A 72089-nucleotide genomic window follows, 5' to 3' on the forward strand; every position below is an offset into this window, starting at 1 on the left:
CCACATGTGCAATATGTCTCATGTAAGAATGTCTGAAAAAAGAACATCCTTCAAGTACAAGATGTACTTGTCCGTGGAGGTAGTTGCAAACACTCTACGACGGGAGTGAGAGGGACCCTCATTAGCTTTGCTCCACACTGGCTAAACTAAGCTCCTTGATTCCCTATACCATGTTGTATCCCATGTGACAACATGTGCCAAATAAACCCTACAAATGGGTCTATAGCCGCATAATACAAAAACTTATGTTGGACACTATGGCCCCAAAGGCTTGGCTCTTACATGACCTTGTCATCTCTCTGAAGAGCAAAAATGGATGACAACATAGTTTATGCATCCTACATAGAAAAAGAAAACCAAAAAACATAAAACCAAATCAGATGCGTACCTGGAGGGTGAACATAGTGTTCACTTATTTGTACGCATCTGTCCAAATTTCCTGCCTGCAAAGGCCTAGGAACATTAATTGAAAATTAGTAATATGCAAGTAGTATTGCACATGATTGCACATGTAACCTTGGGTGTTGCCTTTGCAATCTTGACCCCTTGGTTAAACGTTGCATGAAAACTGCTCAACGAGCAGCTGGCCCTCGACCCTTGTCCGTGACCCCTGTTGGGTTGTTGCCCTTAGCATGTTATTACTTTTGACGTTGAAATATTTCCACTACCCCTTGGCAGTTTGTGGACTTCGTTCCTTGAAACTACAAATGTGAAGGTTCCAAGAATGGACCATCAACCCTTACTAAGTGATTTAGTAATCAGATGCTGGGTCTTACCCCAAATTGTACTCATATAAGCACTCTTAGTGCTAATAGGAGCTCCACTAAAATTGGAGTCATGTGTACAACGAGATCGTTGTCACACCCAAAAATCCATAATGTGGGGTTTTTGTGAGCAGTTGTACGGTCTAAAATGTTGGCTTCATCCTTACACCTTGGTAGAGATAAGCCCAGATGAGTTTAAGACGTTCAAAAGCACTAATGCCAAGACTCTTGCTTGTCCATTTACAAACAGATGGCTCTTAGCCCTTCTTGGTAGCTCGTAGCCCTTCCTGTTACCGTATTAGCATAGAAAGATTGCCAAAAAATCATGTCTAGTTTCACCTTTCCCACATAGAAGTTGGAGGCAGAGAGAGAGAGAGAGAATGCTGGGCCGAGGAATCCTCTTATTCTAATGTTTTGTATGTCCCTTGCATATGATACCGTGCAGACTATGTTTGTGTCATAGCTTATCCTAGAAGCATACAACAGTGTAATTATAACATGCCCTCGTAGAGAGAGGTACCAAAAGTCACATCGTAACCCACTTATCGTGTAGGTGAGCGTGACTGTATCAGGGTGCAGATGTATGTCATGTTGCCTGTGAAGAAACATAAAAATAAAATATCTAAAAACAACAAAAATTGAGCTCGTCCTTGACAGAGTAGCTAGTGCTATAGCAGAAGCATATACAATGATGGGTGGTGTATGTCCATCATACTAGTATGTCATGCATACAGATTAAAAAATGGAATGATAAGCCCTTGGCTTCAATGACAGTCTCAACCATGTGAGCCGCTGGTATACATGCCTTGCACAATTACACTGGCATGGTGAGCTTATATCCACATAGTGCTAAAGATGTGTGCCATTATCGTTGATCTAAAATCAATTGATAAGACTTGTGCACATAAGAGAATCAATATGTCACATGAAATCGAGCAAAGCACGTTGCTTTGTACAGCGGTCTCTGATGGAGTCTATCCAAGCACTTTCCATGGCATAGCAGAGAAATATTGTCCGAAAGGAAAAGTAAAACATATACAAAACCAACATAACTTGAAATGGACTAACCTTGTCACCACGTCTGGCAAGGTTTTTGGTAGTTCGCTTGAATTCGGCTCATAGCCATATGTACTCCGGGAGTGAGTGAGCGTATGTACCATATACACCTGTACGGGATGTAAAAACCTGCAACTTTGTGACAAGTTCTCTCCAGTTCGTATGCTAAGAGCATATTCCAAACTGTGGAAAGCGCGATGCCAAATACCAAAAGGGAAGCCTTGTTTCACATAAGTACTCATGTAGTACTAGTGCGCATAGCAAACAGATACTCTTGCCAGTTGGCAAGGACATTGCAAAAGAAAGTCGACCTTGTCGAACATTCACAAATAATTGACCATGTTGAATTGTAGTTTGTATTGCAAAACAAAAAGAGAAAAAGTCGTGCAAAATATGTACCTTGTACTTGATTGGTTGCACGCTTGCCGACAATGGATGGGTCCCGTCGTTGCCTGATTTCGACAACCTGCCTAAGAGCCATGTCCTAGCAAACTACGGTATATCAACATTCGTTGCCATCGCTGCTTGTTGATCAGCAGTCTCGGTCCTGGTGCTCCATCGGAACCTTGTTCAAGTCAATGCATGAGCACATCCCTTGGATTAAAGATCCCTTGGAGCATCTTGAGAACAAGCTACTTGTCGATTTAGTCCTTGATTTGCAGTGCACTATGGCATTCAGATATTGTTGAAGGTTTGTATCCATAGTTCTTCACAGGCTATAAATCGGATGCTTTCCATTGTCATTCTTGTACTTTCCATGCCCTGCATGTCTCAGCCCTTGTTGGTGGTGCTAAGGACTTTCCTCCCTCTGTCGAACGTGGGCTCGATGGGAGTGGCATGCTTGTGTTGCTAACATGTTTGCCAGCTTCTGGAAGGAGTGGCAAGAAGGCGGCCATGCCGAGATAGGCCTTGCATGGAATTTCTGAAAATACTCTTCATGGCCATACTCATGGTTAGCTTCACAAGACAAGAGCTGCTCATTGAGACTCCTCTAGAAACCATTGTTCAACTTGTAATTTGTTACCCATGTAAACTGTAGAATTTCCACCTAACCGGCCTTGTTGAGGGTAGTCGCGAGAACATTACATAGCTGATAGATCTCTTGCATATCGTCATGTACCGCAAAACCTTCACAATGCTGCACTCGCGATCGTTGCTCAAGTCAACAAGGCCGAGGTGGACACAAGCTCTTGGTTTTAGGAAATTGGGGATGTCCAACTTTTGGGTATTTTAATGTGAAAGAAAAGAAAGAAGCTATGGCGGTTTGCTGCAGACAGCACAGATGGAGAAGAAGTGCTCGCATCACTCCATGCAGAGCTTTTCGGCCCTCCTCGCAGAAACGAAATGTGATGTACATGCTGGGGCGATCCCATTTGGAGTCAGTCCCGCTGCAAAACATGCAGGCCACGCTCCTCACTTCTGCAGACAAGGGTCGCTGCCCATGGAAATTTCCGTTGTCCTCTCCCTGGCTTGTGCAGGCCGCCACTTCCACGGCCCTCCTCTTGCATGCTTCATGCAATCACCGCTTGCATGCTTCATGCATGGCGCCCATCTCCTTCCTCCAGGCAAGAGCCATGCTCAGCCATGGGAATATACACGAGAGAGAGAGAGAGAGAGAGAGAGAGAGAGAGAGAGCATGCACTCCTTGAGACTCCACGCCCCTTCTCCTTCCTCTCAACCTTGCTCTGATACCAATGTAAAACCCAGCGGATACTGAATATTGGATCCTCTTGCCAGCCAACCTATTATAGGAGAGCCCATGGACCTTTGCCCTAAACGGATCCCCTGTCCACGCCTTCAATCCGGCCCTTGGCCTAAGTCCTTGACTCCCCTAGGTCGGGCCCTACACTCTAGCCCTTGGCCTGACAGACTCAATGTTGATTTCTTGATTTCTATACTAGAGGATGTTGTGGTGAAGATAAGGGTTGAAGACGTCTCCTGCCTCTTTTCTTGCCACCTTTCAAAGAGTCTATTATCACATTCTATGGCTTGAAACATTAAGCTTTGGCATAGTGAGCGGGAAATCTTTTACATCATCCCTTAGGTCCCATCAAAATTGACTGATGAAATACTCCTCGTGCCATGTTTTCTTGCCACCTTTCAAAGAGTCTATTATCACATTCTATGGCTTGAAACATTAATCTTTGGCATAGTGAGCGGAAAATCTTTTACATCATCCCTTAAGCCCCATCAAAATTGACTGATGAAATACTCCTCTTGCCATGTTAGATCACAAGTGAGTTGCCTAAATTCAAACTGATGTAGAGCAACTGCCCTTACGTAATCTGTGAAGCTTGGTTTCGATAACTCTTGCCCTATCTACTCCAAAGGTTGCTAAGAACTCTTTAACAAAAGCCTCAAAGTCATAGAGTAGAGGAGAGCCCTTTTCAAGCAAGGGTGCAAACCAAGAGACGGTAGCACCAGTATATTAGCGAGACCAACTTATGAAGAACCATCAGTGTAGCGCTCTGGTTGCATACGTATGAACAACCTCTCTTGTTGGAGAAAGCCTCCAAACTTTAATCTCGTCCCATCAAATTTTTGAGGTAAGCTAACCTTGGACTCGTTGTAGCGGTCTAGTTGAAGGGACGGCTAGGTTATGGTGAGCATTTGCTCCACAGCTTCACAATTAGTATTGGCATAACTAAGGGTCTTTGTAGCTCAAGACTTCTATTCATACTTAATCCTAAGGAGGTTAGGAACCTTCTAGATTCTTCCTTCTAGAACCTTCTAATTCTTATAGAACCCTCTAGGTTCTTCCTAGTTCTTTCTCAAGCGTTTAGGCGTTTTTAGATTCTTCGGGCTACTTTTAGAACCTTCTAACTACTTCTAGGACCTATAGAACCTTTTAGAATCTTCTAGATTCTTTTAGACCCTTCTATAGTCTTCTATTAAAAGCTTCTAGCATGAATCAACTGTTCTCATCCATGACATACAAAAGGGTATATTATATGTTAGCAGTTCTAGGTTCACTTAGTGAAGGCTTTTTTATAGAATTTTTCAAAAAAGTATTAAATTTTTGAAGAAAGAGGGTTAATTTTATTTAAGTTTGAAAAATGTGTGGAGGTGATTTTCCATTAGCCTTTGATCGTACAGCCTGCATCCCTCAAGCTTGCATACCACTACATGACTATCTTCCATCCTTTAAATAGGGATGTTAGTGAGAATGTGTTTTGGAAATATCAACATTCACAAAAGGTTGGTCACTTGGACATATGGTGTTTTAACAACTACAAAAATGAAATCACAATCAAACATCGCATGGATACAGTTCTTTACTACCACAACAGGAACCAAACGATGCACCACCATCTTTCCCATATCAACATCAATGTAAATTGGACACCATTGTTTGAAAGAATAAAAGAATTCCAAGTATCGAGAAATTAACTAGCAATCCCAACAACCAACGCACCCATAGATCACAAGGCTTGTGAATGGTAACAATAGCTTTTGATCTCATTGGTAATTCAAAACCATGGATTGGTCTATACAAATCTATCATGCAGTACAGAGCTCCTACTTGGTTGCGTGAAATTATATTCACATATTACTCAGATTGCCCCCATCTCAACCCACCTTTGAAACTCCCCGACGTCAGCATTGTCTCACGACGACTCCTCTCTCGTCCTCACCTCGTGATCCAACACCTGCTCCCTGCCTCAATCGCTTTCTCACAACACGTGCTCCTTGCCTCCATCGCCCATCGTCTACTACATGGTAGTTGCTCGCATAGGAGAGATAGACAGCAGCCCCAAAATCTGACATGTGTGCCTCACTCTGTGTGTGTGTGTGTGTGTGTGTGTGTGTGTGTGTGTGTGTGTGTGTGTGTGTGTGTGTGTGTGTGTGTGTGTGTGTGTGTGTGTGTGTGTGTGTGTGTGTGAGAGAGAGAGAGAGAGAGAGAGAGAGAGAGACGGCATGCCATGGCCTCCCCTGTCTTCTTTACCTCACCGCGGGAGAGAGAGAGAGAGAGAGAGAGAGAGAGAGAGAGAGAGAGAGAGAGAGAGAGAGAGAGAGAAAAGCAGTCGTCGCCGCCCCAGAGTCAGAGAGAGAGAGAGAGAGAGAGAGAGAGAGAGAGAGAGAAGCAATCACCGCCACGCCAACTTCTTCCAGAAGCCCCAGATGATGCGTTGCAGATTAATTTCTAAAACTAACTCTACTTAGCACCCTTCCACTAATATTTTATTTTTCCCACCTTCCACTAATGATCGATTTCTTGATTTTCTAGGATTGGGTACCCCATACTTGCAGGGTTAACTTTTATTAGCCAAAATCGTCGTCAGCGTTAGGATTGGACATGCACCCCAGAATTTCAAGTGACATGTAATTCTGGAGCTTGCCAATCGCGTTGGAATGGCATTTTTTACCTTGATTATGTAATAACAATTTGAAGAATGCAGCAAAGCTAGCTATGCCATGTGGCGAGAATTAAGTGGATCTTAAAATAGGAGAGTTTGTAAAATAAAAAACGCATGGTAAAACGCAGACAGAAATAACGAAAAACGCAATGGCGCAAGAAGATCAAAGCACTGGGCCGCAGCACATCATGAAAAGGAGATGGAAGCGCAAAGAGAGAGAGAGAGAGAGAGAGAGAGAGAGAGAGAGAGAGAGAGAGAGAGAGAGAGAGAGAGAGAGAGCTGCGTTGTGCACTAAAACGCAGAATAAAGAGAGAGAGGTTATTGGCACTGCCTTGGCTAACATGCTTTGATTGCGGCAGGAAGCTCTGGACTGTTTTCACAAAAAGTGCTTGGCACTGCCTTGGCTAACATGTATGACAAATGTGGTGTACTTCATGAAGCACAAAAAGTGCTAGACGAGCTTCCTCTCCAGAATGTCATCTCTTGGATTGCTTTGATTGCGGGATATGCTCTGGACTGTTTTCACAAAAGAGAGAGAGGATGCTTTGATCGCGGCAGGAAGCTCTGGACTGTTTTCACAAAAAGTGCTTGGCACTACCTTGGCTAACATGTATGACAAATGTGGTGTACTTCATGAAGCACAAAAAGTGCTAGACGAGCTTCCTCTCCAGAATGTCATCTCTTGGATTGCTTTGATTGCAGGATATTCTCTGGACTGTTTTCACAAAAGAGAGAGAGGTTATTGGCACTACCTTGGCTAACATGCTTTGATCGCGGCAGGAGGCTCTGGACGTGCTTGGCACTGCCTTGGCTAACATGTATGACAAATGTGGTGTACTTCATGAAGCACAAAAAGTGCTAGACGAGCTTCCTCTCCAGAATGTCATCTCTTGGATTGCTTTGATTGCGGGATATGCTCTGGACTGTTTTCACAAAAGAGAGAGAGGTTATTGGCACTACCTTGGCTAACATGCTTTGATCGCGGCAGGAGGCTCTGGACGTGCTTGGCACTGCCTTGGCTAACATGTATGAAATGTGGTGTACTTCATGAAGCACAAAAAGTGCTAGACGAGCTTCCTCTCCAGAATGTCATCTCTTGGATTGCTTTGATTGTTGGATATGCTCTGGACTGTTTTCACAAAAGAGAGAGAGGTTATTGGCACTGCCTTGGCTAACATGCTTTGATCTCGGCAGGAAGCTCTAGACTGTTTTCACAAAAAGTGCTTGGCACTGCCTTGGCTAACATGTATGACAAATGTGGTGTACTTCATGAAGCACAAAAAGTGCTAGACGAGCTTCCTCTCCAGAATGTCATCTCTTGGATTGCTTTGATTGCGGGATATGCTTTGGACTGTTTTCACAAAAGAGAGAGAGGTTATTGGCACTACCTTGGCTAACATGCTTTGATCGCGGCAAGAGGCTCTGGACGTGCTTGGCACTACCTTGGCTAACATGTATGACAAATGTGGTGTTACTTCATGAAGCAACAAAAAGTGCTAGACGAGCTTCCTCTCCAGAATGTCATCTCTTGGATTGCTTTGATTGCGGGATATCCTCTGGACTGTTTTCACAAAAGAGAGAGAGGTTATTGGCCCTGCCTTGGCTAACATGCTTTGATCGTGGCAGGAAGCTCCGAACTGTTTTCACAAAAAGTGCTTGGCACTGCCTTGGCTAACATGTATGACAAATGTGGTGTACTTCATGAAGCACGAAAAGTGCTAGACGAGCTTCCTCTCCAAAATGTCATCTCTTGGAATGCTTTGATTGCGGGATATGCTCAATAGTGGCAAGGCCAGGAAGCTCTGGACTGTTTTCACAAAAAGTGCTTGACGAGCTTCCTCTTCGGAATGTCGTCTCTTGGAATGCTTTGATCACGGGATATTGCCCAATAGCGGCAGGGCCAGGAACCTTTGGGATTTTCAGCACATGCAAAGAGAGAAGGAAGGTCTCCAAATGCATTCAACTATGCTTATATCTTGAAGGCATGTGGCGTTATGCAAATGCTGATATGGGCTTCCTGTCCAGAATTTCATCTCTTGGAATGCTTTGATCGCGGGATATGCTCAATAGTGGCAGGGCAAGAAGCTCTAGACTGTTTTTACAAAAAGTGCTTGACGAGCTTCCTCTCTGGAATGTCGTCTCTTGGAATGCTTTGATCGCGGGATATTGCCCAATAGCGGTAGGGCCATGAAACTTTGGGCTATTTTCAGCACATGCAAAGAGAAGGAAGCTCTCCAAATGCATTCATCTACACTTGTAGCTTGAAGGCATGTGGCGTTATGCAAGATGCTGATATGGGCAAAAGAATTGACATTGTTGGAAAAAACAGTGTACTTGGCACTGCCTTGGCATGTATGCAGAAAGCACAAAAAGTGCTTGAGGAGCTTATTGTTCGGAGTGGCATCTCTTGGAATGCAGTGATTGCAGGATACGCACAATAGCAGCGCCACAGCTACAAAGCTTTAGGCAGTTTTTAGCGGTTGCAAAGTGAGGGCTTCTGTCCATATGCAATCACCTATGCATGCATCTTAAAGGCATGTGGCTCTACCCAAGATGCTGATATGGGCTTAAATATTTTCTATGATATTGTTAACCAAGGGTTGTTGCAAAAATTGTTGTGCTTGGTAATTCCTTGCTCCACACACATCCGTTTTCTCTTGAAACATCGCCAAGCAAGCAACAATAAAGGCTACACAAGCAAAAATAAAGAGTAACAAGATGAATCTTCCTTTTGTGAGCTCACTTAAAGATTGTGCTAAGGAGAAGGTTTTGTACCAAGGCAGTAACAGTTATGCTAATATTTGCGATAGTGGGTTGGTTACTTGAAAAGAATGCATACTTGGGAAAATTATTGGTCAATATGTATGTCAAGTGCGGTGCACCGCACAAAAAATATTTGACGAGGTTACTATGCGAGATGTCATCTAGTGGAATGCACTGATTGCAGGATATGCCCAACCGAGACAAGGCTAGGAAGTTGTGGGCTGTTTTCACCTGATGCATAGTGAGGGCCTGCTGTTTCCAGATGCAATCACCTACACGTGCATTTGAAAGGCAGGCGCATTGTGCCTCTACGCAAGATGCTGATATGCACACAAATATTCACTATGATATTGTTAGTCAGAGGCTACTGAAAACCGATGTGCTCAGCATTCCTTGGTCAATGTGGTGGACTTGAGAAAGCATAAATAGTGCTTGAGGAGCTTTTTGTTTGAAACGGCGTCTCTTGGAATGCACTGCTATTTCAAAAAACTTTCGTGATTTGCTATGCCTTGCTTGATATGTATGCTGAATGTGGGACACTTCAAAAAGCACAAAAAGTGCTTGAGGAGCTTTTTATCTGGATTGTTCTCTCTTGGAGTGCATTGATTAAGGGATGCGTGTAACAAGAGTAGGCCAAAAAGCTCAAGGCTATTTTCAATGGATGCAAAGCAAGAGCTTCTCTCTAGATGTAATCACATACGCATGCATCTTGACCTTCTGTATCAAGGCACTAGGATTCATGCTGATATTCACGATAGTGGGTAACTTGAAAAGAATGCATACTTGGAAAAATGTTGGTCAGTATGTATGTCAAGTGTTGTTAGTGCGCAACAAGTCTTTGATGCGCTTACTGTATGGGACGTAGTCTTGTGGAACGCACTGATTGCAGGATATGCTCAGCAAAGATGCAATCACCTATGCATGGAGGCATGTCGCTCTACCCAAGATGTTGATATGGGCTTAAATATTTGCTTTGATATTGTTAGCAAAGGGTTCTTGCAAAATTTGTTGTGCTTGGAAATGCCTTGCTCCACACACATCCATTTTCTCTCGCAACACCCCCAAGCAAGCAGCAATTAAGGCTAGACAAGCAAAATTCAAGAGCAAGAGAACGAGTCTTTATTTTGTTAGCTCACTTAAAGACTGTGCTAAGGAGAAGGTTTTGTACCAAGGCAATAGCATTCATGTTGATATTTGAGATAGTGAGTTACTTGAAAAAAATGCATACTTGGGGAAAATGTTGGTCAGTAAGTATGTCAAGTGCGGTGCACCTATCAAGTCTTTGACAAGGTTACCGTGCAAGATTTCATCTTGTAGAATGCACTGATTTTGCAAGATAATCCTAGACAGGGCTAGGAAGCTGTGGGTTGTTTTCAGCTGGTGGGTAGCAAGGGCCTATCCCCAGACGCAATCACCTACGCGTGCATCTTAAAGGCATGCACATTGTGGCTCTACGCAAGATGCTGATATAGACACAAAAATTCACAATGATGTTGTTGGTCTAAGGCTGCTGAAAAGAGATGTACTAATCTGTTTTCAGCAGATGCGAAGTGAGGGCCTCTCTCCAGATGCAATCACCTACGTATGAATTAATGTGGCTCTACACCAGATGCTAATGCAAGGCAAGGGCCTCTGTTTATATGCAATCACCTACGCATGCATATTGAAGGCATGCGACTCTACGCAAGATGTTGATATGGGCTTAAAAATATACTCTGATATTATTACTGAGGGGTTGTTGCAAAAGATTGTTGTGCTTGGCAACGCCTTGGTCGATATGTATGCCAAATGTGGTGCATTTTGTAAAGTACACAAAGCTCTTGAGGACCTTCTCTCCAGAATGTTGTGCATTGATTGCTGGATATGCACAACAGAAGCAGGGCCAGAGAGCTCCAGGCTGATTCCAGCGACCAATGCAAAGCAAGGACTTCTCTCCAGGTGCAATCATATATGCGTGCATCTAGAAGGCACGTGGCTCTATGCAAGATACTGATATGGGCATGAAAATTCTTGCTCATATTGTTAGTCAAGGGTTGTTGAAAAAGGGTATCGTGCACAATGCCTTGGTTGACGTGTTTGCTAAATGTGGTGCCCTTAAGAGAGCACAAAAAGTGCTCAAGGAGCTTTTTGTCTAGAGTTTGGACAATGCACTGATTGAAGGATTCGCCACACAGGGTAGGGCCAAAAAACTCCAGTCTGTTTTCAGCATATGCGAAGCGAGGGCCTCTCTCCGGATGCAATCAGGTACGTATGCATCTTGAAAGCATGTGGCTCTACGCAAGATGCTGATGTGGGCACAAAAAATCACAATTGTATTGTTAGTTAAAGGCTATTGAAAAATGATGTCATACTTTGCACTGCCTTGGTCGATATGTATGCCAATCACTGATTGCAAGATATGCACCACAAGAGCAGGGCCAAAAAGCTCTAGGCTATGTTCAGTGGATGCAAAGTGAGTGCCTTTGTCCAGATGAAATCACCTACGCGTGCATCTTGAAGGCATGTGGCTCTATGCACGATGCTGATATGGACTTCAAAATTCACTCTGATATGGTTAGTCTCGGGTTGTTGCAAAAAACTATTGTGCTTCGCGATGCCTTTGTCGATATGTAGGCCAAATCTGTTGTACTTTAGGGAGCACAGAAAGTACTTGAGGACATTTATGTCTGGAATGTCGTCTCTTGGAGTGCATTGATTACGGGATATGTGCAACATGAGCAGGACCAAAAATCTCTAGGTTGTTTTTAGCGGATGCAAAGTGATGGCCTCTCTCCTGATGCACTCACATACGCGTGCATCTTGAAGGCATGTGGCTCTACACAAGTTGCTGATATGTGCATAAAAATTCACACTGATATTGTTATTCGGGAAATGTCGAAAAAGATGTCATTCTTGGGAATGCCTAGGTTGACATGTTTGCTAAATGTGGTGCACTTTAGAAATTCACTTCTGATATTGTTAGTCCGAGGGTTGTTGCAAAAAATGTCATGCTTGGCATGCCTTGCTCGATATGTATGCCAAATGTGGTGCACTTCAGAAAGCACAAAAAGTGCTTGAGGAGCTTCCTGTCCGGAACATCATCTCTTGGAGTGTATCAATTGTGGGATATGCACAAGAGGAGTAGGGCATAAATCTTTAGGTTGTGTTTAGTCGATGCAAATCGAGGGCCTCTCTCCTAATGCAATCACGTACGCGTGCATCTTGAAAGCATGTGGTGCAATTTAGAGAGCACCAAAACTTCTCGAAAAGCTTCCCATCAGGAGCTAGAATGCACCGATTGCAAGATTTGGCCCAAAGGGGTAGTTTTCGGTGGACACGAAACGATGGCCTCTCTCCTCATTGCAGGATTTTCTCCACAAGGGCAACCAGGGACCATCCGGAAGATTCAACCTACTGTAAGACCACGGACATCAAAAGTAATGTAGGTTTTGGTATTCATGATAGAAAAAGTGAATGTGAGAGTCAACATGTTGGCAAAAGTCGAGCAACACATAATGGTGGGAAGGTGATGCAACTACGCAAGAGAGGTCTGGCAGCCGATCCATCCAGCATTGTGCTTCATGCAGACGACGAATAGCAAAGGTACACTCATATTTTGTGTTTTGATTTCCTCTATGTGATGTCAAAGTTCTTAGATTACATCATGTATACAATAAAGCAATGAATTTATATCATTTTTGTTGAAAAGATTTCAGATGAAGGTGACAACAACTTGTTATGCCCAACAAAGGGACACACGGACAATAGAACAAGACATGGCAATGTGGAATGATACATGTCTTTATTAAACATCGGTAATGAGTTCTTCCTTGTACAATTATGATATTCTACAATAAAAAGTCCCTCCAACACCGAAGGAGAAGCATAAGTCCCCCTTCAACACTGGAGGGGATACAAGTGGCAGGGGAAGGGCACATTCCTTACGGTATCTTTATAAATGTGGAGAACTGTGCCAGCTCCACACCATACATATGTGTGGGTTTTTTTTTTTGGCACAAGCATTGCAAATGCACAAAATGCATCTTGCTCTGTTTTTATTATAATGTGGAAATTTTTACATCCATACTTTTTTAATGCAAAATCTCATTTGTGATGCGAGGTTGTAGAGCTTATGGCGAAATCTTTGAGGAAAGATCTTGTGGAGCCTTCATCAAAAGCTATGCCATGCGGTAAAATCCACACTACTATCAATTTTTTACTTCTCACCATATACATAGTGAAGCAATCAAGGCAAACTAGTTTTTGTTGCGAGTCCATATAAACTTTCACTTTTTTGCTGCTAGTTTAAACTTGTTTATTCTACACAAATGAATTTTTTTTTAAAGAACACTAACAACAATTGATTTAAATTCAATAGAAACACAACACGTTCAAGACTCGCGCTCTAATAAAATCATCGCAAGATGAGTCAAATATCCAATGAGGACCAGTTAAATCACAGCCTCTTGCATTACAGCACTACTTCAAAGACACAACCAAGAGATTTACCGGCAACCAGGATTTAAGAACAAAAATTATCAAAGCAAGAAACCAATCTATGTCGTCGTCACTGATCGAGCTCTCCTATCCTTCATACCCTTCCAAGCCTCTTTACAGTCACCCCAAAGCACTTCTTCAGGCTTCTCCACCTTTGGGTTATTTAAGCCCACAAACATCAACAAACTCAAGCTATCCAAAGAACGCTTATTTCGAAACTTATCCTTTATCTTGTTCATCTTGGAAAAACCTCTCGCGCAAGCAACCGATGATATAGGCAAAACCAATAAAGCACGCCACATTTTCATAGTCTGCGGAAAAGACTGCTCATAAAAATCATGATTGTTACATTCTTGCCAAGCACTATGCATACTTTTTCCCTTGAAACAATTCCTCATCCTTGTAACAAAGGATCTACGTTCTCCGATGCATTCTTTCTCACAAATGAGTGGCTTTGATCCTTTTCCAAAGTGGCTACACAAAACTTGCAACCATTCTTTAGAAATTGTGAATGAATACTCTTCTTATGTAAGCAAGGATGCTGCAAAACCACATAAACTTCTGAAAACCACATTGCTTTGCATCCTCTTCTATGGGCATAAATCTTCTCAATACATACCAACCGATTTGCATGCATGTCACAATCCTTTCCATCTCGGCATCATGCATTTCTGCTATGTGTTTAGAAAGTGGAACCATGCTTCTCTTTTCCTGTTCTTTCCACATAGCCTTTGCCTCGCGATGCTCATCGGAGTTCTCATGAACCCGCAAGGCAGCCTTCTGCAAAGATTTTGATCCTTCTGCATACGCAAAAGGTGTCTTTTTGTTTGCAGAAGTGCACCACTTACATTTGGACCTCTCTTTCCCCTTGCTATTGATTATGCAATAGGCCCATGGATGATCAATTTTCCATGATTCAAGAAACACTCTTTGATGTCTCTTTTTCTCGGACACCTCTCCTTGGCCAATTGCCGGGTCAGATGATTCCAGTGTGTCACCTTGCCTCTCTTTAGGCAATGCATGCAACCCCATGGACTCTTCAAGTGTCTTTTGCTTCTTTGTCTTCTTCAAAGGGCGAGAAGAAGCCATGACGAAAGCTACACCACTAGTTGTATAAAGAGAATGTCAATGAAAACATCTTACAAACTTTACAAAGCAAAAACTAAAACCCAGCCAAGCGGTTTAAATTAGCAACGAATGGGTGCAAAGTTGAATAACAAACACAAAGTAAGAGCAAATAAATACTTGGAATGCATAGCGTAGATATTGTGTATCGATATCAAGAAAGACCAGGTCTAGTATTGCTTTGAATCACGTTTTTGAAGGAGTGTTGTTCATTAAGCCTAAACCATACAATTTCATGTCAAGGTTGAGAGCCAAGACCCATTGAAAACATGCCAGTCACTACAACAGCTTGATAATAAACATTGAAGCTTCAACTCGAAACAGAGGCTTAAGAACCTTACCTTACTATCTCCCAGGTCGCGACTCGCAGGTGTGCAAAAACGCAAGTATATACTTTGTAGACAGCAGCTCGCAAGTGTGGAGAGCCTATACAGTAGGTCACTTTCCTGCAGGTGTGCAAAACAAAGGTCACGAGTGACAACTCACTTCGAGTCTCCGAGGACCGAGACTCCGGCTCATAACTTACAAATGCAGGCAGCAGGAGGCCGTAGGTTGACTCGTAGCCTGTACAGTGTAGGCACACTGACTCCTGAGCACTGAGCGGCGAGGACTCACCAGGTTGAGATTCACGGATTCCCAACTCTGATTCTCGACTCCCAAGGGCCAAGGACCAGGGTTCACTCAGTCAACGAGTCAGTAGGCTGCATAGTGCAACGCCCTGAAACTTTGGAAGGTTGGAGGCTGGTTCCCAATTCAAAGTTAGCGCGCTGCCTCTGCAGAAGTTCGCATGCGCTCGCTGATAACGACTCGTTATCCTGTTTCTGTGAGCCTATAAGTTATAACCAGAGAGCAAAAACTTAGAAAGCGACTTTCTGAAAACGTAAATCTGCTCACTGCTCAGTGCTATTTCGAAAGTTGTAACTTGTAACCACTCATACTAGGTTTTACATTGTCCAGCCGGGCAAATCTCTAGGCTTGAAGTCTTGGACGCTTGGAGCTTATTGGAAGTTGGCCGCTTCAGTGTTCACACTTGTAAAATTGGTAATAGGCATGAACAGCGATGAATCATCTATGTCAAATCTACCTAATTTCAAAATTTTGTTTTGGATGGGCAAATCGAGTGCCAGTCCATAGACAATTTTCCAAATTGCTCACATGTCGTGATGGGCATGCGCTTTTTAGCTTTATCGTGCCATTGACATCTTCCCCGTTCGCATGCCAGTCGTGTGACACTTTCAAAGGTAGTGTGACACTTTCAAAGCCTCTGGAATGGTGGATGGCCATCAAATCCTATCCTTGATTCGTCGTAGATTATATTTAGCCAATGACTTGCCTTGCAATTCAAAACTCGAAATTGAAGGGTGTGGCTTCTTTCGAACTAAGATCGTGTTAAGCTCTGCCATGCCCCATGCTAAGCTAGACCAATTAGGCAAGCGCGTGCTCTGCGTCAACCGAGTGCATCTTTCCTGTTATTAAAATAAATGCACAATTATGCCCTGCCATGCCCCATCGACATGGCTGCTGTCGTCCAGCTGCTCTTCGTTGACTATGCGAGCCCCTGCCCCGTCCTCCCTCGTTCACTCTGCACTAGTACCTAGCCCTGGCTACCTGTACCTTTGTCCCCTTTTCGCCTCGGCACCCTTCCCTTTTTTTTCACGTGAAAGGGGACATCTACTAAAGATTCTCACCCAGAGAGATTTTCCAAAATCGACACCACATACCTCAAACCCAAACAAAACAATCAAAACAAAACCAATAGCGTTGTCAATGAACTAAAGAAGCTCCAAAACGAACGAATATGGAAACACTTATTTGCACCCCTAAAACCTTTTGCAAAAAGACACTTAAATTATCAATTTACTGAAATCATATTTCCCACCTCAATCATTTTGGAGATTACAAGCCCCACCTTGGCTTGCACTACAAGAATACATGGATGGCTCCAGCAATCAAGCTAATTGAGGGCTAATTTTGTACCCAAAGACAAGCAAGCATACACATAATCGTTGTCTAAAAATCGCCGCATGCTAAGCCATTTTCTTGATTTCCCTTTCGACAACTGGACAACCAAAAAGGTGCCACTACAATCAGCACTATCACTATGTCTTCAACAAAGACATAATTCAAAAAATAACTACAGAGCCTTGGAAGATATGCTCAAAGAAACTATACATTCAAAAAACTCAAACATCAATCACTACATACAACAGACCACATTCGGATGCAGAACTCTCTACTACACTCTGTCACCCGGAAAAGGTTTTGCACTTCATCTAGCCATTCTTCACCACCAACAGAAACCTCCACCATGACTCCTATCAAGCCATTTTGCAATCACAAGCTTCATAAGCATTAGCTTCAACCTTTAACAAACCCACCCACCTACCCAACACTTTTTTTTTTTTTGTCAATCTGATTTGATTTATTTACAAATGGGAAACCTCAAGTGAGGAAAACCCATCATAAAGATAGATACAAAAGGAAATAACACAGAAGTGTTTCAACGGCTAGAAGCAAACATAGGATAGTTGGGGGATATGTCCCCAACATCAAATGCAAAATGTAAGGATTGCCTAAGTGATATCTTCAAAAAAGGAAAGAGATCCGCCTCTTGCTGATGGAACATGCGAAGATTGCGTTGGCGCCACAAAGACCACAAGGACCAGAATCTGACCTAAGTGAAGTAGGCTGCAAATTGTTGAAGGGAAGTTGAGAGGACGCCAAAAGCCCAAAACCGTTTGTGGAAAGTCGCTGAGGGAAATCGAAGGCGCATACATGATGGTATGCAGGCAAGGAAGGCCCTGGTGACGCGACAATCCCAAACGAGGTGCATAACAGTCTCTTCACAAGCTGAAGATCTGATACAACAAGAAGAGCTGATGTGATGCGCAGCAAGGAAAGTTCCAACTAAGAGAACTCCCAACAAGCAACGCCAAAGAAACAAACGTTCTTTCAGAGGCAAATGGCTCTTCCAAATCGCAGTAAGAGCCTTTCTCCACCATGAATCAGATTTATGAAACGACCATAGCGCATTACAATGATCAGCCAACCAAGAATCACATGGAAGAGAGGCATAAATGTTGTTGGCAGAACTAGCATCAAAAGATGTTTCCCATAAATTCCAATCCGTCATACGGTTTCCATCACCAATGGCGGAACGGACAGGAAAGCAACCAGCATTTGGTGAATTTTTTTCCAAATCTAGCGAGAATGCACACCCAAACAAAAGCATTCAGCAGCTCGAGAAAAGGAAGCATATTCCCACAAGTGTCAACCACATCATCCACCGTATATATTCCTCGACAAGAGAGAAAGTATGCTTGACGTGACGAACGGTCAACAAAGAGAAAATGAGAATACCCGCCTCTAGTGAATGCTCTCCAAGCATGTAGAATCCAAGCGTAAAGAATTCCCAATTGGTTGTTGTCTGACATGCCATGAAAGGTGAGTTGTCGCCGCTTTCCAAGCAATGAGTAAAGCAGAAGTAACCGAGCAACTAGGAATACGACCATCCATCTTGCCAAATACAATTTCCCATAGGCAGGTCTACCAATAACTGAAGGTGGATGTGATAACATGCTGACACACTGAGGCAATCATGATTGTCCATGGCTTGAAACTGTTAAGCAAGAGTAGGTAAAGACATGACCTTCCTCGCTATAGCATGGCGACGAAAATCCAAAATATTAAGCCCCCCAAAGCGCTTCAGAGTGCAAAGTTTCTCCATAGGTAACAAATGAAGGCCTTTCTTTCAAGAATCAGTGCACCAAAAATGGGACAATCTCAAACATAAGCGATGCAAGGCGAAGAGGAGGCCAATGTAACAATGGCATATAGAACTGAACATATGCCATCAGTATGCTCTGGACAATACGAAGCCGAACGACCAAGTGGACAGTTTCCAATAGTCCAATTTTAACTGTAGACGTTGCATAACCCAATCCACTTGCTAGGTATCGGTTACATTCCACCCAATAGGATACCTCAGGTGTCTGACAATCACATGTGAATCAATAATCTCTCGAGGCCACAAAAGATGATGACAGTCGCATGCGTGAAGAGGCAGTAATTTGGGTTTTCTAAAGTTGACCTTAAGGCCAGCCGCAAGCCCAAATGTATCCAAAGCCTGCATAATCTAAAGCATATCATCCTGGTTATTACCAAGCATGAATAATGAGTCATCAACCTAAACTTGGCCAATAAAGTCATTCCCAGAGGGTAATTGCAATCCGTGAAGACGGCCAACGGAAGTCAAGTGATCCAAATGCAACAACAAGGGGTGCCAAACCACCACCACCCCCCCCCCCCCCCCCCCCCACGCGCACCCACATTAAAAAAAAAAAAGGAGCCTCACAGCTTCTTACTTTTTTTTCACCTCAAGCTCTACAACACAAACACTGTGAGAAAAAACTTTTCCTATTACATGAGGCCATGGCTTTCAAAAATATATTCCTCCTTTGGGCAAGCTTCTTCATTTTATCATTTCTTCAGTATACTATTTACAAAGAAAAAGAAAGAGAGAGCATGTAACTCCTGTGCTATTAGAAAGGGCATGTACACACTTGTATTATTCAAAAACCAAGCTCTTACATACAGAACTATCCTCTGATTCCACGTTTGTGCTCCACAAAGCCATAAATGGTGGTCAGTAGAAAATGTCGATTCTAAGAAGGGCAAGAAGAATGGAGATGATATCATTGAAACAGGTTGGGTTATGAAGTTAGATTCTGCAATGTTTCTTGCCAGAAGACCTTGATGGCAGGACTGCAGGATGAATACTCTCTTCTGAACTTCTGTAGTATGTACACATTGTTTTGACCTCACTAGTAACAGAGTGTTTCGCCTTCATGAATCCAATCAACAAAACTTTGAGAAAAGACACCACGAGATGCAGCGCCAGTACGAATGCGAATGATCCCGCTCCCGACATCTATCTCCTGCAGTGTATGGCATGCCTCTACCTCCTCAAAACTTTGCTGCCATGCTTCCCTTTCATGCCTCCACACATTTCCATTGGCTAATAGTGTATTGGTCAAGTCCTTAGCATGGCAAGGTAAAACTTGTAAGTTCCAAGCTCAGAAGATGTATGTCTGCACTGATGTGTGTCTTGCTTGAATATGTGTGTGTGTGTGTGTGTGTGTGTGTGTGTGTGTGTTTGGGGGGAAGGGGCCGGAAAGGGGGGGCAGGGGGGGGGAGGGGGGGATTTTGTTTCGTGTTTGCAAGGGACTGAATGTACCTGAAAGTATTCACTGTCCTCATAGGTTTCAGCCTCTTCGTGAGTACTGGGTAAAAACCCACTGCTTTGCCAACTATCACCATCAGTGACACTCACCGAATGCCTATCAAAATTGCAACATGAAGCATAAGTCGTCAACCTTCAAACACAACCACCTCTTTAAGCTCTCACCTTTCCTGTGCATCCTCTTCGCACGAGTTACCAGACGAAGATAGCCAATCAATGTCAGCACAATCACCAAGACCTCGGGAATCTACAGCTTTGCTAAGGGAAACACAAACACCGTGCATACTGCATGAACTGCCCCCTTCTTGCCTGCACAACAGCCAATTGGATCAACAAACCCCTAATTGAACATCTTCATCAATGAGCAGACAAGAAAGAATCTTCCAAACATGAACTTAACCCCAGGCCAGCACAAAAAGTATCACCCTGAGTCATTTACTGCACCATATTCCCCCTCTTCGAAGCCTTTCCTCATTTCTGCCTCGCTTACAGTAATGCCTCGCCTTCCCAAAGCAATCAATAGAGGTGTTGGCTTACATAAAACTGATGGTTTCATGGAGAAGGAGTCCCGCAAAATACCAGAATTGCCATTTTGTTCAAACATGTCCCCTGCAGATATGGATCGCTTGACCATCCTGTAGCCAGACAAGAATTAGATTTTAAGAGTTTGAATGCGCCATGGATCAAACATGACGAAGGCTTCTGTTTAAATCAAGTGTGATTCTTCTTCAGACCTCCCTCCACAGCCTTACAAACAAAACAATAAGAATGTGCCAAAGACCACACATCAAGAAGGCTTTGTTGAAACCAGATCAGGGGCATTAAGATCATGTGATTCTTGTTCAGACCACCTTGAACAGCCTTACAGACCGAACTGTGAAACATTCATTGCAAAATGTAAGCTCCTTACCTACAATCACTCAAGGTGTCATCTCCAGCTCGTCTTACTTGCAAATGAATATCAGAGTCAAGCTGCCAGAGCTCAAGTTTCCCAACTTCTGGGCGGAAATGCCCTAAAAATCTGTGACAAATTGTTCTCAGCAAAGTTAGCATCACATCTGTAACAGCTTTAAGTACTGAGCAGCATCAGGCTGCTATTGAAAGCAGCTCTGCTATTGAATGCATGCTGCATTTAATGACCATGAAGGCTGAAGAGAGGGCTACAATTAGAAAACTGTTTCGTGTTACCAAGTGCATAAATGCCAGGTAAAACCAAGACACATATCAAGTTTGGTGAGTTACATGTTTATAGCGTCTTGCTTCTCCCCATCCAAGTAGGCGTTATTATAATGACGACGAATGGATCTGAAAAATTCTAAAGATTGAATGGTTGCATTCCATTTTCCCTGCCTCTGTGAGAAAACCTGCAATCAACACCATGGCCTTGGTCACATCAGATAGCAGTAAGGTGAATGTCAAATTTCAGTATAAAAACAGTAAGAAACAAACCCATCACAGCAACCACTACTTAAATGAACATCGTATACACCTTTAAAAGGTCAGACAGAGCTTAACTCACAAGGACACCGGGAGACTAATAATTTAATAACATTTGTGCAAAGCTGTGTTGCAGGGAAATGTGAGAAGAGTAAGAGGAAACGCCGTTTCCACATTTCCCTGCAATTCGAACGTTTCCCACCTCAAGAAATGCTCAGGAAACGGCCTCCAGTTTTAAGGCAAATTTTTTAAGCCATGTGGCTTTAATTTGGGTCAAATTAAGCAGCGAGCTGCTGGCGTGGCCTGGACGCCTTCGTGGCTGGACGACCTCTCAGTCTAAAGGATACATCATTTATCTTTTCTTGAATCTGGAAAGGGCCATAATACCTCATGCTAAGCTTTGGAAAAAGCCACTCCTTTCCCTTTCCTTTCCTTAGGCGTGCCTTCTCAAACCGTAAGAGCACCCAATCATCTTCCTTCAACTTCAAGTTGCATCTATGTCTATCTACTGCTTTCTTGTGCCGTGCTTGAGACTTCTCTAGAGCCTCGGGAACCTTGGCAAAAGCACTATCCCTCGTGTACTGATCTTCTTCAAAAGTCTTGTCCTTGGTGCTTAGAAATGGAGGGACCCTCTTAGCACCTTCAGTTACCTAAAATGGCGCCTTCCCCGTGTAACAGACTTGGACACTACAAGTCGAGAATCTACCACGACAGCACAAATAACCACTTCAAAACAGCTCACAGTTCACAATTGATTCGACACTGGCCCGGCGGAGTTCCGTGCCTAGAGATATTGGCCCCAAAGACTGGCGCCCCTTTCGGTATTTCTTTTTATATTCATCTGTGTTCAAAGTAAAAGAGTGCCGGCAAGCGCTCACACTCAGACTTCGCGTCCAGATCCTCTGAGTTATGAGGCCTTGCCTGCGCCTTGGTGGTTTCCCTCCAAGCAAAGATCCCCATCTCTGGCGTTTTCCAACAAGCACCATTGCCTAGCGTTTTCAGCATCTGCACCATCGCCAACAATCCTCAGCATTGGCGTTTTTGCATCAGATCCTCTCGCAGTATCCCACAGGAGCTAGCGTTTTTGGTTACCATCAGCCTAGCAATTTTGACAGAAGCTTTCCCTAGCGTTTTTGGATCCCAGCATATGCAGCAATGCAGCGATTTTCAGCATCAGAAGACCATCAAGATCAGCCATAAGAAGTAGCAGATTCGGCCCGGAAAAACCAACAGTTTTCAGCCTTTAGGAACCTCAATTTTCAGCCCTAAACCTGTAGATTTTCAACGACAAAGACCCACAGAAACAGCCCCCCAAATCAGCGTTTTTGGATTGTAGCAGATTTCAGCCCATAGCGTTTTTGGACAACAGATACAAGATTGCAGATTTCAACCCTTGGTCGGTGTCGTCATCGTCGACATAGCCTAGACTTGCATCAGTCTCATGCATACCATTTGTACCAGATTGTGCAATCATAAGTAGACCACTCTCGCCGACAAGAGTGGGGCCTTCGGAGGAGGGTTTTACAACGTCTCTGGTGTCGTATCTCTCTTCTCTCTCGATCTCTCAGTCTCATACACTTGCACGCAGTGTCCATTCACTTTGTTTGTGATCATAGCATTCTCTCATTAAGAATGGCAGGCTCTACCTTCCATAAGAACAAAAGGAACCTTGAGCACAATTCGGAGCACTCATCTTGAGCAAAGCGCAAACATTCATTCCGCTGCACCTTACATTGGTATCAGAGCTTTGGCAGTGTTCTATATCACTCAAGGAAAGAACCACAAGAACCACAAGAAATTTTTTTTGCTTGTTGAGGTCGCACAAACCCAAGTTCGTTTGGGCGTGTCGATTCCTAATCGTGTTTTTTGAAGAGTGACAGGAATCCCAAGAAAGAAGGGCTTGTCCAGCCTCCCCTTGTGTCTCTTTTCACTCATTGAGAGCGGACCGTGCACTTAGCGGCAAGCCAATCGACCTGAGGTGGGAAAAAGCAACCTTGGTGTGAGCGCAAGGCCGCCAAGGGGTGCGCCCGCAGAAAAAGGAGTAGAACTCGGGTGAAGAGAAGATCCTTCTCAAACACGGTTTGCAAGCGAAAGAAAACCTCAAGACACCCAAGAACCCAAGTTCCTCGTGAACTTAAGAACCCAAGACCACAAGAATCCCCAAGAACCCACAAGAACCCACGACTTCAGAATGGTCATCACTCGAAACGGAATGGATACTTCGCATACAGGTGATGAGCATGAGAGAGGCGAAGAAGAATTTCCCCACCAAGAGGTTTTTCCAACCCTCACCCTTCCCCATCTACGTCAAGGATTGCACTAACTCCTATGAAGGAGTTGCCGCAGTTGTTTATGGACAAGAAGCTAGACCGAAAAGCAGAAAAAGAGCGTGAACACGAAGAAAAGATGGCAGCCATAGAGCGTCAATACACAGAAAGAGTGGCAGCCATACTTCGCGAGAGCAAAGCAAGACAAGAACAGAGCGACCAACGCATGAAAGAGTTCTTGCGACTCTTTTCGATTGTGCAGGCACAGTTTGCACAGAATCAGGAAAAGGAGACTCTCTCAGTCTCTTCTTCTCCTAAGCAAGACACACATGATTTGCATGATGATTTGAATGATGATGATAAGCATGATAATTTGATTGATATTGATAAGCATAATGATTTGGATGACAATGACAGGCATGATGATTTGCATGATCAAGATGTGATTTCTCACAAGCATGATGATTTGCATGATCAAGATGTGATTTCTCACAAGCATGATGATTTGCATGAAGATGACGTGATTGTTCACAAGGATGATGAGTTAGTTGAGGCTTTTTCTAGCGAAGCTAACCTCGTTGCAGATTCGATCAATCATGAAGGATCGATCTTGGCTCTCGAGCCTAGGTCCAAAGAACCCCCTCAGGAAGGATCGATCTTGGCTCTCGAGCCTAAGTCCAAAGAACCCTCACAAGAAGTATTATGTGTTCGCATGATTGATACGCACACATTGTTCAAGTGTTCGTGATCGTTTCCTGTATTTCCGTCAGCATCTTTATGTGATCCCTTTTCGTAAGCATGACATATTGTGCGTTGAGCACGTTTCACTTGTGAATGAGCAGGAATGTATGCGAATTGTTCATGAAAAGCTGAAAAGTATGCATTCAATGAAGTCACGTTCCCTGTCTCTTCCTTGGCATGACACATTTGTAGAAAGAGCACATGAAAGTATGAGCATCAAGCGTAGGCATTCCCATTGTGAATTGCCACAGTTGATTGATTTAGATCATAAGAGAAAGATTCGATCTCATTGTTTGCGTGTGTGTGGTGAACCGATTGTCACTCCGTCTCTATGTTCATCTACATTGCATACACAGTCTTTAGAGAGAACAAGATTTTTTCCCTTCACTTTACATGGAATGGGTATGTTCATGGTTTTGTGTTGGAAATGGTTTCAGGAATTTTCAGCCATGGAGATTCTTGAAGACGAAAGAATCAAGTCTCTAGACGAAGTTGAAGCATCGAAGGAGCCTCAAAAGACTTTGTGTCGCTTTCGGCGCGGCCCAAAGAAGCAAGCGTTGCAGACCTTTATGAAGTTCAAGTACCGCACAACCCACACATCAGAGTGGGCCGACAAAGAGTCCCTTCCAAGATTCCGGACGCTATTGGCGATCTCCCTGGACGCCATACAGTTCGGTACCAGTACCTCACTTTGAAAAGGAGGGAATGTCACGTGACATATCCAACCCTATGTGTCCGTGGACAAGCTACAATATGATCAGGGTCAGTCAGTCCAGTTAGTCTAGATTAGAAGTGATCTTGCACTTTTGTGAGTATTCGTAGACCGTGCATGCCCACTCACTTAGTGTGGATGCATATCCTCTGGTTGCACACAGCATGATTATCAGTGTTCCCATCAGAATCCATTAGATTCCATCAGGGGAATTTTCCAATGCATTTAGCCTATTTTCCCTATTTTTGACATTTTTCACTTATAAACTTAAGTGACTTTCCAACAAAAGTAGGTAGGGCAATTTGGATAAGAAAATATATAAGCAAACTAGAGCTAGCACTATTTGGTAGAAGAGGCAACAGGAGCCAAGGTCAGCAGGCCACTTCTCAGCAAGACCAAGCCTTGGTGGTTTCCCTCCAGGCAAAGATCCCCATCTCTAGCGTTTTCCAACAAGCACCATTGCCTAGCGTTTTCAGCATCTGTACCATCGCCAGCAATCCTCAGCATTGGCGTTTTTGCATCAGATCCTCCCGCACTATCCCACAGGAGCTAGCGTTTTTGGTTACCATCAGCCTAGCATTTTTGACAGAAGCTTTCCCTAGCGTTTTTGGATCCCAGCATATGCAGCAATGCAGCGATTTTCAGCATCAGAAGACCATCAAGATCAGCCATAAGAAGTAGCAGATTCGGCCCGGAAAAACCAACAGTTTTCAGCCTTTAGGAACCTCAATTTTCAGGCCCTAAACCTGTAGATTTTCAACGACAAAGACCCACAGAAACAGCCCCCCAAATCAACGTTTTTGCATTGTAGCAGATTTCAGCCCATCGCGTTTTTGGACAGCAGATACAAGATTGCAGATTTCAACCCTTAGGTCGGTGTCATCATTCCCGTCATCATCGTCGACATAGCCTAGACTTGCATCAGTCTCATGCATACTATCTGTACCAGATTGTGCAATCATAAGTAGACCACTCTCGCCGACGAGAGTGGGGCCTTCGGAGGAGGGTTTTACAACGTCTTTGGTGTCGTATCTCTCTTCTCTCTCTATCTCTCAGTCTCATACACTTGCACGCACAGTGTCCATTCACTTTGTTTGTGATCATAGCATTCTCTCATTAAGAATGGAAGGCTCTAACTTCCATAAGAACAAAAGGAACCTTGAACACAATTCGGAGCACTCATCTTGAGCAAAGAGCAAACATTCATTCCGCTGTACCTTACATTTCGGGTATTCTGCAGTCAGCCAGCCACGTCACCATTTCTTGCCAAAGGGTGTGTGTGTGTATGGACAGCCACGTCACCGAGTTGTGACATACCCCCCTCTTGAAAGCCTTGTAATCGCCCTTGATTACGTCTGCAAAACAGACAGAAGCCATAAACTGTCTTAGTAGACACTCATTGTTAGTACCGACGCACTAGAAACACACATCTAGCACATGTACCAATCGACAGTCCCATCACATGATATCACAGGACATCACATGACAAATCACATTCAACATTCATTCGGATCTTAGACCATGATTTATCGGCAATGTAGCTAGCAATCGCATCTAGATCCACTCAGAACCTCATAGATGCCTGATTGACTAACCCCTATTGCAACCATGTCTATTCGAGATCATTTAGACTAAAATGTTGCAGTCATTTCGTCTATCAATTCCTGCACTTAAAAACAAGTCAAGAACAAATCAGTTTCATATTCAGGAATTCCATTTCAGTCATACAACAGAATATTGTCATCTCTCAGTATCACTGAAGCTCAAAGAGACATCAGTGACTCTAGTATTCAAAAATCATGGCATCTATTGACAAAGGAATGGAGTAACTCTCTCTTGTGCATTCCACTACACCAGATCTGCGGCCAAGCTGAATTCTGGGTTCCTTTTTGGAATAGACTATGCTAAACCAAAAAGCTTCAAGGTAAAGTTTCACAATCTGAGGAGTATCTACTAGGTTCTCCTCCTCCATCCACTTCAATGCATGATAGTTTTTGAATTTAACCAAGAACCACCTTCGTACTTTACCCTTAATCTTTCTCTCCTTATGTGCCAAAATCTGTTCAAGAACAAGGATCTCCTCGTTTTCTTCCACTTCAGGTTGCTCATCGGGCTTCCCATCTTCAGGCACATCACCTTTAAAACGTTTCAAGAGACTCCCATGAAATGCATTGTCAATCCTCCAAGTGTCAAGCAGTTTCAGTAGGAAAAAGACATCATTGATCTTTTCACCGATCTAGAAAGGTCCATAGTATCGCATACTAAGCTTTGGAAAAAGCCTCTCCTTTTCCTTCTTCTTTCTCAGGCGTGCCTTCTCAAAACGTAAGAGCACCCAATCATCCTCCTTCAATTTCAAATCACGACGATGGCGATCCGCTGCCTTTTTCTGTCGTTCTTGAGATTTCTGCAAAGCCTCGCGGACCTCGGCAAAAGCCGTGTCCATGTAGCGCGTGTACTCATCGGCTTCAAAAATCTTTTCTTTCGTGCTTAGGAAGGGTGAAACCTTCGAAGCACCTTCAATAATCTCAAATGGCGCCTTCCCCGTCGAAGAGTGTATCGTGTTGTAGGCAAATTCCACCAAAGGTAGATACTTTTCCCATTCAATCTTTTGATCCAAGATATAAGACTTCAATAAATTTAAAACAACTAAATTGGCAATCTCAGATTGCCCGTCAGTCTGCGGGTGGAAAGATGACGAGAACTGCAACCGCATGCCAATGTTCTCCCAAATTGCCTTCCAAAACAAACTTGTAAATCTGGGGTCCTTGTCGGAGACAATCGTCTCAAGCATGCCATGTAATCTGAAAATCTGGGCCACAAACAATCTCGCTAAGTGATCAGGTTGATTGTTTTTTTCACTGGAATGAAATGAGCCTGCTTGCTAAATCTGTCAATAACGGTCAAGATACCATCGTGACCACTCTGTGTTCTCGAGAGATCAAAAATGAAATCCATTGCAATACTTTCCCAGGGACGGGTGGGTATGGGCAAAGGCTGTAACAATCCTTGTGCTCTATGCCTGTCAAACTTGACCTTCTGGCATACCAAGCACCTGCGCACAAACTCGTCCACATTCTTCTTGAGTCTCGGCCAAGAGAAATATCTCTCTACCCCTTTCATGGTGGTAGCAATGCCGCGGTGACCTGTAAAAGGCGGACAGTGGCATTCAGTCATAACCTTTTCCCTCAACGGTTGTGTAACGCACAACATGGTTTTCCGCATTAAGTAGCCATCTCGAATGGAATATCCCGCTACTGTCTCTCCATCCCGTATCCGTGTGAAAACATCTGCAAAATCCGTATATGTGGCATACTGGTCGACCATATCCTCGAAGCTGCTATGGTGAATCGCGGAAATAGCCAGAACCAACGGCTTCCGAGACAAAGCATTTGCCACCAAATTCTTTTGTCCCTGCACATGGACAATCTGGAAGTGAAACTGTGACAAGATGTTCGCCCACCACATCTCCTTTTCCGAAGCTGCTTCTATGACAAGAAGCAGCGTAAACTCTGATGGTCTGTAAAGACAGTAAAATCCGCTCCGAGTAGGTAGTGCCACCACTGAGTAAGAGCATGGATAACCTTATATACCTAGATGAATCCAGGATAAGCCCACATTCACCCTTAAAGGAAAGTGCAAGGTATGGACTCATGGTAGTCACCCACAAGACAATATAACCATCAGCTCCATCATGCATAGTATTGACTAAATACCACGACATCCCCACTAACGTCGTCAGTGCCCAATAGTGGGTGTAGAACTAGGTACTAACATATGCTCCCAAACACAACACACACACATGAGCATACATCAACACAAAGTTCAACGTACTGAGTTTCTGTCATGACTCCGGAGATCAAGGGCAGACTCAGCCAAAATGAAGCCTAGCACTAAAAGAAGCATTAAATCGAAAAAATTAGCACAAAAATGAGGTAGTTGATAGGGCATACGCACCACAAAAGATAGAAGGAATTATCACAATATCAATTGGTCGTAACGCGAACGAAAACTTCACAATGTGAAGTCTGCATGTCTGCTATACGACTAAAAAATATAACTAGATGAATCCAGGATAAGCCCAAAAGCTCTTTCTCATAAATCTGTGCTGTCAATTCCGGCCTTGAGAACAATCGGCTCTCGTAAGCAATGACATGGCCTTCTTGCATTAACCGCCAAAAAGCTCTTTCTCATAAATCTGTGCTGTCAATTCCGGCCTTGGATAACCGCCAAAAGCTCTTTCTCATAAATCTGTGCTGTCAATTCCGGCCTTGAGAACAATCGGCTCTCGTAAGCAATGACATGGCCTTCTTGCATTAAGACCGCACCCAAACTACGACCACAAGTATCGCAATATACTTCAAATGACTTCTGCAAGTCCAGCAAAGTCAAAACTGGTCCTGTAGTCAATTTCTCTTTCAATGTCTGAAAGGCAGTCACCTCTATGGGTCCCCACGAGAAAGAGACTCCTTCCTGTGTCAAGATATGCAAAGGGGAAGCAACCTCTGCAAACTTTCGAATGAACCGCCTGTAGTACGAACACAATCCCAAGAAGCTTCTAACTTCATGGACATTCTTCAAATCGGGCCAATCACGGATAGTCTCTATCTTGGCCGGATCCATCTGCACTCCTGCTGCTGACACAATGTGTCCCAAAAAGTGTATCTTTGGTAGGAAAAATTTACTTTTCTTCGCATTAATCACCAACTTGTGATCTCGTAATGCTTGAAAGACTTGAAGCACATGATCTCTATGTTTCTGTCTCATCCTTGGAGAAAACAATGATATCGTCAAAGAAAGTGCCAACAAATAGCATGTACTCTCAAAAAATCATGTCCATCATCCGGTTAAATGTCGCAGGAGCATTGGTTAGGCCAAAAGGCATCACCAAAAACTTAAATAACCCAAAACCGTCCGAAAGGCTGTCTTGTAGACGTCTCCCGACGCGAGTCGTCTGATGATATCCACTCTTCAAATCAATCTTGCTAAAACATAAGGATCCCTGAAGTCAGTCAAGTATATCATCCATTCTAGGAATCGGAAATCTATTCTTGATGGTGATTTTGTTGAGAGCTCTATAATCGATGCACATTCTCCAAGATCCGTTTTTTTTCAAAACCAACAACACTGAAGAGCAATACGGTGAAGTATTAGGCTGGACAAGACCCTTTTCCAAGAGGTCTTTCACTTGGTTCATAATCTCTTCGTTTTGGGCTCGGCTCACACGGTAAGGTGGCTGGTTCGGTGGTGTGCTTCCAGGTATCAAATCAATGGTATCAAGGCGAGCGGGTGGTAACTCGCCTGGAAGCCCTTTGAGAAGCAATCGGCATGAGCGTGGAGAAAATCTTGGCGTTCTTTATCAAGTTCAGACATATTTTTCCTATCCTCATCACTCAACTCTTTCATAAAGATCGAGTAAACAAACAGACTGGATTTCATTAACTTTGAAATGGCCGAAGCCGATACAATAGGGACAAACTCGCTCTTAAGTTTAAGGTCAAGTACAATGGTTCTGCCCTTCTCTGTGGTCAAAGTCGCTATTCCTCGCCCGATAGTCGACCTCGACGCTGTTCTTGTGGTACCAAGGAATTCCCAAGAGGACATCACAACCTTCCAAAGGCATTATGTAAAAGTCCTCATCTCCCAAATACCCTTGACAGTGCAATCGAAGTTTGCCAATGACACGTGTAATGGCTGCGTCCCTGCCGAGTGCCGCTAGAACTGCCTCCGCAAGTGGTCCCATCCGACCGGGAGTGATCTCGAGCCGTGCCGCCAATTTTGGTGAAATGAAGTTGGCCTTGGCTCCTCCATCAAAGAAGATAAAGGCTTCTTGGTCTTTCACTTTGCCCCAAGCTCGGCAAAGTTCTGTACTCTCGTCCATCGTACTGGGATCGGTACCCACGCAATCTGGAACCAGTCCTGTTTTCATCTTGCCTTTTCTTCCACGTTCCTCAGCTGCTCTCGAACTCTCAGGCCTTTCGTTGCCCTTGTCATTCTGTTCTTTCTGTGCCTTTTTAGGGCACTTCGTGGAGATATGTCCAGTTTCCTCGCATCCAAACTACTTTCCTTCCCTGATGTAGCGAGCCCGCTCCTGAGGAATAAGCTTGGGTCGTGCATCTTTCTTTTCTGGGTTGCTCTTCCTCTTTCTACTTTCATTTGTCAAAGTCTGTTCGACTCTTTGTGTCATGATCTCATCAGTGGGGTAGGTCAAACTGCCAGAGTGAATAGCAAAACCGCGTTTTGCATGACTCATCAACTTCTGAATGGAAGCTGACTTTTGTTCCAAGCAGTGATCTCGGATCTCTGTAGGTAGACCCAAGGTAAACCGCTCAATCTGTTCCTTGAACAAGATCTTCTTAAATGCTCCATCTCTCGACGCTCTGCCGGAGTAGGCCGAGGCGGGCCGTACTCCTTGCCTGAATCGGCGTTGTGATCCCTTCCCACATCTCCAGATGCAGAGGGAGTCGACTGATCTTTGCTTGAAGCCATAGGTGCCGCGGGAAAAAAAATTAGGGATCGGATTTTCCATAGAAGAGAAATTGGCCGTGCTCTGATACCACTGTAACAAACTTGGACACTCCAAGTCGAGAATCTACCGCGATAGCACAAATAACCACTTCAAAACGGTTCATAGTTCACAATTGATTCGACACTGGCCCGGCGGAGTTTCATGGCTAGAGATATTGGCCCCAAAGACTGGCGCCCCTTTTGGTATTTCTTTTTATATTAATCTGTGTTCAAAGTACAAGAGTAAGGGCAAGCGCTCACACTCAAGACTCTGTGTCGAGATCCTCTCAATTATGAGGCCATGCCTGCTTATTTAAAGAGTACAAAGGGATGCTAAAAGCAGAGCCCCCAAAAGCTTCAAAAGCTGAAAATCAAAAACCCCAAAGGCTTTCTGCTTTTTTTTTACAATCTCTCTCTCTCACAAGCTCTCTCTTGAGCGAAAAGCAATAAACAAAGAGTTTGTCTCTCTCTGTCAATTGCGTAGAAAAAGCAAAAGCCCAAAAGCTGCCACAAACTGCCCTTAAACGCTGCCACGTCAACAGTATGGACCTCCACAATCTGCAGGCCTGATCGTACGGTGCAGCCACGTCATCCTTTAGCTTGCTTTTCGGGTATTCAACAGCCAGTGTAACAAATTGCTGACGTGTCAAAGCCACTGAAGAACGGAGCCAACCTGTAGATTCCGGCCGAGAAGCCAAAACCCTACGAAGAAGCAAAAGAAGAAGAAGTTTTACAGATTTACAAAGTCTTGACGAGTGGCTTATTTTTAAAGAAGAGTTCCCACCAACTTACGGAACCCCGTCCGATAGGACCCAAGTGACATCAAGACATTAAAAATAAAGCAGAACACACTCAAAGACTTTGCACATCAAAATATGATGATGTGGCACTTGTACGGACGTTCCGGAATTCGCGGCGGATTTTTAGGAAAATCCCGAAATTTTAGGGAAGTAATTCTTTGGGACAGCTTTTCATATTTGATGCTTTTAGGCTTTGGGCCTTTAAATATGAGCCTTAGGGGCCCTCTCTGGCACTCTTCAATGCACGGATTGCAAAAAAGGTGCTCCCCGACTGTTGTACTTTGCGAATCAGCAGTAATATAAAGAAATACCGAAATGGGCACCAAGGTTTGGAGCCAATACTCTCTGGAGTGGAACTCCGCCACTCCGTGTCGCGTGTCGTCTCTCTCTCTCTCTCTCTCAGTTCAGTTGTTATTGAACAATTGTTATTATTGAAGTGTTGTTAGGTGCAGCAGAACGATTGTTTGCGCTTTACTCAAGATGAGTGCTCCGAACTTTGCTCAAGGTTCCTTTTAGTTCTTATGGAAGGGAGAGCCTTCCATTCTTAATGGAAAGTGCTATGATCACGAACAAAGTGAATGGACAATGTGCATGCAAGTGTATGAGGCTGAGAGATAGAGAGAAGAGAGATACAACACCAGAGACGTTGTAAAACCCTCCTCCCAAGGCCCCACTCTCGTCAGCGAGAGTGGTCTACTTATGATTGCACAATCTGGTACAAATGGTATGCATGAGACTGATGCAAGTCTAGGCTATGTCGACGATGACGACAGTGATGACAAAGTCGACCTAAGGGCTGAAATCTGCAATCTTCCTACTGCTGTCCAAAAACGCTATGGGCTGAAATCTGCAAATGTTCTATCTGCTGAATTCTGACTCTATGTCGGTGACGATGTCGATGACAACGATGCGACGACGACGCGCTGAAAACGCAGATGCTGAATTCTGCGTTTTCCGGGCTGAAACTGTAAACCTTGCGGAAACTGACCGTGCAACGTGGAACTGCTGCGGGAAGGTGAGATCTGCGAGGTTCGGGACTTGATCTGCGGTGTCTAACTGCTGAAAACTGAAAAAGCTGATGTTCCCTGACTTTCCGTCGCGGTAAAGGACCAAAAACGCTAGGGCTGAATTTTGGTGTTTCTGTCGCCGTGAATCTGCAAATGCAAAAACGCTAGGCTAATCTGATGTGGTCTTGTCCAAAAACGCTAGCCAAGCTGTTGTTAAGCAAAAACGCTAGAAGTCCTTGGGTTCTGCTGAGAAGTTGCCTGTTGAGCAAGGTGCTCATGCTGCCTCTTCTGCCATTTAGTGCCAACTTGGGTTTGCTTATATACAAACTTAGCAAAATTGCCCTACCTACTTTTGTTGGAAAGTCACTTAAATTAATAAGTGAAAAATGTCAAAAATAGGGAAAATAGGCTAAAATCACTGGAAAATTTCCCTGACTGATTCTCCTGGATTCTGATGGGAATGCTTATGATCATGCTGTGTGCAACTAGAGGATATGCATCTACACTAAGTGACTGGGCATGCACGGTCTACGAATAGACTCACAAAAGTGCCAGATCACTTCTAATCTAGACTGACTGGACTGACTGAACCATGATCATGTTGTAGCTTGTCCACGGACACATAGGGTTGGATGTGTCACGTGACATCCCCTCCTTTTCAAAGTGAGGTACTAGTACCAAACTGTATGGCATCGAGGGAGATCGCCAATAGCATCCGGAATCCTGAAAGGGACTCTTCGCCGGTCCACTGTGATGTGTGGGTCGTGCGGTACTTGAACTTCATAAAGGTCTGCAACGCTTGCTTCTTTGGGCCGCGTCGAAAGCGGCACAAAGTCTGCTTCAATGCTACCACTTCGTCTAGAGTCATGCTTCTTTCTTCTTCAAGAATCTCCATGGCTGAAAATTCCTGAAACCATTTCCAACACAAAACCATGAACATACCTATTCCATGTAAAGTGAGTGGAAAAAATCTTGTCTTCGCTAAAGACTGTGTATGCAATGTAGATGAACATAGAGACGGAGTGACAACCCGTTCATCAAACACATGCAAACAATGAGATCGAATCTTTCTCGTATGATCTAAATCAATCAACTGTGGCAATTCACAACGGAAATGCCCATGCTTGGTGCTCATACTCTCATGTGCTCGTTCGGAAATTGTGTCATGCCAAGGAAGAGACATGGAATGTGACTTCCTGACATGCATACTTTTCAACTTTTCACGAAAAATCCGCATACATTCGTGCTCGTCCATGATAGAAACGTGCTCAACATACAATATGTCATGCCAAGGAAAAGGGATCACATAACGATGCTTACTAAAATACAGGAAACAATCACAAATGAAACATTCGAACAATGCGTGCGTATCAATCATGCGAACACATAATACTTCCTCTTAGGGTTCTTTGGACCTAGGCTCGAGAGCCAAGATCGGTTCTTCCTGAATGATCGAATCGTCCTCTGAGGGTTCTTTGAACCTCGACTCGAAAGCCAAGATCGGTTCTTCGTGATTGATCGAATCTACAACAATGTTAGCTTCACTAGAAAAAGCATCCATTAACACATCATCCTTGTGAACAATCACATCATCTTCATGCAACTCATCATGCTTGTGAGAGATCACATCTTGATCATCCAAATCATCATGCTTATCATTGTCATTCAAATCATCATGCTCATCATTGTCAATCAAATCATCAGCATGCTTCACACAATCATGCAAATCCTGTGTGTCATGCTTTGGAGAAGAAGAGACTGAGAGAGTCTCCTTTCCCCAAATCTCTTGCATCTGTGCTTGAACTTGAGAATAGAGTCGCAAGAACTCTTTAATGTGTTGGTCGCTCTTTTCTTTGATGGCTTTGTTCTGGCGATCAAATTCTGCTTGTGTTGCTTTGTTCTCGCGATCAAATTTGGCTTCACTTTCTTTTTCTTCCAAGTCATACTGACGCTGTATGGCTGCCATTCCTTCTTTGTATTCACGATCTATGGCTGCCCTTCGTTCTTCGTAGGCCTTTCTTTCTACTTCTCTTTTTGCTTTTCTTTCTTCGCATTCTAACTGTCTTTCCTTAAACAACTGCTTCAACTCCTCCATAGGAGTTAGTGCAATCTTTGTCGTAGATGGGGAAGGGGGAGGGTCGGAAAAACCTCTTGGTGGGAAAAATTCTTCTTCGCCTCTCTCTCATGCTCATCACCTCCAAGCGAAGTATCCATTCCCCTTCGAGTGATGACCATTCTGCAATCGTGGGTTCTTGTGGGTTCTTAAGTTCACGAGGAACTTGGGTTCTTGGGTTCTTGAGGGTCTTGAGATTCTTGAGGTTCTTGAGGTTTTCTTTCGCTTGCAATCCATGTTTGAGAAGGATCTTCTCTTCACCCGAGTTCTACTCCTTTCCGTGGGCGCACCCCTTGGCGGCCTTGCGCTCACACCAAGATTGCTTTTTCCCACCTCACGTCGATTGGCCTGCCGCTAAGTGCACAATCCGCTCTCAATGAGTGAAAAGAGACACAAGGGGAGGATGGACAAGCCCTTCTTTCTTGGGATTCCTGTCACTCTTCAAAAAACACAATTAGGAATCGACACGCCCAAGCGAACTTGGGTTCGTGCGACCGCAACAAGCAAAAAAAAATCTTATGATTCTTGTGATTCTTTCCTTGAGTGATACAGAACATTGCCAAAGCTCTGATACCAATGTTAGGTGCAGCGGAATGATTGTTTGCGCTTTGCTCAAGATGAGTGCTCCGAACTGTGCTCAAGGTTCCTTTTAGTTCTTATGGAACGGAGAGCCTTCCGTTCTTAATGGAAAGTGCTATGATCACGAACAAAGTGAATGGACAATGTGCATGCAAGTGTATGAGACTGAGAGATAGAGAGAAGAGAGATACGACACCAGAGGCGTAAAACCCTCCTCCGAAGGCCCCACTCTCATCGGCGAGAGTGGTCTACTTATGATTGCACAATTTGGTACAAATGGTATGCATGAGACTGATGCAAGTCTAAGCTATGTCGACGATGACGACAGTGATGACGAAGTCGACCTAAGGGCTGAAATCTGCAATCTTCCTACTGCTGTCCAAAAACGCTATGGGCTGAAATCTGCAAATGTTCTATCTGCTGAATTGTGACTCTATGTCGGTGACGATGTCGATGACGACGATGCGACGACGAAGCGCTGAAAACGCAGATGCTGAATTCTGCATTTTCCGGGCTGAAACTATAAACCTTGCGGAAACTGACCGTGCAACGTGGAACTGCTGCGGGAAGGTGAGATCTGCGAGGTTCGGGACTTGATCTGCGGTGTCTAACTGCTGAAAACTGAAAACGCTGATGTTCCTTGACTTTCCATCGCGGTAAAGGTGCAAAACGCCGGAACTGATCTACAACCAAAAACGCTAGGGCTGAATTTTGGTGTTTCTATCGCCGTGAATCTGCAAATGCAAAAACGCTAGGCTAATCTGCTGTGGTCTTGTCCAAAAACGCTAGCCAAGCTGTTGTGAAGCAAAAACGCTAGGAAGTCCTTGGGTTCTGCTGAGAAGTTGCATGTTGAGCAAGGTGCTCCTGCTGCCTCTTCTGCCATTTAGTGCTAACTTGGGTTTGCTTATATATTAACTTCGCAAAATTGCCGTACCTACTTTTGTTGGAAAGTCACTTAAATTAATAAGTGAAAAATGTCAAAAATAGGGAAAATAGGCTAAAATCACTGGAAAATTTCCCTGACTGATTCTGATGGATTCTGATGGGAATGCTTATGATCATGCTGTGTGCAACCAGAGGATATGCATCTACACTAAGTGACTTGGCATGCACGGTCTACGAATAGACTCACAAAAGTGCCAAATCACTTCTAATCTGGACTGACTGAACCCTGATCATGCTGTAGCTTGTCCACGGACACATAGGGTTGAATGTGTCACGTGACAAGTGCTAAAAGTCTGTTCAGTCTGTTCTTTTCTATTTGCACGTGGTGCTTGTCTTGTGACAGCCAGCCAGCCATGTCACCATTTCTTGCCAGAGGGTGTGTGTGTGTATGGGCAGCCACGTCACCGAGTTGTGACACCCCGTCGAAGAGTGAACCACGTTATTGTAGGCAAATTCCACCGATATTTTTCCCATTTGAGTCTTCTGATCAAAGATGTAAGACTTCAATAAATCCAAAACCCACCGAATAGGTCCGAATTGCCTATGTAAGATTGTCCATCTATCTGTGGGTGGAATGATGATGGGAACTGCAACCGCGTCCCAATGTTCTTCCAAATTGCCCTCCAAAACAAACTACTAAATCGAGGATCTCTGTCCAAAACTATCGTCTCAGGCATACCATGTAACTGAAAAATATGAGCAATGAACAGTTTCACTAAATGATCAAGCTTGATTGTTTTCTCTATTGGAATAAAGTGAGCTTGCTTGCTAAATCTGTCAACGATTGTCTAAATGCCATCATGCCCACTTTGAGTCTTGGGAGGTCAAAGATGAAACCCATAGCAATGCTTTCCCAAGGGCGAGAGGAAATGGGTAAAGGCTCTAGAAGTCCTTGTGCCTTATGCCTGTCAAACTTGACCATTTGGCATACTAGACAACTGCAAACAAAGTCATCCACATCCTTTTTGAGCCTTGGCCAATAGAAGTAACACTCCATACCCTTCAAGGTGGTATCTATGCCGCAGTGACCCGTAAAAGGTGGACAATGGCACTCTGTCCGAACCTTTTCACTCAAAGGTTGAGTAACACACAACATCGTTTTTCGCATCAAATAGCCGTCCGTATGGAATAGCCTGTCACGTGACACATCCAACCCTGTGTCCGTAGACAAGCTACAGCATGATCATGGTTCAGTCAGTCCAGTCAGTCTAGATTAGAAGTCAGTCTAGATTAGAAGTGATCTGGCACTTTTTGTGAGTCTATTCGTAGACCGTGCATGCCCAGTCACTTAGTGTAGATGCATATCCTCTGGTTGCACACAGCATGATCATCAGTATTCCCTTCAAAATCCATCAGATTCAGTCACGGGAACTTTCCAGTGCATTTAGCCTATTTTTCCTATTTTTGGTATTTTTCACTTATTATTTTTAAGTGACTTTCCAAACAAAAGTAGGTAGGGCAATTTTGCTAAGTTAATATATAAGCAAACCCAAGTTAGCACTTTTTGGCAGAAGAGGCAGCAGGAGCACATGCTCAACAGGCACCTTCTCAGTAGAACCACAGCAGTAACCTTGGTGTTTTTGGTTCCCCCAACCTCGCCATAGACTTCAGCCCCAACGTTTTGGTTTGCCATCGCCAGCCTCCACCACAGCCTAGCGTTTTCAGCATTTCCTACCCGCAGACGACCCCTACCCCTAGCGTTTGCACATTCCCCATGATCGCCAGCAAGTCCCAGATTTTGCCAGCGTTTCCAATTTCAGCCATTAGCGTTTTTGGATTTCATCCACAACCACACTTCAGCCTCAACGTTTTTGGTTTTCGGCCTTAGCAACAGCAGATGTACAACGTTTTCAGCAGGCATTAGAAGCAGACAATTCAGCCCTACTTGGATGCAGAAGAACCCCCATTTTCAGCCATAAAAACGCAGCCAAAACAGTCATTTTACGCCACCCAAAAAAATCCCAAAGATTTGCAGATTTTCAGCAGTTAGAAGACCACAGATTTCAACCCTAAAGTCGTCGTCGTCATCACCGTCGTCGTCATCGGCATCGTCCCAAGTTGCATCAGTCCATTGCATCCGCATTGTACCACTTTGTGCAATCATAAGTAGACCACTCTCGCCGACGAGAGTGGGGCCTTCGGAGGAGGGTTTTACAACGTCTCTGGTGTCGTATCTCTCTTCTCTCTCTATCTCTCAGTCTCATACACTAGCACGCACAGTGTCCATTCACTTTGTTTGTGATCATAGCATTCTCTCATTAAGAACGGAAGGCTCTCCCTTCCATAAGAACAAAAGGAACCTTGAGCACAGTTCGGAGCACTCATCTTGAGCAAAGAGCAAAAAATCATTACGTTGCACCTAACATTGGTGTCAGATCTTTGGCAGTGTTCTGTATCACTCAAGGAAAGAACCACAAGAATTTTTTTTGCTTGTTGAGGTCACACGAACCCAAGTTCGCTTGGGCGTGTCGATTCCTAATCGTGTTTTGTTGAAGAGTGATAGGAATCCCAAGAAAGAAGGGCTTGTCCAACCTCCCCTTGTGTCTCTTTTCACTCATTGAGAGCGGACCGTGCATTTAGCGGCCAGCCAATCGACGTGAGGTGGGAAAAAGCAACCTTGGTGTGAGAACAAGGCCGCCAAGGTGTGCGCCCGCGGAAAGGAGTAGAACTCGGGTGAAGAGAAGATCCTTCTCAAACACGGTTTGCAAGCGAAAGAAAAACCTCAAGACCCGCAAGAACTCAAGAACTCAAGAACCCCAAGAACCAAGATCCTCAAGAAACCAAGTTCCTCGTGTACTTAAGAACCCAAGACCACAAGAACCCACAACTTCAGAATGGTCATCACTCGAAGCGGAATGGATACTTCGCTTGGAGGTGATAAGCATGAGAGAGGCGAAGAAGAATTTTCCCCACCAGGAGGTTTTTCCGACCCTCCCCCTTTCCCATCTACATCAAGGATTGCACTAACTCCTATGAAGGAATTGAAGCAGTTGTCTATGGAAAGGAAGTTAGAACGCGAAGAAAGAGAAGCAGAAAGAACGGCCTACGAAGAACAAAGGGCAACCATAGATCGTGACTACAAAGAAGGAATGGCAGCCATACAATGTCAGTACGACTTGAAAGCAATACAAGAACAGATCGACCGACAAAACAAAGAGTTCTAGCAACTCTATTCTCAAGTTCAGGCACAGATGCACGAGATTTGGGGAAAGGAGACTCTCTCAGTCTCTTCTTCTCCCAAGCATGACACACAGGATTTGCATGATTGTGTGAAGCATGATGAGGAATTGAATGACAATGATCAGCATGATGATTTGAATGACAATGATTTGCATGATGATTTGATTGACAATGATAAGTATGATGATTTGGATGTTCATGATGAGCATGATGATTTGCATGATCAAAATGTGATTTCTCACGAGCATGATGATTTGCATGATCAAGATGTGATTTCTCACAAGCATGATGAGTTGCATGAAGATGATGTGATTGTTCACAAGGATGATGTGTTAGTGGATGCTTTTTCTGGCGAAGCTAACCTCGTTGTAGATTCGATCAATCACGAAGAACCAATCCTGGCTTTCGAGTCGAGGTCCAAAGAACCCCCACAGGACGATTCGATCATTCAGGAAGAACCGATCTTGGCTCTCGAACCTAGGTCCAAAGAACCCTCACAGGAAGTACTATGTGTTCGCATGATTGATACGCACGCATTGTTCGAGTGTCATTCGTGATTGTTTCCTGTATTTTAGTCAGCGTCTTTATGTGATCCATCTTCCTAGGCATGACATATTATATGTTGAGTACGTTTCTCTCATGGATGAGCACAAATGTATGCGGATTTTTCATGAAAAGCTGAAAAGCATGTATGTCAAGAAGTCACATTCCATGTCTTTTCCTTGGCATGACATAGTTTCCGAACGAGCACATGAAAGTGTGAGCACCAAGCATGGGCATTTCCGTTGCGAATTGCCACAGTTGATTGATTTAGATCATAAGAGAACGATTCGATCTCATTGTTTCCGTGTATGTGGTGAACGGTTTAGCACCCCATCTTTATGTTCATCTACATTGCATGCACAGTCTTTAGAGAAGACAAGATTTTTTCCGTTCACTTTACATGGAATGGGTATGTTCATGGTTTTGTGTTGGAAATGGTTTCAGGAATTTTCAGCCATGGAGATTCTTGAAGAAGAAAGAAGCATAACTCTCAACGAAGTTGAAGCATCGAAGGAGCCACAAAAGACTGTCGCTTTCGACGCGGCCCAAAGAAGCAAGCGTTGCAGACCTTTATGAAGTTCAAGTACCGCACGACCCACACATCACAGTGGACCGGCGAAGAGTCCCTTCTAGAATTCCGGATGCTATTGGCGATCTCCCTCGACGCCATACAGTTCGGTACCAGTAACTCACTTTGAAAAGGAGGGGATGTCACGTGACACATCCAACCCTATGTGTCCGTGGACAAGCTACAACATGATCAAGGTTCAGTCAGTCCATTCAGTCTAGATTACAAGTGATCTGGCACTTTTTGTGAGTCTATTCGTAGACCGTGCATGCCCGGTCACTTAGTGTAGATGCATATCCTCTAGTTGCACACAGCATGATCATCAGTATTCCCTTCAAAATCCATCAGATTCAGTCACGGGAATTTTCCAGTACATTTAGCCTATTTTTCCTATTTTTGGTATTTTTCACTTATTATTTTTAAGTGACTTTCCAACAAAAGTAGGTAGGGCAATTTTGCTAAGTTAATATATAAGCAAACCCAAGTTAGCATTTTCTAGCAGAAGAGGCAGCAGGAGCACATGCTCAACAGGCACCTTCTCGACAGAACCCCAGCAATAACCTTGGCGTTTTTGGTTTCCCCACCTCGCCATAGACTTCAGCCCCAACGTTTTGGTTTGCCATCGCCAGCCTCCACCACAGCCTAGCGTTTTCAGCATTTCCTACCCGCAGACGACCCCTACCCCTAGCGTTTGCAGATTCCCCCCATGATTTTGCCAACGTTTCCAATTTCAGCCATTAGCGTTTTTGGATTCCATCCGCAACCACACTTCAGCCTCAGCGTTTTTGGTTTTCAGCCTTAGCAACAGCAGATGTACAGCGTTTTCAGCAAGCATTAGAAGCAAACAATTCAGTCCTAGTTGTATGCAGAAGAACCCCCATTTTCAGCCATAAAAGCACAGCCAAAACAGTCATTTTCAGCCACCCAAAAAAAGCCCAAAGATTTGCAGATTTTCAGCAGTTAGAAGACCACAGATTTCAGCCCTAAAACCGTCGTCGTCATCGGCATCGTCCCAAGTTGCATCAGTCCATTGCATCCGCATTGTACCACTTTGTGCAATCATAAGTAGACGACTCTTGCCGACGAGAGAGGGGCCTTCGGAGGAGGGTTTTACAAGGTCTCTGGTGTCGTATCTCTCTTCTCTCTCTATCTCTCAGTCTCATACACTTGCACGCACACTGTCCATTCACTTTGTTTGAGATCATAGCATTCTCTCATTAAGAACGGAAGGCTCTCCCTTCCATAAGAACAAAAGGAACCTTGTCACAAGTGATGACGTGGCTACGGACAGCAGAAACCCTAAAATTCCTGCAAACCCTAATATCCGGAAATCACGGAGGTGAAAAAAAAATTATTTTTATTTTTTTGAAAATTTTGAGCGACGCAAATCTCAGCTTTTTGCTATGATTTGGGAGAAAGAGAGAGAAAAAGAGAACTTGCTTTTTACTGGCTCTCATTGAGAGAGAGAGAGAATCTGCTTTTGCTTTCAAGCTTTTGGGGCTCTGCTTTTGGGCATCCCTTGTAACCTTTAAATAAGTGGTGAGGGTCTCACTTCTCAGAGCATCTGGACGCAGAGTCTGAGAGTGAAACCCTAACCGCTCTCTTGTACTTTGATGATTGATTAATATAAAAAGAAATGCCGAAAGGGGCGCCAATCTTTGGGGCCAATATCTCTAGGCACGGAACTCCGCCGCGCCAGTGCAAATCTATTGTGATCTGTGAATTGTTTTGAAGTGGTTATTTGGTGCTGTCGCAGTTGATTCTTGACTTGGAGTATCCAAGTCTGTTACAGTGGTGTCAGAGCACGGCCGATTTCTCTTCTACGGGAAATCCGATCCCCAATTTTTTTTTCCGCGGCACCTATGGCTTTACGCAAGGATCAGTCAACTCCCTCTGCATCTGGAGATGCGGGTTGGGATCACAATGAAGATTCAGACAGAGAGTATGGCCCGCCTCGGCCTACTCAGGCGGAGCAAAGAGAGATGAAGCGTCGTCAATTGATCGGCGATGCAACAAAGATGATGCTCAGTTTTGCGAAGGATCCGAAATTGGCAACATATATGAGCGAGACTTCTTTTCAGGAAGTGCATGCACAGTGGCAGAAGACCACTACACCACCCCCAAAATCTACTATCAAGAAACCTTTTGATTCCAAACAATATTCAGAGAAGGAATTAGAAGAGGTGGTTGATGCACAGATTGCTTAGCTTTTTGAGGCACAGAAGAAAGAGCATGGCAAAAAGCAAAAGAAAAGCACTGCCTTTCCAGGTTATTTGGGTCGTCAGTCGACTTTTGACAAGGCAAAGAAACAGAAGAAGCGTGTTCGATTTGAAGGAGTACCCAGTTCTTCTTCTTCTTCTTCTTCTAACAGTTCTTCTAGCTCCTCGGATTCGAGCGAAGAAGACAGAAAAGGTAAAAAGCGAAGCAAGAAGCAACGCTTCGGAAAGGGCAAGAGAAAGGCAAAGAAGGCTAAATCTCGCCCAGAGACTGACAGTTCTACTGAGAACTCGTCTACAGAGAGCTCAGATTCCGATGACAGAAACTTTTATGTGAACAAGAAGAATTTTTACAAAGCCAACTTGTATGACTTTCTCGAAGATAAAAGCAAGAAAGTCCGAGAGTTTAAGGAAGGTGGCCACTCCATCAAGTTTGATACTTTCTCAGGATACTCAGATGCTTCGAAGGCTTTGTCTTTTATACAGCAGTTTGACATCGCTTTCGCGGAAGGACGCTATTCAGAGCACTCCAAGATTCAGAGAGCTACCTCTTACTTTAAGAGGAATGCTCGTACTTGGTGGTCGACTCTTCTTTTAAACAAGACTGCCCCAGTTAAATGGCTGAAATTTAAGAAGCTTTTTATTTCTTCTTGGTTGACGCAAGAATATGAACGAGATGTACGAGCTGCTTGGAACCATCTTCGGATGACCAAGAAAGATACAATCAATGCTTATTGTGAAAGATTCTGGAGCTCTTTTCTACCCGCCTCTTCATTCAAGAAGATCTCGTTCAGAGAACAAATTGAGCGGTTTACCTTGGGTCTACCTACAGAGATCCGAGATCACTGCTTGGAACAGAAGTCAGCTTCTATTCAAGAGTTGATGAGTCATGCGAAGCGGGGCTTTGCCATTCACTCTGACCTACCCCACAGATAAGGCCATGACACAACGAGCTGAACAGACTTCTGGGAATGAAAGTACAAAGAAAAAGAGCAACCCAGAGAAAAAGGATGCACAACCCAAGCTTACTCCTGAGGAGAGAGCTCGCTTTATCAGAGAGGGGAAGTGCTTTGGATGCAGGGAACATGGACATATCTCCGCGAAGTGCACTAAAAAGGCATCGAAAGAACAAAATGATAAGAACGACGACACGCCTGAGAGTTCGAGAGCAGCTGAGGAACGTGGCAGAAGAGGCAGATAGAAAAGCAGAACCGGTACCACATGGCGTCGAACTTGCACCGAATCAAATGAATGAAAGTACAACCTTTGCCGCTTTTTGGGGCAAAGTGAAGGATCAGGAAGCTCTTTTGAAGGAGCCAAGGCCAACTTCTTTTCACTTGGAATTGGCGGCTCGATTTGGAATTATGCCCGACAGATTGACGCCACAGGCGGAGGTAGTTCGACTGCACCCGGATGGGATGTTGCCATTACACCGAGCATTGGCAAACTTCGTTTGCAATGATAGGGGTGTTCAGGGCACACGAGTGACATTCTACTCGGAATCCCTTGGTACCACCAGAACTACGCCGTGGTTGACTACCGGGCCGAGAAAGCGACTTTGACAAATGAAGGGCTCAGAGATTGTACTTGATGAATTTCAGTTTCTTTACTCATTCTTTTGGGAGAGAACTGAACGATGGATAAAGGTTGAATATGTTTTGACCTGAACAAAAGAACGCCAAGATTTTTCTCCACACTCATGCCAATTGCTTTTTAGAGGGCCAGAAGATCAGACCATTGACCTGATACCTGGAAGCACGTCACCGAACCGGCCACCTTACCGTGTGAGCCGAGTACAAATTGAAAAAGATTATGAACCAAGTGAAAGACCTCTTGGAAAAGGGTCTTGTCCAGCCTGGTACTTCACCGTACTGCTCTCCACTGTTGTTGGATTTGAAGAAAGATGGATCTTGGAGAATGTGCATTGATTATAGAGCTCTCAACAAAATCACCATCAAGAACAGATTTCCGATTCCTAGGATCGATGATATACTCGACAGGTTACAGGGATCCTCGTGCTTTAGTAGGATTGACTTGAAGAGTGGATATCATCAGATTCGAATTGCGCCGGAAGACGTCTACAAGACAGCTTTTCGGACGACTTTTGGGTTATTTGAGTTTTTTTGGTGATGCCTTTTGGTTTAACCAATGCTCCTGCGACATTTAACCGGATGATGGATAGGATTTTTCGAGAGCACAGGCTATTTGTTGGCACTTTCTTTGATGATATCATTGTTTTCTCCAAGAATGAGGCAGAACACAAAGATCATCTGCTTCAGAGATACACTTTTTGGGACACTTTGTTTCAACAGCAGGAGTGCAAGTGGATTCGGCCCAGATAGAGACTATACGTGATTGGCCCGATTTGAAGAATGTCCATGAAGTTGAAACCTTCGTGGGACTGTGTTCTTACTACAGACGGTTCATTCGAAAGTTTGCACAGGTTGCTTCCCCTTTGCATATCTTGATACAAAAAGGAGTCCCTTTCTCGCACGGATCCACAGAGGTGATTGCCTTTCAGACATTGAAAGAGAAGTTGACTACAGGACCAGATTTGACTTTGCCGGACTTGCAGAAGTCATTTGAAGTATTTTGTGATGCTTATGGTCATAGTCTGGGTGCGGTCTTGATGCAAGAAGGCCATGTCATTGCTTACGAGAGCCGATTGTTCTCTAGGCCGGAGATGACAGCACAAACATATGAGAAAGAGCTTTTGGCAGTGATCCATGCTCTTACTTAGTGGCGGCACTACCTACTCGGAGCGGATTTTACTGTCTTTACAGACCATCAGAGTTTGCGCTACTTCTTGTCACAGAAGCAACTTTCGGAAAAGCAAATGCGGTGGGCGAACATCTTGTCACAGTTTCACTTCCAGATAGTCCATGAGCACGGACAGAAGAATGTAGTGGCAGATGCTTTGTCTCGGAAGCCATTGGATCTGGCTATTTCCGCGATACATCATAGGAGCTTCGAGGATGTGGTCGATCAGTATGCCACACACAGATACAGATTTTGCGGATATTTTCACACGGATACGGGATGGGGAGACAGTAGCTGGATACTCCCTTCGGAAAGGCTACTTGACAAAAAAGAGCGTTACACAACCGTTGAGGGAAAAGGTTATAACTGAATGCCACTATCCACCTTTTACGAGTCACCGCGGCATTGCTACCACCATAAAGGGGGTAGAGAGATACTTCTTTGGGCCGAGACTCAAAAAGGATGTGGAAGAGTTTGTGCGCAATTGCTTAGTATGCCAGAAGGTCAATTTTGGCAAGCATAAGGCACAGGGATTGTTAAAGCCTTTACCCATACCCACCCGCTCCTGGAAAAGTATGGAAATGGATTTCACTTTTGATCTCCCGAGAACACAGAATGATCACGATGATTTTCCGATTACATGGCACGTCTGAGACGATTATCTCCGTCAGAGACCCCAGATTTATGAGTTTGTTTTGGAAGGCAATTTGGGAGAACATTGGCACGCAGTTGCAGTTCTCGTCATCGTTCCACTTGCAGACTGACGGGCAATTTGAGATTGCCAATTCAGTGATTTTAGATTTATTGAAGTCTTGTATCTCAGATCAGAAGACTCAATGGGAAAAGAACTTACCTTTGGTGGAATTTGCCTACAATAACATCATACACTCTTCGACGGGGTAGACGCCATGTGAGATTGTTGAAAGTGCTACGAAGGTTCCATCCTTCCTGAGCACGAAAGATTAGATATTTGAAGCGGATGAATATTCGCGAGATTTGGATACGGCTTTTGCCAAGGTTCGCGAGACTTTGCAGGAGTCTCAAGAACGACAAAAAAAGGAAGCGGATCGCAATCGTCGCGACTTGAAATTGAAGGAGGATGATTGGGTGCTCTTACGTTTTGAGAAGGCACGCCTACAAAAGAAAAAGGGATAGGAGAGGCTTTTTCCAAAGCTTAGTATGCGATACTACGGACCTTTCAAGATCACTGACAAGATAAATGATGTCTCCTTCCGATTGAAACTGCCAGATACTTGGAGGATTCACAATGCATTGCATGTGAGTCTCTTGAAACCTATTAAGGGTGATGTGCCTGATGATGGGGAGCCTGATGAGCAACCCAAAGTGGAAGAAAACGAGGAGATCCTTGTTCCTAAACACATTTTGGCACATAACGATACGAAGAAAGGTAAAGTCCGAAGGCGGTTCTTGGTTAAGTTCAAGAACTTTCCTGCATTTGATGCGAAGTGGATGGAGGAGGAGGACCTAGCAGATACTCCTTGGATTGTCAAGTGACACATCCCAACCCTATGTGTCCGTGGACAAGCTACACCACAGCAGGGTTCAGTCAATCCGATCAAGTTAGATTAGCAATGATATGGCACTTTTGTGAGTCTATTCGTAGACCGTGCATGCCCAGTCACTTAGCATAGATGCATATTCTCCGGTTGCACTCAGCATGATCATCGGAATTCCCATCAGAATCCATTAGCATCAATTAGGAGAATTTTCCAGTGCATTTAGCCTATTTTCCTATTTATTGGGATTTTCACTTATTATTTTTAAGTGACTTTCCAACAAAAGTCGGTAGGGCAATTTTACTAGTTAATATATAAGAAAACCAAAGTTCACACTTTCTCGCAGAAGAGGCAGCAGGAGTTTCCCGCTCAATAGGCAACTTCTCAGCAGTACCCCCCCATGAACCCCCATCAGCCTCAGCGTTTTTCCATCGCCAGGAACTCCCTTTCCTCAGCGTTTTTTTTCAGCCTTGCTTGATCGCAAGAACCCCTTGCATCTGGCGTTAGCAGATCAGTCCCCCAAGCCACAAAACCCTTAGCATTTTCAACAGTAAAAACGCAGCCTTGACCAGCGTTTTTGCAGCGTTTCAGACCTTGAAGTGCAGCCCTAATCCAGCGTTTTCTCAGCCATGGGAGCAGTCTAAAAACGCAGCCAAAGGTTAGCAGATCTCAGCGTTTTCATTTTCAGCAATCAGCGTTTTTGATCAGCAGTCTCAGCAGGGATAGAAAAGCAGTTTTCAGCCTATGAATCGATAGCAGAACCACCCCATTCAGTTGCAGATGATCCCCCAAGTTTAGCCATAAAAACACAGCCAAAAACAGTCCATTTTCAGCCTTGAAAAAGTCCCAGAAATTCAGCATCTAGAAGATCTCAGATTTCAGCCCAAGTCGCCGTCGTCATCACTGTCGTCGTCGTCGTCATCGGCATAGTACCATTGCATCTGCATTGTACGCATTTGTGCAATCAAGTAGACCACTCTCGCCGTCGAGAGTGGGGCCTTCGGAGGAGGGTTTTACAAACCTCTCGGTGTCGTATCTCTTCTCTCTCCTCCTCTCAGTCTCATTCATTTGCACGCACAACATCCACTCACTTTGTTCGTGATCATAGCACTCTCCATAAGACGGAAAGCTCTCTCTTTCCCTAAGAACTAAAAGGAACCTTGAGCAATAAAGATCACTAATCTTGAGAAAATACAATATTCATTCCGCTGCACCTTACATGGATTGTGAACCTTTACCTCGATGTTTTGGTTTAGCATAGTCTACTCCAAATGGAACCCAGAATTCAGCTTGGCCGGAGATCTGGTGCAGTGGGATGCACAAGAGGGGAGTCACTCCGCTCCTTTGTCAACAGATGCCTCGATTTTGATACTAAAGTCACTGATGTCTCTTTGAGCTTCAGGGATACTGATAGCTGACAATATTCTGCTAGATGACTTTATGAAATGGAATTCCTGATAATTATATTGATTTGTTTCTTCACTTCTTTTGAGTGCAGGAACTGATGGACGAAATGACTTGAGCATTTTGGTCTACTTGATCTCGAATAGACATGGTTGCAATAGGGGTTAGTCAATCGGACATCGATGAGGTCCCGATTGGACCTAGATGTGATTGCTAGCTACATTGCCGATAAATAATGCTCTAAGATCCGAATGAATGTTGAATTTTCAGTCTGGTGATGTCCTGTGATGTCGTGTGATGTAACTGTCGATTTTGTACATGTGCTAGATGTGTGTTCCTAGTACGTAGGTACTAACAATCAGTGTCTGCTAAGACGGTTTATGGCTTTTGTCGGTTTTGCAGGCGTAATCGCGGTCGATTACAATGCTTTCAAGAGGGGGGTATGTCTGACGTGGCTATGGACAGCAGAAACCCTAATTTTCGAAAATCGCGGAGGTTTTTTTTTTTTTTTGAAATTTTGAGCGACGCAAATCTCAGCTTTTTGCTATGATTTGGGAGAAAGAGAGAGAAAAAGAGAACTTGCTTTTTACTGGCTCTCATTGAGATAGAGAGAGAGAATCTGCTTTTGCTTTCAAGCTTTTGGGGCTCTGCTTTTGGGCATCCCTTGTAACCTTTAAATAAGTGGTGAGGGTCTCACTTCTCAGAGCATTTGGACGCAGAGTCTGAGAGTGAAACCCTAACCGCTCTCTTGTACTTTGATGATTGATTAATATAAAAAGAAATACTGGAAGGGGAGCCAGTCTTTGGGGCCAATATCTCTAGGCACGGAACTTTGTTGGGCCAGTACAAATCTATTGTGATCTGTGAATTGTTTTGAAGTGGTTATTTGGTGCTGTCGCGGTTGATTCTTGACTTGGAGTGTCCAAGTCTGTTACAAACCTTGAGCACAGTTCGGAGCACTCATCTTGAGCAAAGCGCAAACAATCATTCCGCTGCACCTAACAGCTTGAAACTATACCTTTGAGTGACACACAACATCGTTTTTTGCATCAAATAGCCGTCCGTATGGAATAGCCTGAAACTGTCTCCCCATTCTGTATCCGGTTAAAAATGTCAACAAAGTCAAGATCTATGGCATACTAGTCAACCATATCCTCGAAGCTTCAGTGATGAATCGCGGAAATAGCCAGAACCAAGGGTTTCCAAGACAATGCATCTGCCACTAAGTTTTTTTGTCCCTGAACATGGACAATCTGGAAGTGAAACTGTGACAGGATGTTAGCCCATCGCATCTGCTTTTTCGAAAGCTACTTCTGTGACCAAAAGTAGCGTATACTCTAGTGATCTGTAAAGACTGTGAAATTGGCTCCGAGTAAATAGTGCCGCCACTGTGTAAAGAGCATGAATCACTGCCAATAGCTCTCTCTCATATATTTGTACCATCTCTGGCCGTGAAAACATCCTGCTTTCATAAGCAATGACATGGCCTTCTTGCATCAACTGCTCCCACACTATGACCACAAGCATCACAATAAACTTCCAATAGCTTTTGCAAGTCTGGCAAAGCCAACACTGGTCCGGTAGTCAATTTCTCTTTGAGCATCTAAAAAGCGGTCACCTCCGTCGGTCCCCACGTGAAAGGGACTCCTTTTTGAGTTAGTAAATGCAAAGGTAAAGCTATCTCTGCAAACTTCCAAATGAACCGCCGATAATAAGAGCACAAGCCCAAAAAGCTTTGAACTTCATGAACATTCTTTAGCTCAGGCCAATCGCATATAGTCTTAATTTTGGCCGGGTCCATCTGTACTCATTCTGTTGAGACGATGTACCCCAAGAAATGTATCTCCAATAAGAAAAACTCACTCTTTTTGGCATTGATGCCCAATCTATGCTTTCGCCATGCCTGAAAGACCTATAGCAGATGATGTCTGTGTTCTAGTTTCTTCTTGGAGAAAACTATAATGTCGTCAAAGAAAGTACCCACAAAAGATCCATTCTCTCGGAATATCCTATCCATCATCCGATTAAGTGTTGCTGGAGCATTTGTGAGTCCAAAAGGCATCACCAAATATTCATATAAACCAAAAGTTATTCGCTCCCGGAGCAATTCGAATCCGACGATATCTACTCTTTAGATCAATTCTGCTAAAACAAGAGGATCCTTGTAGTCTGTCGAGAATATCATCAATCCTTCGATAGGGAATCGGTTCTTGATGGTGATTTTATTGAGAGCTCTATAATCGATGCACATTCTCCAAGATCCGTCTTTCTTTAGTACTAAGATGACGTGCTAGGTTGGATGAGACCCTTTTGTAGACGTTCCTTTACTTGATTCATTAATTCTTCATTTTGGGCTCAACTAACTCGATAGGGTGGCCGGTGGTGTACTTCCAGCAATCAAATCAATCGTATGGTCCTCAAGACGAGGTTGAGGTAACTCGCATGGTAGGCCTTCAGAGAAGCAATCAACCTATGTGTGCAGAAATTCTTGTAGTTTATCTAATTCAGACATATTGGTTCATTGTTCATCATTCAATTCTTTCAAGTAGATCGAGTAAACAAAAAGACTGGATTTCATTAATTTGAAAATGGCCGAAGCCGATACAATAGGGATGGACTCCCCTTTCAATTTCACATCAAGCACAATTTTCTTGCCCTTCTCATTCGTCAAAGTAGCTTTCTTGGCCCAATAATCAACCACGGCGTTGTTCTTGTGGTACTAAGGAATTCCTAGGAGAACGTCACACCCTTCCATGATGTAAAGTCATCATGTCCTAAATATCCCTGACAATGCAAACGAAGTTTGCCAATGACAGGCGTAATGGCAACATCCCATCCGTGTGTCGCTAAAACTGCCTCGGCCTGTGGCCCCATTCTGTTGGGCATAATTCCAAGTCGAGCCCCTAATTCAGGTGAAATGAAGTGGGCCTTGGCTCCTCCGTCAAAGAAGATGAGGGCTTCCTAATCTCGTACTTTGCCCCATGCGCGGCAAAGTTCTATGATTTCGTCCATCTCATTCGGGACGGTCCCCATACAATCTGGTCTCAGTCTGCTTTCATCTTTCCTTTTCTGCCACGTTCTTCAACGGCTCTGGAACTCTCTAGCATGTCTTCTGAGTGTCCTCGTTGTGCCTTTTTTGGGACACCTTGCAGATATGTGTCCTTGTTCTCCGCAATCAAAAACACTTCCCCTCCTTGAGATGGTCTGATCTCTATTCCTCGATCAATTGGGGTCATGCATCCTTCTTTTCTTGAAACTTCCTTCTTCTTCTATTAACATTCGTCGAATTTTGTCTGGTCCTTGGTGTCGGAACTTGATCGGTGGGGTAAGTCAAGTTACCCGAATGCATAGCAAATCCTGCTTAGCATGTCCCATCAAATGTTGTATGGACTCTAATTTCTGCTCAAGGAAGTAATCTCGGATCTCTTTGGGAAGTCCATAGCAAAATCGCTCGATTTGTTGCTTGAAAATGACCTTCTTAAGAGAAAAGGCAGGTAGAAAAGCATCCCAAAATCTCTCACAATAAGCAACCAAAGTGTCAATCTTGGTCATCCAAAGATGGTTCCAAGCATTAATCACATCCCATTTGTACTCCTGAGTCACCCAAGAGGAAATAATGAGCCGTTTGAACTTTAACCACTTGGTCGGGGCTTCTTTCCTTAAGAGAAGAGTGGACCACCACGTTCGTGCATTTCTCTTTTAAAAATGATGTTGCTCTCCTTAGTTTGAAGTGCTTTGAGTAGCGCCCTCGAGAGAATGCTATGTCAAACTGTTGAATAAAGGCTAAAGCCTTGGGAGCATCTCGAAACCCTGAAAAGGATTCAAACTTTACTGCATGTCCACCTCCTTAAATTCCTTGGTCTTTTTGTCCTTGTCCTCGAGAAAATCATATTGGTTGGCTCTATAAAAGGAGTGCTTCTTTGAGTAGAACATGTAGTTATCAGAGTCCGAACTCTCAGAGGAGGATGAATCCTCGTCAATATTGTCAGAACTCTTCTTTGCCTTCTTGTTGTTCTTTCCAAATTTATAGTTCTTTCTTCGTTTCTTGCCCATTCTGTCCTCATCACTCCTCAAATCGGAAGAGGAAGAGCTATCCGAACTATCAAAAGAAGATGAGGACGAACTGGACAGTCCTTCAAAGCGTACATGCTTCTTCTGTTTTCTTGGACTTGCAAAAGAAGATTGACCGCCCAAATAACTAGGGTAGTCAGTCCCCTTGTTGCAATTCTTGATTGTTTCGCCACCCCAAAAGTTGGTTGACTCGTCTTTCGACGACGTCATCAAGTTCTTCAATAAACATCCTTGGGGTAGGAGGTTTCTTGAGGGCCGATTTTATTGGCGTGTCAATGGCGTTCTGCCAATGCGTATGCACTTCGTCAATTGGGTGTCGGATCAAAAATTTGGTATATTGTGGATCCTTCGCAAACTGGAGCATCTGCTTTATGCACTCATCAGTCTCCAGGTTGGTTCTCAGTTGTACAGCTTGTCCAAGTGGCTCATCAAACCTATGTGCGCGTGACAACTGGGATGAGCCATGACCAATACAAAGAGCACGTGTCCCATGATATAGCTCTCTCAATAAACAAAGCAAAAGAAAATAGGTCCAACATTGAGCAGATAATTGCTAAAGGCCAACAGCATACCTTCTATTTTATTCGATTAAATAATAATCTTGCATAGCCCGATACATCTTAACACGGTACAATAACAGTCACATCGAGAAGTAACACATATGGCAGCAGATTAGGCTTTTGCTTGAGAAACTGATAATAACAAATTATTCCACACAGATGAAAAACTTAGAGGTGGCTAGGGATCCAGAATCAATTCCAGACCTTGTTATGTGCAGCCGAACCCCCATACTGAACCGCAAGCACATCACCCATCCTTTCATACAGATCCATCAATGTCACTGCCAAGCCACTATTGGATCCAATCCTAGGCACAGAGGAGAGGCCAAGGGCATACATCTGTCTGCCTAATGCTGCCAACCCAAAAGCATATTGTGCCACATTTGTGCGATCCAGACAATCAATGCAGTTTGATCTCAAAACTCCTTGCTGGAGAAAACCTTGAGCCGACTGCTCAGCACAAACTTCAGGCTCAACTTCCTGTCTTTGGTGGCAGCTTTCCTCCCCACTATAAGCAAGTCCATTGTTAGAAGAACACAAATGAAAGGCACTCAAGCATTATCAACTTGACACCAAATTATAACCTAGTCTACAAGCATACCTACATTGAAGAATCACATATGGGCTCTTCATGCGTGGTATCGAAATGGACTTCAGCATTCCCACTGTAATAAAATCCTGTCATATCCAGAGCATCAAGAGCTATTGACTCCAGAACTTCCAGCACATTTGCAGACTTCCTGTAACAAGAAACCCATTCCACTATTGATATATATTCAACCCCAGAAATGAGACCTGGTAAAAAATTTATATGGGGGAACTCAGATTCAATAAGTCCAGCATAAGCTCCAAGTGCAGAATTGAAAAAACCCACCTTCTTGAGAACATATGAAAATCCCATTGTATAAACTTTACTCGCTCTGCCTTTGGAAGGGCGTGATTTAGATATGCAACAGCACTTGCAAATTCACGGCATAGAATGGTCTCACGAGGTCTCTTCTCAACAGTCTGGTCACATTGAAATTTGAAATGGCAAACCAATTAATACACAAAAATGTCACGCTTGCAATATGAGACATAATAACCACCCAAAGTCTCAGTTTTTTGGCTTAGGCACAATAAATAATTGCCGGACAGGAGAAAAAAACAAAAGTCCAAAACTTCCCCAGGACTTAATTTGGTCCAAATTGCACAATGTGCATGCAGCTTTGAATCAAAATTCAATATGCCAATTGTAGAAAATGAACTGAGTCGTGAAAAAGTACAGCCAAACAAAACTAAAACTAAGGCAAGCTAAAAATGACAGTTCCATCGTAGTTAAGTTCAAAGATAAGCTCCACTAATTGCTGACAGGAACATGCTCTCTATTCAATCTATTTAAAAAAGTGAAATTGATTTAAGAAATACCTTCACAAGATTCAATACAATAACTGGGTTTCCATATCTGCTTGCAAGGTTTTGAAAATGCAACCTCGTAGCCTCATAAGTAGGATCCTTTTTGTGTACTGTTACAGTATAGCATGACAAAAACTGAAGAGAGAGTGAACAAGTCCATGGTCGATCGAAACAGCCATCATCATAAGCAACACCTAAAAGGACAGAGATTGCCAGATTTCTTACACACAATGTCTGGCTTGGGGCTGAGTATTGACGTTTCTTGGGACCAGAAGAGAGGAATGGATCCTCGATGTTGAACAACTGAGCTGATCTGGCTACAACTTTCATTTTTTTCTTCATGAACTAGTTGCTCTGTCTCGACATCATTTGCCACTCGCCCTTTTGCGTTGACTCCCCGCTTGAGATATCTTCAAAAATCACAACCAGTAAACTTTTCAGGTAATGTATGTGGAGCCTATGCTTGAAGCCCCTAATGACAATCAAACTTCTGAATACAAACACAGAGACACAAGGCCCACAAAAACGAATGAGTCTCGTGTGCACAATGTTCACACACTCCATACACAACCTCCAAAGTCTCTGCCCAAGTGCTGAGGACTTCTTACCTTGTACCAGCAAAATGCCTAGAGCGCCTGGCAATAAGAGTCAGAATAAATTGAGCACTGCCAATGCTCAGCTTAACCTGATGCAAACCAAAACCAGCTACGTTAGTAAATTTATAGATTCTTGACAGTCTGTAGAAACAAAATATTCTCAAATCACAAGATCAAACCTGTTGGAAAAAGCCATGAACTAGTGCTACTGTCCAGTGCGAGCTTCTTAGTTCACTCCGAATTTCTTGCGTAAGATATGCATTCCAAACAAACATATCATCGTAAGGCATTCTGTCGCGCTGACTTGCCTTAACATTGTTTTGCAAACACCACATGATACGATATGTATAACTGAAGAAGAAATCCTTCGTGAGATCTATTGATGTAAAAAGCCTCTTGTACCTGCCCCATTCCAGAGACAACTATTACCCCCAAGAATCACATATAAACAGCTTGGCAGAGTTACCAAGTACAACTTATATGCATGAATGGACCATTGTTTAAGATTGAATTATCTGGAACCTGCTCTCGGCCTTTAATCGTGCGATGCTTGACAGAACGGAAGGATGAGGCACTGTTAACAGCAGGCTTTCACCTACACCATAAATAGCATGACCGCAGATATTACCAAGCAATCTGCGCTTCGTAATGAGAATCATGTAATAGGGCTCCAAAAATTTGATAAAGCCTGCAACAAACCAAGATAATAATGTGACACATTGGTCCACTAACATTTTTATAGAAAGAGCATTGACTCAACACCAAAATGCTTTTGCACACAATTTCCTGAAGCAATCCTGAAAATCAAAGCAGGAACTAACCCACAATGCCATACGCCTTTGTTACAAAATTTACACCACCACATGAGCGATTTCCCTCAACTAATCTCTTCAGAAGGTCATTGCAGTCCTGCTTGGTGTAGATGGCTGGATCCTCATACACATTAAGCCCGGTAGGTTCAGATCTGTCAATCTTCAGAACTCTCCATCGTAACCCAGTTTTGTCCCTTCCCACAAGATAAAATCTCTGCAAAACAAATGAAGCATGTTTTCAATCCCCAAAGCATTCCTTTCTATAGCACAAAAGTTAGCATCTTGCAACTCATTTTAATTCAGCGAATGCAAGTCACCAGAAAAAGATATTACTTCAAGGACACTTTGCACCTGCACAGGTCAATGAGAATAAGAGATTGTACCGTTTGAGTTTCATACACCATAAACTTCTGCAGTGAGTAGCTGTTAGGCTCAAGGTCGGCATCGCTCTCCACAAAAGGTCTTGTGCCCTTTGAGGAGCATTCACTCATTGCGGCCTGCGAGAGAGCACTGCACTGCCAGAGAGGCTGTAGTTCGCCTAAGTAATTCCTGACACTTCAGTTGGTAATAGGCCTTCAATGTGGTCAGCACAACGCATTCGACGTAGGCTTCACAAGGTGAACTCTCAGACGAGGATACAAAGATGACAAATGGCAACGAAAATGCATATACAACAGAGAAGAGAGGAGCTATGCAGCTAATTTACAAAGCAACACACACAAGTGTTTGAAGAGACTCCGCAGAAAGCCTTAATAATTTGGGCGCTCTAGCAGGTCGAGGAGGTTGCTAATCTTGTGACGTGTTAATGCGAATCCAAGGGCCTAGAAGTTTTCATCGGATGGCCCGTCCTCCTGCGAAGAAGAGCCATATGAGGTGCAGCAAGCGGTCATGATGCCACATCAAAGCCGGGGATTGAAGCCAGCAGCCCACGAAATGGGGACGGAGGAGGAGAAAATCAGATCAGCAGAGCGCGTGTGTTGGAATGTACGGAGAGTTGGGCGGCCAGATCTATGTCTGCGAAATCGAGCGTGTGCGTGCGCGCTAGCGTGTGTGCGTGTCTCTGCGTGTGCGCGCTTTCGCAACTGCTGAAGTGTTCTACCCTCATAATTGAGGCGTGCACGGCTAGGGCAATGACAGAACCTGAGGCCTACATTATGCGCTTTGCTTGTGGGCTAGCTCTTCGTGTGCAGGCTATGGCGTTGGCAGCCTGTGGGGACTCTTGTGCGAGGTGTCGCGAAGGTGCTGATGAGTAGCCATTGAAAATGGGCTCCGCCATGCACAAGGCCGTCGCCGTGACCTCTCCTCCGAGTCGTCCTCTCTCTCTCACACACACGCAGATCACAAGTAAACCGAGAGTAGAGAGAGAAAGTAGACTCCGAAAAGGTGCCGGCAAGAGCACCGGCCCCGTGCCAGCTCTGCATGCACACGTCCCCCTCGCTTCCCCTCTTCCCTTTTGCCTTCTCCTTTTACCCTTTTTCTCTCGCCCAATCATCATCACAGCTCTCTATACTTGGAATAGTTGAACTCTCAATGCATGCTCGCATGTGCCCGAAAAGCTACTTTACACACTACTTTTGGAAGGCCTTGACTAAGGTGGTCTGTGTTAATGACAACTACTTGGGAAGGGTAGGGATTTGTAATTTTGTAGGCATGAAACACAGAAGTGAGGAATATGCCATCGTTCATTATGCATATAGTCAATGCCACGATTTGGCATGCAATTTTTACGAGCCAAATTGTGAAGCACTATGCAGCTCAAATTCTTTTTTTCAAAAGGAGAATGTTGAATTATAGAAAAAAAAGGAGAAAACCACATAGCAGACGACTCAGAGTCATTACACCCAACCGTAAAAAACTAGACAAGTAGTCATGTATCACAGAAAGCTTAGAAGGTTCATATAAATTCAAAGTAACTATTCTTCATCTTTGCCATTGAAAAGACTTTTGGAGCTCACTAACATCACATTGAGAAGCATCTATTACATGAGACTCGACTTCTCTTATTAAATTAATGAGGTTGAGGGAGAGTTGAACAAAAGTAGTTGAGTGAGGCAAGCCAAACCAAGATTTATTCCTTTCAATCTAAACTTCCCAAAGGTAAGCACCCCTAAAACAAGTCCATATAGGGGCACTACCAACAGAAAATTTATCCAAGAGACTTGAGAAGGACTAGTAGCATTGGCTCTTTGTAGCTCTTTTTTAAATTGAGTGTTGGAGTTATGGTTGCAGAGAAACGCACACAGATTGGAGAAGACGAAGGAAGCTCAAGGCACACAACTGAGAGTGTATTACTTAGTGTGCAATAGAATGATAGATAGCCTTAGAGTGATGGGCGGATATACAATGCATGGGGGGAAAAACCTCCTAAAGAGGGAAAAAATGCCCCATCGGTCCTAGTTTGTTCACACACATCACTAACACATGTATATGGTGACAAATCCCCCTTGGAGTGATGCGGTGAACGAGAGCTGGCACATGAGTAAAGGGAAGTGCCATGCCCTGAGGACATGATCGGTCCACAAAGGGGAGTAAGCCCAAAGCTTTGCGGAAAGCTTCGAGCTTCTCACAAGACAATGCCTTTGTGAAAAGATTTGCAAGGTTGTCCTGCGTTGGCACATAAGCCAAGCTGATCTCTCCTGCTAAGAGCCTCTCCCTGACATAGTGGTAATGCACCTCAATGTGCTTTGTGTGAGCATGAAAAATTGGGTTCCTCGCAACTGCCAATGCGCTCTGACTGTCAGTGTAGATAGTGTTGGCAGTGTCTTGTCCAACACTTAAATCAGCCATAAGGCATCTGAGCCATACACACTCAATTGTAACTGTGAAGACTACCTCGTACTCAGCCTCACAACTCAAAGTGGCCATAGTATGTTGCTTCTTGCACAACCATGATATACATGAACTGCCAAGCATGAAACAAAAACCACTTGTGGACACTCGCGTGTCAAAACAACCAGCCCAATGTGAGTCCGAAAAAGCATGTAAGTCAGGCGGCAATGATCCCCCCTTGGGCTAAAACAAGCCAAGATGTAAAGTGCCATTAAGGTACCGAAAAATCCTCTTGATAGCCTGCCAATGCTTAGACCATGGACTATGCATAAATCTGTTGACCTGTGAGACTGCAAATTGAATATCAGGCCTCGTGTTGCATACATAAATGAGGCATCCAACAACAGTTTGGTAAAGAGTGATATCAGTAGGATCACCATCGTCATGAAGACTCAATTTCAAACCTGTTTCCACGGGAGTGGCAATAGGTTTGCAATCCTCAAGTCGAAACTTACATGGGAATGTCTCTATGTAACTTTTTGACACAAGGCAATACCACCATCACACTGCTTAAACTGAATACCCAAGTAATGATGCAACATCCCCAAATCTTTCATCTTGAAAGCAGCATTCAAATCAACCTTAAATTCAGCAATATGTCTCTCATTTGGTCCAGTGATCAGCAAATCATCAACATAAAGAACCACAATGAGAAGTACATCACCCTTAGGTTTACATGCAATGTGCTTTCTGTTGGACTGTTACAAAAGCCTTGTTTGACCAAATGAGTCTTAGCTTTCTCATACCAAGCACAAGGAGATTGCTTCAACCCATACAAAGCCTTCTTACATCTGGACGCTTTGTCCTCTTGTCCTTTCTTGACAAAACCGCAAGGCTGCGTTACATAAACTTCCTCAAATATGTCACCATTCAAGAAAGCAGTAATAATGTTTGATTGATGTACATCCCAACCAAAATGAGCTTCCAATGCACATAGAAAACGCACAGTAGTCATACGATAAGTGGGAACAAAAGTCTCTTCATAATCTATGCCTTTTTGTTGTGCATAACCCTTTGCAACAAGTCGAGCCTTATGGCGATCGATCTCACCATCTGACTTGCGTTTCAACTTGTAAACCCACTTCGTACCAATGGCCTTTTTGCCAGGAGGCAAATCACATAAAGTCCATGTGTCATTTTCTATAAGTGCATCATATTCTGATTGCATGGCAGTCATACAATTTTCTGAATTATGTGCTTCATCAAAAGACAGAGGTTCCTCAACATCATGTAGGCTAGACACAACCAAAGCATAACAATCTAATGCATAAGATGCATGGCGAGAGCCTGAACGAGAACGACTAGACAAAGGTGCATCCAATTTACTGTCACGCAAAGTGTGCACCAGCCATTTTGGCATACCTCAAGCCTGCTCATTTTCAGTCCTTTCCTCATCAAGTACATCATGTACATCTGCATCTAATAGGCTAATCTGTAACATTTTCGGAAACCCCCATAGGCTATACATTTGTCTCACTAGAATTTACATTCGAACTTCCACCACTGAAAAGAGGCAACAAAGTGTTATAAATGTCCTGTGAGCTTACATTATTGTCTCTAATACATGACAGCAAGGGCTGAATAGAATCTTCCACAAACACGACATTCCGTGAAACGAATCTCTTCTCCATTGGGCAGCCAGCCCTTGGCCAGAGGTTCTTGACCTCCAGGGTGGCCCTTGGCCTCACATTACTCCCCCCTTGGAGAAGCGTTTTCGTTTTCGAAAACACAAGTGGTAGTATCTTGGTAAGAACACTGATGTTTTCCTTATTGGCATCCCATATGCAAGCCAATTGTCCATATGATACTTGGTGCAGTGAGGAGGTTCAATGAAACCAAGAGTAACATCTTGATTTTCAACATTGTTGTCCTTTTACAACCACTTGTATTTAAATGGTAACTCAATTTATAACTATTAACCCTCACGGCTCACGGACACCCCATCACCTACGACGGACGTGTATTATGTATTTAGTAGAGTCAGGTACCGGGCTTGTCGGACCAATAGGAAAAGGGTAAGAGTGATCGCCGATGAGAGGCGCACTCTAACTGGGACATTCAAGGGATTAGTTGGCTAAGCATGGGCGCCCAAGTGTGAATGGGGTGAGCTCATATAAAAGCCAACTAAACCTAAAATTCACTCATTCTCTCATTTGTGCAATAGAAGAGTGCTCTTGCTTCATCTCAATCTCCATCTTCTTCTTCTTCACCTCCTTGTGTGTGTGTGTGTGTGTGTGTGTGTGTGTGTGTGTGTGTGTGTGAGAGAGAGAGAGAGAGAGAGAGAGAGAGAGAGAGCGCGATCGAGCATTGCGGCGGCACGACGGCGGTGAAGCGGTTGAGTGCGACGTAGCGGCGTCTCCATCTTCTTCGCGGCGAGGAATCCTCCACGGCAGGAGCATAGAGCGGTGAGTGACACACCATTGCCCTCTTTTGAGCTTACTAGTTAAGCTAGTTGTGTGCTTGGAGCCGTCTATGGCTCGCACACAGTGTTAGGCAAGGCCCTTGCTTCGACAGTGCGGCAAGGAGCGCACATTTTTGGCGCCGTTGCCGGGGAATCGCCCTGCACTAAGCCCAAGAGGCACTTTGTGCTTCTCCTATGAGTTGTTTGTAGTAGGAAAGAAGAGGAAGAGGAAGAGGAATGAGTTGTTTTTCTGCAAGTTGTTAATTTCTGTATTGTCTGCAAGTTCTGTGATTTCTGCATAATGTTGTGTTTTCTGTTTGCACACAGTCTTTGCACAATTAGTAGTCGTTAGCTTGTTTGCAGTGAATGAATAAGTAGGAAGGAAGTTAGCAATTTCTGTTTGCACACAGTCTGTACACAGTTTTCTGTCAAGGTTTGCCTGCACACAGTCTTTGCACAGTAAGGTAGTGAGAGAGGAAGTAGGTGGACAGTAAGCAGTTAAGAGATTAGTTAGTGGTTAGCAGCATTGTTAGTAAGTAGATAAGGTAGTGAGTTGTGTGTGAGCTGTGAGCTGTTGACAGAGAGGTTAGGTAGGTGTTGACGGTGTGTGTGGCCAAGAAAGGGTCACCTAAACCACACGCGATCATCGCCTCAAAAAAAAAAAAAAAACGAAAATATTTAAGCGTGAGTGACTGGGGGGCTACACTAAAATTTTGATCGGGATCGGGATCATTTCCCCAGGCCCAGGCCCAGGCCTCAGTCCTCAACCTTATGATATATACTAGACTCACTCTTATATATATACCCTACCCCCTCAAGAGGGAATGAGAGCATGTGGGGCAAGTCCTCCACTCTCCTCCCTTCTCTTCCCACTTGCATCCTTAGACTTTCTAATTTGGGCCTAGTTCCCTACTAGAAATTGACAGTTTTAGGGATTCCGAGGGCATAAAGTGACCAAACGAAGGGCTGTAAAGCACGGCACGTCCCTCTGACCGAGACGCTCGTTTTGAGCTATCATACGTTCTATTCTATAGCTGGGTCAAAAAAAAGGACCAAAAAATCAACAAAAAAAAAAGACTTGGGTTGCAAAACACCCAAAAATACTAGGTGAGCAGCCTTCACGGGCACTCACTGACACTTCTAGGGGATCCAAGTCATATGAACCTACGCTCTGGACGAGTGTTAGAGCACGAGCATATTGGTAGTGCCTCCATTTACGCGGGCACCCATTATTCCTCCACCCTAGGTTCTGGACCTTCGGCCGGGACTCAAGGTAGCGCGACCCAAGATCCTCATATCGCGTCTAGTGATTCTTCCTCTGACTACGAAGTCATGGAGGGGTATCCTACACCAAACCCTGATAGTTCAAGTCAAGACATGCATGCCATGGGCCCACGGCCCGGGTCTAGCGTGTTTAGCCGCTTAAAAGAGACCCTTAGTAGAGCTACTCGCTCCTAACATACGGTTAATGAAAGTGGGGAAGTAAATTCGTCATTCATGCCTAAAATAGACCCTATGCTTCTTGAAAGTGTGCATGTGAATGTTCCATCCACTGCACCTCCTAATACTTTAGGACTATCTCCCTCTGAGGTTTTACTACCCGATGGTAGGAGTCTTGCCGAAGTACAAGAGATCGAACGCTATATGCAAGCAACAAGGGAGAGGGAAATTGAGAACCTACGAAGGCTAGAACAAAGTCGAGCCCTGAAAGCAAAGGCTCCTATGACAACAATCATGCCAGCCGAGCAACCGAGTGCTCCCAAGGTAGCAGTCACGGAGGGGCAAGCGATGGGGAGCAATAATGCTTCCACTTCGAGGGAAACCTCCAGCACGCCAGGCCTAGATGGGATATTCCTAAACGAAAATTGGGAGTAATAACTACAAGCAGAAGCTTTAACTGATCGGTACGCAGGACACACCTATCATGTGGGTTGGTTAGATGTTCTACAATCCACATCGCGTGCTACTAGCATAGATGAGCAACAAGCGAAAGTTTGTGATGTCCTCCATAGGATTGTCGAGTTAGAAAGACAGAACACAGGGATCAACATGCCTTCAACAGGCCTAATGAGATTCTTGGATATGGGAAAGGCCAACCAACCAACCCTATCACAAATGGAGACTCCCTCAGTGAGCCCCATTGATCCTCCATATGTTGTTTCACCAGGAGCCTCAGTACAATCTGAGCCCACAAGTGGCAGCTTTACCTTCCCATATCTAGCTCATCTTTCTCTTAATGACACTACGGCTACCATGCATATCCCAGTGGTGAGCGTGTCAAGAAGTACACCATGGAGTTCATTTGTTAACACTGCGTCGATGCCTAGTAGCACAGTGCCCCCAATTATACCTACATGTATGTATCAATCATGTGCACCTGTCGTACCTCAGCCTCTTGTAGCTCCTACACCTCTGATTATTTCAAGAGCTTACAATCCACAATGGAATTATCCAAGCTCTTATACAAGTGGAGCCATGCCATTTAATAATAACATGCCATATCAGGCACCCCCTATGCCTAGGGCCACGCCTGTAAACTTTGGACCACCGTCTGGTACACCACCATACGAAATATGGGACCCAAGAGCCGCGCGTATGCCAAGGCCAAGGCCAACTCCCATCTCACATGTGGTTCCAGGAGCACATACACCCATTACACCTGCTCAAATAGGAGATTTGGCAGCATTTGCTCAAACTATCGGTCGCTCTATTGCGGAAAACATGCGTAGTGCACTTGATAGAGAGCCTAGGAGCAAGGCAGTTCAAGTAGCTAAGCTCACACAGAAATTCAATGGAGACGGAGATGCTAGAAAGCATATGGAAGTCTTTGAACATGTGTGTGATTCCTTGGAAGAGCACAATGAGCTACATAAGTGTAAGGCTTCGAGTTTGACCCTAAGCGGAAAGGCTGGAGATTGGTATAGAACATTAAGAGTAGAAGAGAAAACGATCTACTCTACTCTTAGGAGACTGTTCTTAAAAGAATACATACGAGAGGGAGTACTTTGGGGTGTAGCCTCTCAGGTCGAGAAAGCCCAACGAGAAGAAGGTGAATCCGTGAGAGACTTCATTAGTCGCCTAAAGAATTTGAATTCTCGATGCAATCCAAACGAGCGATTCAACAACAACCAATTGCTCGATAGATTCATTAGGGGACTACGACATGAAAGTATATATAATGGCCTAGTCATTAGAGGTATCACTACTTGGGAAGCAGTCACCATGAATGCAATCCAATTGGAGGATAATTTAATGATTGCAGGAGAAAGAGCGTCTGCCGAGACGAAGTCTAGTAGCTCGCAAGCATCAGGGCATGAGCCAATGAAGATAAAGCCAATCGTGAAAGAGCAAACGATATTTGAGATGACTTTGGCAGATCTCACAAAGGCCATCCAAGAAAGCCTTAGGGGTAATCGTTCTCCACAAAACACTCATATGTATCCAAGAAGGGAGAAACAATGGTGCTCAATTTGCTTGGGCCCACATACTACGAGTGAATGCCCTACTTTCAGAGTAAAGTTTAATGGGACTTGTAACGCGTGTGGTAGGTATGGCCATCAAGCGAAGGATTGCCTAATGCTTAAACGCATCATGGAAAATAGACCGCCTATAGCTTGGGCAGACTCACCTCGAGTTCCTGCATTGATGCCTACCCCACCCATGGAGCAACAGTTGCCATTACAGCACATGGTCCCTAGAACCCAAAATGTGTTCCAAACCACACCGTTGCCACCTCCAGTGCTAGGACCGCAACCCTCTCATCCAAGAGTTACACCCATGAACCAAATAGGTTGCGAGTCATCTAGTACTTATGTAGATTGCGAAGAGGACATAGACTCTAGTATCACCTATGGAGTCAACATGCTTGAGGAGTGTCCCATGTACTATATGGAAGACCATTGGGGACAAATCAAACCGGTATGTCAAGCTACTGAGCTAGCAGCAAGAGGCCAAAACATTAATAGTTTTGCCAGGAGACCACCTCTTCAGTGCTACAAATGTGGTGGACCACATCGAGTAGCTGAGTGCCCCATTAGAATGCAAAAGAATGTTGCACTAATGCAAACAAGTCAAGGGAGTGCATTGGCAATGCCAATACTCACTTGTAATCGTTGTGGCATAGATCATTTGATTGCACAGTGTCCTAACAATCCAAACGCACCGAAAATCACACCATTGAACATAATAGAGATTGTTGATGGGACACCACCAACTATAAACATAGCACCAGTGAATGCACTCACACGATCGATGCTCCAAAAGCAAAATTACATCTTCGAAGAGAGAGATGCTGCATCCATTGGCCGAGCGAGAAAGAAGAAAACACGAAGAAAGAAATCCCTTAATGCTTCTAGCTCAAAACCTAGTTCAAAGACTGACATAGGGACAGGAGAGGATCCCGTGTATATGAATGACCCTGAGGATGACTCATATCCGATAGAGACCACGGAGACCAAAACTGTTACTACAAAGGAAAAAGCCAGTGAGGAGGATCACGAGGGGGAATTACGACGAACACCAAAAGAGTATTCAAAGTTAAACCACCCAGTTGCGAACTCCCAAGATAAGCCACGAGAGATAAAAAATGAGGATTGCAAGAGAAAGATTGGAACCTATCCAAACCCAACAGTGGAAATTGAACGAGTCCAACAACTGAGGGGTTTGGTGGAAGAAACTCAACGAACATTAGAACCTGAACCCAAACATATCCAGATGTCGGACACAGTGTTTCCCACACAAGTTCAACCTCACAAGAACTATAGGCTGTTAGCTATACCCAGTATCATTCGGGAAGAGAGTGAGGGTAGGACATCTGAAAGTGGACACACACCTTTCCTACTAGAGAGAATGTTTGGTGAGGGAATGCCCGACCCCCTTGAGGAAGTGGAGATTCCATCTTCACCATTCTCTTGTCAGGGGCCTACGTCCCACAAGATGCCATTAAATGTTGCCAAATTGATGGATTTCATGTCTTCAGAAGTTAGAACCACCATCATGTCCAAACTATATAAAGACCCCGAGCTAGTCTCAGCTCTTCGAGCCTTCCTCGATGGAGAATTACAGGCTGGATTACCACAGTTTGCACATATGAACAAACCTGACTCTGTAATGAATGATGAGGAACATTTAGCACCACCATCTGACCTCGCGGGACATGAATCTGTAATTGAAGTACCCGTTAACAAGTTGGGGCAATCCTTTGAAGGCGATGAATCTAATGCTACTCTACCAATCACTACTAAAGGATTAACTGTAAAGGGGGTCCTTGACGGTGGTGCGGGAGTCAGCATGGTGACAAAGAGTTGTTGGGAGTCTATGGGGCGACCTCACCTTGAAGCCACAAGCGTAGTGGTAAAAATGGCTAATGGATCTATTGTTACGCCTATTGGAATGCTAAAGGATCTCAGAATCGAGGTCTTGGGACACAATGTAAGGCAGACTTTCATTGTTATGGATTTTTCCAAGCAAAATATGTCATTTGAGATGATCTTAGGGCGTCCATTCATGAGGGAAGCAAAAATGGTGCATGACTGGTCCAAAAACCACGTCTACTTACAGTTCCAAGACTCTGTCATTCGAGTTGATCTTTTAAGTGGTCGAGCGCATCCTCTAGGAAATAAATTCATCATTGATAATCGATCAGACACAACAATTCACTCAGCTCCATTCCAATATTGTTACACATGTAACGAAGACACGGATATTAGGGAGAACTCTCCTTATATGGATATCCTACCCGGAATGGCTGAGTCAGACAATGTCGATTGGGTGCACCTAGCGGCAACTATAGATACATGGGGAGCTAGAGGAACAACCTGGGTAACACCAGATGGGGAAGAGATACCACACATTGCACCAGTAAACATGTTAGGTGTAGCGCATGTAACATCCGATGATAAGAAAGAGGCACACCTACCTGAGAGTGAAACCGATGATTCCTCAAAGGCTTTAGGCCAATACACATCAGAAACGGAATCTCAGGGAGAAATGGATTCAGAACCTGAGGAAACATCGAGTGAGCCAAGTATAGAAACTAAACACTCAAGGCCTAGTACAACCATGTATGGTAATTTATATGAGAGTGAAGAAGATACAAGCGAAGACCTATCAAGCGAGTCGAGTTCCAGATCTACTGCACAATGGCTTAACTATCTAGGGGCATGTGATGCTCATCGAAAGCTAGTAGACAATTGGGGTGAACATCTCCAGAGTGTCATGTGGTGCAGCCCGCGACCCATTGACCTCGCTCAATTGGAGGTTACAGAGCCGAAATTGAGTCGAACTATAAGAAGACGTCAAAACCGAGAGTTAGCTCAACAACAAAAGGAGGCAGAACTAAAAGAAAACTCTCCGTCAGAACAAGAGCTTGCTGACTTACATACGGCTCCTGAACATTTTAAATCTTATACCACGGGGGAGCGAAAGGTTGTGTATGCCAAAGCCCAACGAATACCTACCAATGGAAGCAGTGGAGTCTATGATGGTCCAGCGGTAGTTAAAGAGATAGAATTAGCAAAACCAGGTGAGGAGTCTAAACCAGTCTTTATTGCGCAAGACCTTACCGAAACTGAAGAGGCTCTACTTAAGGAGCTCCTCAAGGAATACAAGGATATCTTTGCTTGGACATATCATGACATGCAGGGCATTCCACCTTCTGTGGTGCAACATACAATTCCCATGATCAACACTGCTAAACCCGTCCAGCAACGACCCTATCCAATGAATCCTAAGTACGCCAAAATTGTACAAGAGGAGATTGAAAAACTTATCCAATGTGGATTCATATACCCTATTGAGCACTCAGAATGGTTTCCTCCAATAGTCATTGTGCCAAAAAAGAATGGGAAACTAAGAGTGTGCGCGGACCTCAAGAAAGTTAATGCAGCTACTAGGAGAGATCATTATCCCTTGCCATATTCAGAACATGTGCTTGAAAGAGTTGCGGGCAAGGAAGCTTATAGCTTTTTAGATGGGTACTCTGGTTACAATCAAATCACAATTGCATTAGAGGACCAAGCTAAAACTGCTTTTATCACAGAGTTTGGAGTGTTTGCATTTCGTGTTATGGCTTTTGGCTTAACAAATGCCCCAGCTACATTCCAACGATTAATAAACACTGCGTTTAAAGAATTTCTAAGGGAGTTTTGTGAAGCTTTCCTAGACGACCTTTGTGTTTATTCTTCTTGGGAGAAGCATTTATATATCTACGAAAAATATTTGAAAGGTGCAGATTTTATCGCATCTCATTGAACCCTTTCAAATGCCAATTTTGGGTTAAGCATGGAGTCATTCTAGGGCATATAGTGTCCAAGAACGGGATATCCACAGATGAGAGTAAGATTAAAGCCATTACCGATTTGCCACCACCTACGAACTATAAAGGAGTTCAAAGATTTATGGGCCATGTTGGTTATTATCGAAGGTTTATTTTAAACTTTGCCGAGATAGCGCGTCCATTGTACAAGCTTTTTATCGAGTTTCACTGGACGGAAGAATGTCATCAATCTTATGAGTTATTAAAGAAGGCCCTAACAAGTGCTCCAATCCTGCGAACACCTGATTGGAATGTACCTTTTCATGTGCATATTGATGCATCAAATTTTGCTATTGGGTGTGTTCTAACTCAACCAGGAGAACATAAATTGGACTACCCTATTAGCTTTGCAAGTCGCCAATTAAATGATGTCGAGATTAACTACACTACTACAGAGCGCAAAGGTCTAGCTATGATTTACGTAGTAAAGAAATTTCGCTATTACCTTCTTGCTACCAAGTTTGTGTTTTATGTTGATCATCAAGCATTGCTATATTTGGTAAACAAGCCGTGTTCCACAGGTCAAATTACACGATGGTTGTTAATTCTTCTTGAGTTTGACTTCACCGTTGTTGTGAGGCCTGGGAGGAAGCATGTCATAACGGATCATTTATCTCGTATCCCTAATGGCGAAGCTCCTACGGGGGTTAATGATGAATTGCTTGATACTCCTTTGTTCATTGTTGAGACAATGCCTGAATGGAGTGAAAAGATTGTTAACTTCTTAGTTAATGGTTTTCCACCCAAAGAGCTGCGAAAAGATATAGCTCAAAAATTAATCAAGGAATGCGAACCCTATTGCTTACTGGCTGGAACTCTCTATAAGAGAGGATAGGATGATGTTCTTAGACACTGTGCCCGCGAGGATGAGTATTTATATATTCTACAAGAGGCACACATGGGCGTAGCTGGTGGTCACTTTTCAGGAAAGTTGACTGCCCGAAAGATCTTACAGTCAGGCTATTTGTGGCCCACTCTGTTTAAGGATGCATCACTTTTTGCAAAGGGATGTGATGAATGCCAACGCTTCAAGAAGCCACAAAGAATGGATAGGATGCCTCTACATCCCATCAAGGTAACCCAACCATTTGAAAAGTGGGGCTTAGACTTTGTAGGACCGATTAGTCCGGCTGCACGTAACGCACAATCACGATATATCATTGTGGCTACCGACTATGTAACCAAATGGGCTGAAGCAAAAGCAACACGAAAGGCGGATGCAAAAACAACAGCTAAGTTCCTCTTTGAGAACATTATCACACGTTTTGGATGCCCCTTTGAACTTGTGAGTGACAATGGAACTCATTTTATAAATGAAGTAATAAAAGAACTCACATCAAACTTCATGATATCTCACCACAAGTCTACACCCTATTATCCCCAAGCAAATGGCCAAGCTGAGAGTACCAACAAAACTCTCATTTCCATTTTGACAAAGACAGTCGAGGCTCATCGCACTGATTGGGACCTAAAGCTTACATCAGCTTTATGGGCTTATCGTACTGTGTATAAAGTTGCTATTAATTGCACACCGTTTAAGATGGTGTATGGCCAAGAAGCAGTTATGCCATGGGAGTTTGTCATTCCTAGTCTTCGAGTAGCTTCTTAAGAAGGTTGGGATGGTAACCCCTTAGTGGAGCGATTATATATCCTGGAAAGGCTAGATGAAGAGAGGCAATTAGCTGTGCGAAATGCTCTAGTGGAGAAGGATAGGAGAAAGAAGTGGTTTGATAGCCATTTAAAGGATAAAGACATCAAGGTTGGTGATAAAGTTCTTATGTACGGGGTACGTAATTAAAAGAAGAAATTGAAATACGCTGGTAAGGAACCATATCGAGTGTGTGAAATTACCCCGCAAGGTACCATTCGTGTGGAGACTCTAGATGGAGTTGAAACCATTGGATTCCTTAATGGGAGTAAATTCAAAAGATATTATGATCCTCTAAGCCAGGAAGAGTTGCAAGCCATCCATCAAAAGAAGGCTTCCAAGGAACAAGCAGAGCTTTAAAAAATCCAAGCAAGAGTTGAGGCTCGAGAACGACAACAACATCTTAGACGCCAACGAGAGGCTAATCTGGGAATCACGCAAGCATTTTTGGAGGACACAGATGACGACTCATTAGAATCTGAGCCACCCCTACGATACCCAATTGAGCTAAATAGCCCCTATGGGAAAGTACTATACAATGCCTTATTAGATACGGGAGCTAAACTCAATTTGTTATCCTATGGAGTTTGGTGTCAATTAGGGAAACCGACCCTATCTCCGAGTACGATGCAAGTCAAGGGCATTAATAAAAAGAAAACTGCTATTCTTGGAGTCCTTCAGACCCCTGTTGTCTATGACAATGGAAGCATAGTGCAGAGGTTTCTAGTCATGCTCGCAGGAGCTATGGAAGGCAACGTAAACCTGGGACGCACGTGGATGTTGGCAACCAAATGCACTATTGATTGGGATACTGGTAGTGTCACGACGCGACCACCGACTCTTACCCGTATCATTCAAGCAAAGTCACCTACGTTGCAAACTCTAGCAAAGTTGAAGGATAGCCAACATTCACAAGCCAAGGTGGTTAACTCGTCTTTGCCGGCTACCCATGAACCTAGCACTTCAACACTTGTAGTTGCAGCAAGCAGTAATATTGCAAGTACTCAACCTGCACGACCTAAGAGTACATACCAATGGGTCCCCAAGGCCTTACTTCCAACTACCTCAACTCTCCCGTCCATTCCAAGAAAAAATTCCCCTGGAAAACCAAGAGCGCGTTCTAGGAGAGTCAAGACCAAATCACGATGGATTCCAAAACGACTATTAGAAGCCCAAGGCTACTATGATGGAAATGAGCAAATTTGGGTACCTAAACGTAAAATGTGTCCTTCCCTATCGATAACAAACCCATATGAGTCAAACAATGTAACGCTAAAGCCAATGGCAGACCGTGGGAAGGAAAAGATCACAGAATGCTACACACCTAGTCCAGAGCTAGTTTGGGCTCCAAGGCAAAACCAATTTATTCCACCTAGCTCAGGAAG

At 43.9% G+C, this 72089-nt stretch overlaps 2 protein-coding genes across 2 annotated transcripts; both read right to left on the reverse strand.

Annotated features, from left to right (window-relative positions):
• Positions 1 to 13476: 13476 nt before the first annotated feature.
• Positions 13477 to 14464, reverse strand: LOC147464350 (uncharacterized). The gene is made up of 2 exons (XM_086516999.1): positions 13937 to 14464; positions 13477 to 13740 (listed from the first exon to the last, which is right to left on the reverse strand). Exons 1-2 carry the CDS (start codon positions 14447 to 14449, stop codon positions 13477 to 13479), a joined length of 777 nt encoding a protein of 258 aa, XP_086373125.1. The 5' UTR covers positions 14450 to 14464.
• A 4617-nt stretch (positions 14465 to 19081) lies between these two features.
• LOC147464351 (phosphatidylinositol-3-phosphatase SAC1-like) lies at positions 19082 to 57796 on the reverse strand. Its single transcript, XM_086514360.1, has 16 exons — positions 56895 to 57796; positions 56521 to 56725; positions 56222 to 56387; positions 55879 to 56101; positions 55712 to 55788; positions 55329 to 55513; positions 55116 to 55213; positions 54583 to 54716; positions 54314 to 54448; positions 53913 to 54216; positions 21027 to 21148; positions 20695 to 20805; positions 20210 to 20419; positions 19950 to 20093; positions 19779 to 19881; positions 19082 to 19581 (listed from the first exon to the last, which is right to left on the reverse strand). Exons 1-16 carry the CDS (start codon positions 57000 to 57002, stop codon positions 19366 to 19368), a joined length of 2541 nt encoding a protein of 846 aa, XP_086370486.1. The 5' UTR covers positions 57003 to 57796; the 3' UTR covers positions 19082 to 19365.
• Positions 57797 to 72089: the final 14293 nt, after the last annotated feature.

Source organism: Adiantum capillus-veneris, chromosome 1 (genome assembly GCF_014529385.1).
Source record: "Adiantum capillus-veneris isolate H3 chromosome 1, ASM1452938v2, whole genome shotgun sequence".
Taxonomy (NCBI): domain Eukaryota; kingdom Viridiplantae; phylum Streptophyta; class Polypodiopsida; order Polypodiales; family Pteridaceae; genus Adiantum; species Adiantum capillus-veneris.

Bases quoted from the DNA above. Each gene is read 5' to 3' on its own strand.
- LOC147464350 (XM_086516999.1), bottom strand. From the start codon at position 14,449: ATGGGGTTGCATGCATTGCCTAAAGAGAGGCAAGGTGACACACTGGAA. The intron at 13,741-13,936 runs GTATTCATTCAC...TTTTATGAGCAG, and splicing joins TCCTTGCTTACATAAGAAGA to TCTTTTCCGCAGACTATGAA.
- LOC147464351 (XM_086514360.1), bottom strand. From the start codon at position 57,002: ATGAGTGAATGCTCCTCAAAGGGCACAAGACCTTTTGTGGAGAGCGAT. The intron at 54,717-55,115 runs GTATTTCTTAAA...CAATGTGACCAG, and splicing joins TTGTATTGAATCTTGTGAAG to ACTGTTGAGAAGAGACCTCG. The intron at 19,582-19,778 runs GTACATTCAGTC...TGCCATGCTAAG, and splicing joins AGGACAGTGAATACTTTCAG to GACTTGACCAATACACTATT.